The sequence below is a fragment of the Pinus tabuliformis genome, chromosome 4_2, assembly GCF_031772625.1.
Source record: "Pinus tabuliformis cultivar Carrire ecotype Pingquan chromosome 4_2, CPIR1, whole genome shotgun sequence".
In the NCBI taxonomy this organism is placed as follows: domain Eukaryota; kingdom Viridiplantae; phylum Streptophyta; class Pinopsida; order Pinales; family Pinaceae; genus Pinus; species Pinus tabuliformis.
Window position 1 is genome coordinate 1109637189 of NC_142304.1, and position 72089 is coordinate 1109709277.

The following is a 72089-nucleotide window of genomic DNA, read 5'->3' on the forward strand; positions in this document are numbered from 1 at the left end:
AAACCTAAAGAGCTTCCACCCTCTAGAGGGGAAGATGATCATAGCATTACTTTGGTCCCAGGGACCCAACCGCTGAATGTGTGCCCATATCGATATCCTTTCACCCAAAAGAATGAAATTGAAAAAATCATCAAGGAAATCCTTGAAGTAGGTGTTACTCGTCCTAGCATCAACCCTTATTCATCACCAATGGTAATGGTGCTAAAGAAATACAGGGAATGACGCATATGCCCAAACTTTCGGGCCCTCAGCAAGCTCATTGTCAAAGACAAATTTCCTATTCCGATTGTTGATGATCTACTTGATCAATTACATGGTGCTCAATTCTTTACCAAGTTAGATATTCATTATGGCTATCATCAAATACGCATGAAAGAAGTAGAAATTCCCAAGACTGCTTTCCGAACTCATGAAGGCCATTATGAATTCTTGGTCATGCCATTTGGTCTCTGTAATGCTCCATTTACATTCCAAAGCTTCATGAATCACCTGCTGAAACCATATTTCCAAAAATTTATCCTCGTTTTCTTTGATGACATTCTCATCTACAACCTCACCTGGGAAAAACATCTTCGTCATGTATACCCGATCTTGCAACTGCTCTGGAATCACAAATTATTTGTCAAATTGTCTAAGTGCTCTTTTGGTGTGGAAGAAGTCGAGTATTTGGGGCATATTTCAGGTCGTGAAGGTGTCAGGGTTGAGCCCAAAAAGATACAAGCAATGTAATATTGGCCCCAACTAAAAACCTTGAAGAATTTGAGGGGATTCTTGGGTCTCACTGGCTACTATCGCAAATTTGTCTGCAATTATGGTCACATTGCTAGACCCCTCACTAACCTTCTCAAGAAAAATTCATTCCTCTAGACTAATGTAGCACAACAGGCATTTGTGGCTCTCAAACAGGCCATGTGTTCCACTCCAATATTGGCACTACTCGACTTCACCAAATATTTTGTTATTGAATGTGATGCTTTAGGTATTGGTATTGGTGCTATCTTAATGTAGGAAGGTCGACCCTTAGCTTTCACCAGCCAACAAGTGAGTGGGAAACATCTGGGACAATCTACCTATGAGAAAGAGATGATAGTCCTATTACATGTAGTAGATACCTGGCGACCATACTTATTGGGGCGACGTTTCCAAATCTGCACAAACCATCAAAGCCATAAATAGTTTTTGGAGCAATGTCTATCCTCGCCACAACAAAATAAATGGCTGGAAAAAATGTTGGGATATGATTATGAGATAATTTACAAGAAAGGGCGTGACAATGTAGTAGCAGATGCTTTATCGTGCCAATTTGAGGATGAAATCACCCTGCTATCAATCTCTCTTCACATACTGGATTGGATTGAAGAAGCCCGCAAGGAATGGTTTTCACACCCCTCTCTCTCCCAACTCATTAATAACTTGAGAGCAGATCCTAATTCCTCAGTTGGCTACTCTTTGAAGGATGATATGCTTCGCTACAAGGATCGAGTAGTTATATCGCCGACATCCTCCCTCAAAACTCACATTTTGGCATAGTTGCACTCATCTCCCACTACAGGGCATGCAGGCTTTCAAAAGACTTATGTTCACATTCGTTGTTCTTTCTTTTGGACAGGCATGAAAACTGACATTCTTAATTTTATATCTAAATGTGATGTGTGTCAACGCCACAAAGGAGAAAAAGGCAAGTTACCAGGAACCTTACAACCATTTCCAATCCCTGCCTCCATTTAGACATATTTTATATGGATTTCATTATTGGTCTCCCGAAGTCGGGAAATAAATCCGTCATCATGGTGGTTGTGGATAGACTTTCTAAATATGCTCATTTTTGCGCTCTACCCCACCCATTTACCCCCACTTTGGTGGCTCAATCTTTCATGGGCCAGATCTTCAAACTACATGGCATGCCAACTTCCATTGTGTCTGATCATGACCCGACTTTCACGAGCAACTTTTGGCAAGAATTTTTCAAGCTACAAAGCACCCAACTCCAACTAAGTACTGCCTATCACCCCCAAACTAATGGTCAAACTGAAGCATTCAACAAATGTTTAGAGACATACCTACCATGCTTCAATTCAGAAAAGCAGCATCAATGGGTACAGTGGCTACCTTTAGCTGAATGGTGGTATAATACTAACTATCATGAAGCCACCAAGATGACTCCATATGAAGCAGTGTATGGACAACTCCCACCATCACCTATTACTTATATCCCTGATGCTCTAAGGTGCAAGCTGTTAATCAACTCCTACATAACCGTGCCACCATGATAGCTCGTCTCAAAGATAATCTCCATCAAGCTCATAATTGAATGAAGCAATAGGCATACCAACATCGTTCAGAGTGCACCTTTCAAGAAGGGGATCAAGTATTCCTGTGGCTGCAACCATATAAGCAATCATTGCTCAAAGAAAAGGGATGCCAAAAATTAGCTCTAAAATTCTATGGACCTTATCAAATACTTCAGCGCATTGGAGCAGTAGCCTACAAGCTAGCCTTGCCACCAACTTAAAAAATCCATCCAGTCTTCCATGTATCATGCCTCAAGAAAGTGGTGGGGAACAATTGCAGAATTCAACCAATCTACCTGAATTGGATGAAAAAGGTTCACTCTGGCTCCAACTTGAACAGGTACTCAATACTCGTGAAATGAATTTGCATGGCCGCACAATCAAGGAAGTCCTTGTCAAGTGGAAAGACACCTCTCTAGTTGGGAACCAACCACTATTCTTCAGCAAATTCCACAGCTTCATCCTTAAGGACAAGGCTACTTTTGATGGGGGAGGGCATGTTAGGGTCCAACCCTAACCCCTTTATTTATGTAATAAACCCAATAGGGTCGAGTCATAGTCATAGTTAGTTAAAGAGTCAATAAAGGTTGTATTAATAATTGTAAGTGGTTGACCCGCATTTAAGAAAGGGACCACAATTAGTTGCAAACGGGCCATAATTAATAAATAAAGTGGTTAACCCATGTTATGCAAAGGACCACTATTCGTTAGGTTGTTGAAGGTCATTTAACTATAAATAGTCATAGTTAGAAGGGAAATATCATCGAGTCTTATTTTGTAATCGAGCTCTGCTCTGTTGGAGGTTGCCCCCTAGAAGAGGAAAGTGAACATTGATTTTATCTCTGAATAATAAAATACTTGTTACTTTTCTCATTTTATTCTGTGTTCTGGGTTGTATTTCTTCGCTTATTTGGTATTCTGGAATTTCTTGCATGTCAAGAGCATAACACATCACCCAATTTAAAGTGCAATGGAAGCACTTTGTCCTGGAAGAGGCCAGCTGGGAAGGAGGAATTTATGAGGAAAGCTTATTCGACACTATTTTCATAAATCAAAAAGAACACCAGGGACAATATTCCTCACACAGCGGGGAAGATGTAACAACCCACATTGCATGAACATTTACTTTGGTTACCATGTTTTACTTATTACTTTAGCTTTTTACTTTGTTTGACATGGAATATTAAAGAAATACGGTTGGGAGGCCATAACATATTTTACTATTTGATTAATGAATAATTAAGAGTTAAAGTATTTTGACAAGAACTGAAAGAAACAATTGTTAACCTCCTGAGACAGTTAAAAGTAGTTACTCATCTATTTCCTCAAAAGAGGAATGGAAGGAAGGCCTAGGGGGCTGGGAAAAAAAAGAAAAGATCAAATGGGTGAAGGGAGCAAGAAAATGCTACCCATAATTCCTTGTGTGGGTGGAATAAACCAATGGGAAAACATTGAGTACAATTTGAGAGGTATGTGACTTGAGGCTGCACTTTGAGTCCTGATACCAAAGATACCTGACAGACTCATTTTACTACTAGGAGAAGGAAGAGCTCAGGCGAGAGTCACTCATTTTACTGCTAGGAGAAGGAAGAGCTCAGGCGAGAGTCTAGACGTAATTTCCAGACTCGTGGTTGGGTGGTGAGACCTTCCTGAAAAGGGAAAGAACTTACATATCTATAAGATAGTGAACAAATAAGTAAACAAACTCTTTATCTAGTAATCATTAAAGAAAAGGATTCCATAGTGATTGATGGATAAAACTAGGGGTGTGCTCTGCTTGTTAATCGAAAACTGTTTGTTTTATATACTTTAAGCTAATATGAGTAGTTAGATATCTAACCAAATATTTATCGTTGGTCTGAATGTAGAATAAATTTATGTATGTAAATAAAGAATTAAGCTCTATCAAATTAGGAAAATATTTCTACTACACAAAGAAATAGAAGGCAATTTCAAATAAATATTTAAACCGAGAATTGTTAACGATATGTTTAAAATGTTCAGTATGTTGAACTAGGAATAGCTTAAGTGAACTAGGAATAGCTTAAGTGCTGAGGCAGAGAAAAACGATTATTATACACATACACGAATCTATTGTATAATTGAAATTATAATTTTATTTAATTATATAATTTTTTCTTTCAAGATTTTTTTATTTTTTTAAGGTAATGTGCATTCTAAGATGTCTAGCACATTTAAGATATGGCTTGAATAGTGGGGATCTAGAAACATCTATGCTTTGGCCACGTTAATTGTTAGGATGGTTGGATTTTTGCTCACCAGATGTCTAAGCCATGAGATTGTTTTTTTGCTATGAAAGTTATGGAAATTCCGGTCATATTTGAATTATTTTTGTAAATCCAAGTTTAAACTGTCAAACCTCAAGATTTTAGGTGCCCCAAAGTTTTTGATGGTGTTGAATCCATTTCCACCATCAAAAATATGATCTAAACACTGCCTCTACAAGATTCCACCATCAAAAACATGATTTAAACACTGCCCCTACAAGATTCCACCATCAAAAACATGATTTAAACACTAAGGCTACAAGATTTTTTGAATTTTTTTGCCCGGAAAGTAGTCATCTCCCTACAACTGGGATTTCTAAGTGGTAACTTTTTCACTAAAAAATACCTTAATGATGATGATGGTGGTGATTAACGTCCACTAAAACCAATGTGATCTAGCAGACCTCAAGAAAGGAGAGTTTAATTACCATTCTTCTTAATCTTGTTTCTATGATCAAAGAGTAGAGAAACAAACGTTCAAAATAATTACCTTGACTTAATAAGTCAAATAAACCATCTATTTTAGTGCTCAATACCTTTTAATATTATTATATATAAATTTTTAAATTAATTATAATTATAAATTTTTGTTAGTAGATTAAAATTTAAATGGGTTTTAATAATCGAAGCGAAAAGGATATTCATTAATTTTGATCTCTTGATTATAAATAGAGTATCCGTTGTATCCGCTTAAACGATGAGACATTTTTAAATACAACATTTATATCCGCAAAGTTTAACGCAACCTTTGAAGATATTAAAACTATAATGAAGTATATTAAAATTTCTCATTATTAAAGAGAAATAAATATTATTATTATTAAAATTGATAAATACAATATTAAATAATAAAATATATAGAAATTGAATTTTTTTTATATTTATAAATATTTTAATTATTATTAATTTTAAATTTATCTATAAATTTTAATTAATTAATCTATAATTTTTAAATTATTATAATAAAATCTCAAATCCCGATTGTTGGCGGAGGAAGAGAAGGTGACTCGAACTGTTAACCTGCTGCTTCATGGCCCCCATGGCGTCGATGCCCTCTGTGTTGCATGTGAGTCGCAGGAACCCCAAAGCTTTTGTGACGGCCTCGACCTTGGCCCCCTCCATTTCCTTTACCGCAGAGGAAGAAAATGAAATCCCCAAATCCAAACCAGTTGCTCAATATTCCCAGCGGAACTAGAAAGAAATGAGGGCAGAGAAACTGGGAAAGCGCGATTTCCAGGCAGAGCTCTGCACCAACTTCTGTCTTTTGGTGGATCCCCAGCTGGGTTTGATAACGCTGGAGAGCCTGAAGAGAAATTCAGGTCCGTTAGGGTTGGATTCCCTAAAGGATTCAGAGAAAAGGGCGATGATGAGCAAAGGGGATTTAGACAGTGACGGGGCTCTGAATGAACAAAAATTCTGCGTTCTAATGATCAGACTCAGCCCTTCTTTCATGGATGAAGCAAAGAAATGGCTTTACAATGCTGTGTGTCGGCACGAAGCGGATCTGCTCCCTCCCGCTGTGAATAGATATAAACAGCCCAGATCTGGGCTGGATCTACCCGATCCGGACAACAACCAAAGCAAACACCAAGATCCAAGAGCTCCGGAACTCTGCTCTGCGAAAGGTCAGCGGGACAGAGACGCGCCAAACTTCAGCCACCCGATCCACTGCGCTTTCAAGATGCATTGTTCGGTAGTGGTGATGGGTCTTGCACAGGCACTCTTCACCAATCTAACTCCCCAGATCTTAGAAGGGGCTATATGGCACAAGGATAGCCTGAATACAAAATAGTGGAGAACAGATCCCACAGTCTCTGTGGCAGCAATTTCACCAGATCCACACTTCCAAATCATTATAAAGCCCCCTGTGGGAAATCAGCCCTAATTTGGGTTCAAGCTTCAGACAGTGTCTCAAATCTGAAGAAAAACATTGCCAATCACATTGGCCTCCCGGAAGGATATCAACATCTGCTCTCTGAGGGAAGATCGTTACAAGATCACAGAGCAATTGACGACTACAACATCAAGCCAGGATCTAATATTATTCTCAACATGAGGCTACGTGGAGGTGCAGCAGCCAGTGGCCCACGAAAACAAACAGAAGGGGGCAGTGGATCTAAAGCAAAACACAGCCCAGAACCACACCAGCAGCACAGAAGCGAAGGAACATCTTACAAGAATATTCTACAAGGGGGAAAATCTTCTTCTGCAGCTCCACAGCAGGCCGGAACAGAACCCAGCCCATATATCGTGGAGCAACTGAACTATACACCTGAACTAACATTAGATACAGCAGAAGTAGAGGAGGTACGTAACATTTACGAAAAACAAGCCCTCATCTGTCGCTTCAATGGTTTCTGGCCAAAACCCATGGACCTTTTTCACTGGATTTTCACAAAATGGTCTCTTAATTGTGATGTCATGCTCTGTTCCAAAGGCTTTTTTATAGTCAAACTTCCTTCAGAAGAGGTCAGGGCCCTAGTAATTCAGGAGGGACCATGGTTTTGGGGATCTTCAGGACTCTTCATTACACCCTGGACCCCAGAGTTTGATGCAAACTCCTTCATCGTTACCAGGATGCCAGTATGGGTACGACTACATAACCTCCCTGCACATTTTTGGGACCAAAAGACACTCGCATGCATCGGAAACTCCTTTGGCAGATATATTAAAATGGATACTCAACGAGTGGAAGATGGAATCTACACTTTCACACGTATCTGTGTGGAAGTTGATCTCAGCAAAAGATTACCGGACCGCATAATCCTGAAGCATAAAGATTGTAGCTGGATGCAAACAATAGATTATGAAAATACAGCATTCAGATGCAGAATATGTCAGCACACTGGGCACCTACAAAATGCCTGCCCAGATTTCAAAAAAGACAGCCAAAGAAAGACGAAATCCGGAAAAAAAGGGTGGACATTCCCCCCACCAGACCCTGAGGAAGAGGAAGAAGAAGAACAACCAAGCAGAACCGCAGGAACAATCTCCACAAGTGCCCATGGGATCGCAACCGGAAAAGGCTTTCGACACAATGGAAGTCAGTGGAACCAAAAGGCAGCATAAATCGAACACCTCGGACTATGACGAGGAAAACCCTCGACCTAGTGAGGAAAACCCACTTCAACTCGTTCCCATGCATCCAACCCATGGAGAGTGGTGCAAGGTAGAGAAGAAAAAAGGGAGGAAAACTTGATCTCCCCCCTATCTTGCAACCATTTTTTGTCAAGCTTCATAGCCTTGTCTTTGCAATGTTTTGGCATCTACAAATGTAATTTTCAAAATCAATGGGAATTACGACTTTTTCGAAGGGAAAAAAATAAATAAATAAAATCTCAAATCCCTAAAAAAATTGACTATTTTACTATATATAAATAAATGTTATAAATAATGAAAAAGAATTTATCATTAATAAATTTATTAGAATTGGAATAATGAAATAATCCCAAATACTTTAAAATATGATTAAAAAAATTACTTAATAAAAAATTAATTTTTTAAATTTATAAAAAATCAATACCATCAATAATAAAAAATTTAAATTAATAATACTAAATGTTTTTATAACTTACAAATATAAATATTAAATTAAAAATAAAAAATTTAAATTAATAATACTAAATGTTTTTATAACTTACAAATATAAATATTAAACTAAAAATAACCTTGGTTAAAATATTAACATTTATAATTCCAATATTTTTCCATTTATAATTCCAAGATTTTTTCTCTTCGAATTTGGAACAAAGTAGGTTAAAAATCAGAATATTTAGAACATGGCTGGGTTGTTACTAAAAATAACCATGGTAAAAAAATTAACATTTATAATTCCAAGATTTTTCCTCTTCGAATTTGAAACAAAGTATGTTAAAAATCAGAATATTTAGAACATGGCTGGGTTGTTATTTTCACTTGTGGAATATAATTGAAACTGGTGGTTCGACTGTAAAAGTGATTTTATTTAAGCGTCTTTAACGGAATTGATGGTCATCCGTCGATACCAAGAAATGGCACAAAGTGTGTATATATCTATATATATATATATTGTATATATACACTTCTCATTTCAAACTATTACAGAAATCGGATGATAAGTTATAATATTCCTATGGCGAAGCTACCAATTCTTCTGGTTATCTCATTGCTTCAGCTTTCTACCCTTTTTCTGTAAGTCTGGTTTCTGAGTTGCTCAACTAGTTTCATGTTGCACTTCTACTGTGAGTCCAGGCTTTGTTCTTTCCTTGAATTTATGTAGGAACTGTAAGAAATATTGGATCTGTTGTCTGCAGGTCAGTGGAGAAAGTTGCAGCTGCTGATGTTCAGGCAAATATTCCACCAAGGGGATGGAATTCATATGACTCCTATTCATGGATTATCTCCGAAGAACAGTTTTTACAGAATGCTCGGGTTGCTGCCGGCACGCTGCTACAACATGGATATGAGGTAAGTATTTTTATTTTCAGGTTGTTTTGCTGTTTGTTATAATGTGGTTGATATAAATTATTAAGTTTGAAGCCTGTTTAATTCTGGATCTGTATAAAAGTGGATAAATTCATTCTTGAATGTGTTTTTTAATTTTGGATTTATCAAGTATTATAACAAGGTTATATAGTAGTTATTGCTGATTGTTTAGTTTAATTAATTAATAGTTAATTAAGGCCATCTATGTGATTGGGGTGAAGGTATAAGTTAAATCAGATCATCATGATAAACTTTGAAAATTAATGATGGAGTAGGTAAAAACCAATCAATTAGATGGATATGGCATGTTGTTTTTTTCAAAGTGGCAACTATTTTCTTTTTTTGAAAATACTTAGTTGTTTATGGATATTAAATTCAATGAACTTTTGGGCGATATTTATTCGAGAAACGGAGTGAGATATAAAAATGTATTTATTATTATTATTACACTAATATCAAATTTATGATTTACCATAATACGAAGTGATTTTTTATTTTTACTGATCCTAGTTGTCAGAGAATGTGGGTGTACTTGCATATATTTATTTATTAGGGTTTGCCAAAACAATGGAGAGAAGGGAGATGGACTGAAAGTATTTGCTATTAATACTCTGCAAGGCAATGCAATCACCAATAACATGAATGATAGAACTACACGTCAAATCATGTGGTACATGCATTATTGAAAAATTACCAATTTATTGCATCATTAAAAATCATATCACCAATTACAAGGCATGACCCAATAGCATGTTCAATTCTAAAGCAAATAGTATTAGAGATAAATACTAACAATTCTTTTTACAAAAAATACAAAATTAATTTGTATAGTTCCACTTTGTAGAATTGTAAATTATTTCACTGTTTGACCAAATTATGAGGTGGTCAGCCTTGAAATCCAATGCATGCATAATAAGCAGCAGGCATAATAAATGTTTTGATATGAATTAATAGTAACATATACTTAAAAATACATTAATAATAAGAAAATAGTTTTAATTTGGATGTACATGTAAAATATTTTAATGTCAATTATGTATATATTATATATTATGTTAAAAAAATTATGTATATATTATGAAAAAATTAAGTTTTTATGGTTAAAATTTTTATTTGGTCCTATATATATTTTATTTAACATTTAAAAATACAATTTAAATAATGAAAAATAACATTATATTTTGCACTCTAAAGAAGTTTGCACATGAAGAAATTTGATTGCTCTTGAGTCATATTAGATCCATACTTAACATAAATCTATGCTGGTTCTAATTTTGACAGTCGTACATCACCTTTTGATTATGTACCTTATCCTCTTTGACAATCCAATTGTACATTGTTATTTTATTTTCTTAATTTAATAACTTGATCGTGGCTCGTTGTTGAGTAAAGACACCTCTCCCTTTCAAATTTAATAATTTTGATTGAAACCTGTAATGTTTAGGTGAATTTCCAGTACTCTTACCTCACATATTTTAAAATCGAACCAACCTTCTTTGTGATGTACTCATTTCAAGATGGGTAAATATGATAGTTAACCATGTGATTTTGTGAACTGGTCAGATTTACAATTATGAATATGTACACATTCAAAAGTGGAAGTTGAAGTCACAGACATCGCTTGAATGACGTATGTTGAGATGAACTTGGGAAATCACTTGAATGATGTGTGACAGAACTACACATCCTGATATTTATTCCCCTCACAAAATCTCATATTTTATATTCTTCGTTACTTATGATATTATCCACTCATATATTTTGTGATGATTCAGGTTATCTCAATGGTGACATAAATGAATATGTAACATATCTTATAAGACAACACTGGCAATGGCTTATTACTGACTAAATTTCTACCTAATATTATACAACACAAAAACTTGATCAACAGTAAAGTGCCCATCTGTTCTATTGGTCGTACATGTGAAAAGGATCCTTATCTTGAAGTGACCTGCTACAGATCGCACAAATCCTTAGCACGATTGTCAACAAAGATCATGTCTTCGGATTGTTGTCGTAAAAAGTGTCTAGGCAGCGTGACAACGCTCAGAGTAAGGGTTGTCACTCTAATCCTTACTCGCTCAGTTTAGACTCTCCTTGATCTAGATTTAAACAGGAACACAACAAATTACAGAGATAACCATATACACAAAGATGCAGCAGAAATAATACTTCATTTCATTAATGGAAAATACTGAAATATGCTTACAACCAGAAATGGAAATAAACCAGCTAGGGCGATGGTAGCTTATCTCTGAGAAGAGATGTGATGGCTACATGCCTCTGAACTGTGTTACAATGAGGCTCGAAGGCCTATTTATTGTTGAGAAACAATGGAAAACCCTTAAAATTCCAAAACCTAACCCTAGGAGATGAAACGCCAAACTGCGGGCCCCGTTTGGGTAAATTGGTACATCAACTTCCTGGGGTCGTAACTTTGGCATATGATCTCCGTTTGACGCATACAATAGCTCGTTAGAAAGATCTATCCAAGCACTACCATTGTTGGAACGGGCAACATCGGTCCATTCCATGGACCCATGTTGCCCATGGATTCCCCAAAAAAACGTTGTTTAGGGCCTCAAAATGGCTCCGGAAGTTCAAGACCTGAAAAACTGCTAAAAATAGTAAGTTGTGCTACAATTAAGGAAACTGAAAATGCTGAGAAAAACAATGGTGGGGGTCCAGGTGGACTTGGCAGGTGGCCACCAATATCCACCTGGATCACTCCTAGACACTTTGTGCAACAACACAGATAACATGTCCTCTAAATAATCCCAACTGAGCGCGACCTCCGGTAATAATAAATATACCCCATCCCTATCATTATCATTTCCATGTGTTACAAGCATTATTTAAAAACTATGAATTTATTGCAACATTAAAAATTATATCAGTAATTACAAGGCATGGTCCAATAACATGTTCAATTCTAAGGCCAATAATATTAGAGATAAATATTAATATAAAAAATTACAAAAAATACAAAATTAATTTGTATAGTTTCACTTTATAGAATTGTAAATTATTTAAGTATTTGACCAAATTATTGGGTGGTCAACCTTGAAACCCAATGCATAATACCTGCTGGCAGCAAGCACAATAAAATGACATTAGAACATAAAAAACTACAAATAATACATATTCAAGAAACGACTTGGAAATTAAAATGACAGACTCAAAAACATTAGAACATAGAAAGCTATAGATACTACATATTCAAGAAATGACTTGGAGATTAAAGAGAAGATCACTATGGTTATGTGAAGGTGAGAGAAACACCAAATATATTCACAAATATGCAAATCTTAGAAGAAATGGAAACACTATCTCGCAAATTCAGAGTAGAAATGGGGATATGGTTTACTTCACGAAGGATATTCAGAGGGAGGTTGTACACTATTCAAAGTCCTTCTTTCAAGGACGACCTAATGTCAACGTAGAAGATTGGATATGGGGAACATCGAACTATCCACTCATGTTCAATGAGGAGCTGAATGAGAACATTTTCAGGCTGGTTACCACTGAGGAAATCCACCAGGTGTTAAATTCATTTGCTAAGGATAAAATTTTGGGCCTAGATGGTTGGATGGTGGAATTTTTTTCTCATTTCTTCAATCTGGTGGGAGCAAACCTTTTAAACTTGGTGAAGGAATCACGGTCTTTGGGACATGTTTCAGGCTCTATCAATACAACTTTTATCGCTATGATTCCAAAAGCATAAGTCACTTCCACCTTTCTAGATTTCTGGCCCATTTCACTCTGCAATATCACATATAAACTTATTTCTAAAATTATAGTAGAGCGATTGAAAGGCACACTCTCACTCCACATTTCTCGAGAACAATCAGGCTTCCTTCACAATACGCCGATTCATGATGTTGTGGTTTCCGCTCAAAAGATCATTCATACTATCCATACCAAGAAAATTAAGGCATTAGTAATGAAGGTGAACCTTTGGAAGGCTTATGAATAGGTCGAATGGACTTTCCTGAGACTCATCCTAATGAAAATCGGCCTCTCTATTCAAATTATTGAGTGGATTATGGCTTGTGTTACTAATGTGCATTTTTCTATACTGATCAATGGTTACCCATCAAACTTTTTTAGAGTCGGTTAGGGTTTGAGGCAGGGATGTTCACTTTCTCCCTTGTTATTTATATTGGTAATGGATTGCCTTAGTCACAAGATCAAATCGACATGTACAGGGGGTCACTTCAACGGCTTAAGACTGAGCACAGGTATTGTGATCTCGCATAAATTTTTTGTGGATGATATACTAGCTTTTGGTATGGTGTCTAGGGCATAATGGATGGTTTTCTATGAAATATTGCATTAATTTAGAGCGGCCTCGGGTATATGAAGGAAAATCATACATTCCGCACTCAGGGTGATCCTAGGGAGATCAATGACATTGTCCATTTGTTAACTTTCCAATCCAGACCTTTAAGTGACAACCCCACTTAGCTCAGCTTTGGACTTAAGCCAAATAACTACAAGTGTGTAGATTGGATATGGCTAATTGATAAATACAGACACAAACTTAATGGATGGGCACATTGATGGCTGACCCTTGGTGGCAGATATATCTTGGCACAAGTTGTTCTACAATAGTTTGCCATGTATTGGGTGCATCTATACATCCTCCCCTCAACCATTATAAATAAAATCAAAAGCATCATGGCACATTTTATCTGGGTGAGTTGGGAAGCAATACAAAATTTCATCTCACAAAATGGGAAAATATCACTATTCCTAAGGAACAAGGAGGATGGGGAATTTTAGATATTAAAATCTTTGGCTGGGCCTTCATTATGAGGACTTTTTAAGGAAGGAATTTGGAGGGACATCATCTCCTCAAAATACTTGCGCAAAAAAAGCATTGAGGATTGGACTAGGTGAGGACATCTTGGCATATAATCTGGGTCATACATTTGGAGATGCTTTCAAAAAGTTAAGGATATATTTATGCAGAGAATTTGCTGGTCTTTTGGTAGGGGGAATCATATCATCATAGGTATGGATAACATTCAGGGTGTGGGTGCAACACATACATTAAATGGTGGCCTTTTACAATATCTTCACTCTCGTGGTTTTTTCCTATTAGAACAAGACATTTCTAATTGGTATGGGAGATTTCCAGTTTGGAAACATATAGGGGAGATGGGTATGGAAGGTACAAATGTTGTGGAATGGGAGGCCTACATACAATCTCTTAGAAACGCGAGACTATGCAAAACTGAGGATGGGGACCGTATTACCTGGGTTGGAAAGATGCAGTCTAACATGGTGGAGGTGGTTGACACTTACATGTATCTAATTCACTCTTTAAGAGCACTTAACCATCTTTTTTGGTTCTTCAATGTCTGGAAACTTGATGTCCCTATAAAAAATTCTTTTTGTTTGGTTGGTTTGGAGGAACAAAACCCTTACCTGGGAGAATCTATTTAAGAGGTGTTTTAATGGGCCAGGGAGATGCCCATATGCAGGGTCTACAGTGAAGCTAATGTCCATCTATTTCTGGAATGTCCTATTGCTATCATGGTCTAGGATGGTATTTTTTCTTCGTTGAATTTATCTTGCAGGCAATTTGGACACATTGAAGAATGTATCCAATGGTGGTTGGAGTGTGGTGGTAAATATATGGTTATTCCACTTTTTGTATTTTGGGAAATTTGGTGTGCCAAGAATGGACACATTTTTGAGGGACTTCAGATTTCAACTCACCGAATCATATATAAAATTTTGTCATGGCTGGAAAATATCAAGACTCCCTCTCGGCTTATTCAAGATCATTTGCATAGGTTTCGTCCTCACCCCTTTCTCTACCTAGCTAGGTATTTCGATGGTGTTGCACAAAGGAACCATTGTGGTTGTGGAGTTTGGCTTCGTGTGGACCCGATCTGTCACTATAAGATACATTGGAATGGTGGCCCAGGCACAAACACGAGGGTAGAAGTCCTGGCACTCTGGGGACTTCTTTGGTTCTCCAGATGACTGTCCATCGACTCCTTAAATGTATATGGGGACTCACAGGTGCTAATTGAGGGGATGTTGACTAATTCTGATTTCTCTCCTCCCCATCTCTCTGCATGGATGTCACAGATAAAACTCCTCAGGAGGTCATTTACTTCAATCACCTTCCAACATATTTTCCAGGAGACAAATGGGACAGTAGACTCTTTGTCAAAGAAAGGGCTCACAACAAACATAGGATACATGCATTATACACATACGGAATCTGATAACATTAGAGTGGAGGGATCTATTCCCTTCCTTAGTCTTTTTTATTATTATCTTCCTCATTATATGTTGAGTTGTGGTCATATATGCTGATCTTTGCACTGTATTTTTTGCTTTATGTGATTATGGGGTCTTACTAAAAGCATAATTTTGTGAAATTGTACTGGAGCATTGGATGGGCTAAACATTTTGTACAAGGTACTATTTTGGATAATATGCACGGATACATATTATAAACCAACATTTTTTTCATTTGAAAAAAATTAAAATGAGGACAAATTTTGGAATAAGCAATTATTTTTAGACATGCATAAATTTGTGGAAAGGTTTTTAAATAAAAAACATATCTTTTTTCAGTGTTTAGTTTTTAAACGATAGAGATAATTTAAAAGGAGTTGGGTTTACTTAATTTATTAGGGAGAGATTAGTTGGTTTATGTGGGATTTAATCTCCATCAAATTGTTGATTCAAATTTTACCAGAAAGGGTTGAGAGGAGACACGGCATATGAGAATAAAAATACTTTAAAAAAAAAAGAAAAAAGTAATTTACTAATGAGTTAAGATTTATATAAAAAATTTCAAGATCTATCCCTTTGAGATGTATATAAACGATTTCTAAGATCTATAGTTGAATGGGTTGCTTTTTTGTGGATTTTAAGAGTGAAAATTTGTGTTAAAGTTTAAAAACTTCAGCGAATTTTGTAAAATATTTAACAATGCTTTTGTAATAATCTTGAAATTTTTAATAATTTTACATAATATAATATTAAAAAAAAAAATTACTCATCTCTATTTTCAAAAAAAACATGGAAAAATAACCGGTAAGTAAATATTAACTCCTAAAAAAATTATTCAGCTTATATAATCTAATAATTTTTAGGAAAAATAAGAATCAATAATTTTTTTTAAAATATAGAAAATCAACCTTTAATATGATCATGGGAGTTTCCGACCTGGGGAACAACTATATATCATCTCGTCACAATCAAAACAAGGAAATAGGCAGCCTGAACGTTTAACAGTAGCCAACCTGTGTGGAGAGTAAACAACGGGAAATGACGACGGGGACAGTAATTAACGGGAAATTAGGGGTAAAGGGATGGACATCTCTCGCTCCAACAGATACAAATATTTATGAAGTTGAATAACTTTTGAATTTAATTTGATAGTCGACTTTCAGAATATTTTGGAGTCAGAGTAATCTAAGGGCCTTCAGGCGGTTCTTCTAGGTTTATGGTATTTGCAAGTTGTTTATGAAGGGAAAATCTTCTCCATTCAGGATTCTTTTCCTCCTAATTTTTAACAGTTTTTGCAGCTACTCTGGTTTCCTGATTTCCATTTTGGTCATATTTTCCTATCAGTTTGCTGTGATTTTCATATGACGCTGGTCTTCGGTTCCTATATGATGTTGTTCTTCTTTTCCTATATGATGCTGTTCTTTGTTTCCGTGGCCGCAGGTTTCTCCAGCTATGCCTATCCTATATCTTTTGAAGATTTTGATGATGTTTGACAGTATGGCTTTTTTGTGATGGTTTCTCGGCAATATCTCTCTTTTTTTGGGTTTTTCCTCCTTGATTTTGCTTCGCCAGATCTATATGAGACATATATTATCTCATGTGAATGTATATATATTCTTTGTTTATATTTCTTATATAAATACAATCCTGCTTTTCGTCCTGAAAAGTAATGTCTTAAAATTGACTTCATTTTTATGGATCTAATTCTAGAATATTATTGAAACTTATAATCAAAATTTGTGGATTTCTAGAATATTTTGGAGTCAAAGTATTAGAAGTATTAAAATTAACTTCATTTCTATTGATCTAATTCTAGAATATTCTTGGAATTGGCAATCAAAATTTGTCAATTTCCAGAATTTTTTGGAGTCGGAGTAATAGAAGTAATTTTTTAAAATTGGCTTCATTTATATTGATCTGATTTCAAAATATTCTTGGAATTGACAATCAAAATAAGGATTGTTGTTTTTTTTACAAGTTTAGCAACCATGAGGCCACAACATGGTTATGTTCAAGAATAACACCAATTGAACTAATAACTTAACATCTAAAAAGTGTCTTAAACCACCTACTCCAAAACCTCATGGGAAAAATAAGCATAGGCATTAAAGTGTTAAACTACTTTTGAATAATAACATATATTCAAAATTCCATAATTACTTATATTTTGAAATTTCAATACAAAACAGTCCATTAAATTCAAACGTTTTAACAACTTTGTTTTTAGTTTTTCATCATTTCAATAAAAAAACATTTAATAGTATTTGAGACCTTTTAATTCTATTTTAATTCCCAATCATGTAAAACAAATTGCCCATCACATTTCAATCTTGATTACTTATTATCTTATCATTACATTCAAACATTTTATATTTAAACTTTCCAGCCTTTTTGAAAAAGTCATTACCATACCTAGATCTATAGGACTAAGGCAACTAAAGCATTAATATTAAGATATAATTTTTTTAAACAAATATGAGTAGGCTTTTTATAAAATATATGCCTTAGAACACAACTAAAACCTTTAGAGAAGTTTACATGGAGTACAAAGGTGTTATCTATTATGAGTACATCTTTGATGGTGATTCAATTTTTTTTTTTCTACATGCCTAGTGTGATCATACATGAAACAAAAGTTGTTGCAACTATAATTTTTGCAAATTTTACCACCAACTAGAATACATTTGTATGGCATTGTCAAGGATTAACTTGACGGATTGATGGACATCTTGTCAGAAGATCTCTCTGGCACACTGCTATTTATGTTGCAATCCTCGTCTATATTCCTCTATGCCAAAAAATTCATATAGTGTCGACGAAACCAGTCCAATTTGTCTACTAGCTGAGCTACCGAGATATAATTTTTAAGTATAATTAATTATAGTAATTATACATAGATCTAAGTCAACTATTTAAAGTTTCAAGCCTCCTTGAAGAAGTCATTACCATAACTATCTATAGGGGCTAAGTTGTTAATTTTAGATAACAATGTTATGTTCTATGCTTAGCACAATTACTTCAATGTTCCTTTTGGCAACCCAGTGACAATTTCCAACTTAGATTTCAAATAGCAATCACATTAACCATTAAACACATTGACAATAAAAGTAGATAGAACATGAAACAAAAATTTGGAACACAAGCCAAGACAAGAAGACATGAGAGGGAAAAACCCCAATGTGGGGAAAACCCCTTGATCCATTCTTATTATTATATCAAAATGTTCAGCAGAGAGAGAGAGAGAGAGTACAAAAGTCAAATTGACTTGCCAAATTGGAAGTCAAAACAACCTTGTCAATTTCTGCAGTCAACTGCAATCAAACTTCAACCCTAACTAGAATGACAAAGATGGTCAATGCAGTAGAAAACTTCTCCTCTGAAGCTCGGTCAAAGGCAGTCAAACTTGGCCTCTAGCAGTGGTCAAATTTAGCCCAAAACAGTCACAAAATTTGTGGTCAAACTTGGTCAACCTATGGTCATGTAGGTCAAAGTCCTCCTTTTGCCTCGGTTCTTGTGCCTAGAAATGCAGCTTGCTGAGATAGAAATACACCCATAAATCGAAGTCAATTGAAGCCCGAAAGTCAAAGTCAACGCTGGTCAAATTGCAGAAATTTTTGAGATTTTTGGCCCTGCAATTTCGTCCTATAATTTCATCCTCCTTGTGCCACACGAGGGAGAGAGAGAATGCCCAATGTTGTACGAACCAATGAGAGAAGGAGAGAGAATGTGTGAGTGATGATGATGCCAAATGAGGTGAGAGATCACTTGTATTTATACAATTCATTGTGGGTGAAGAGTCACACCCACTGGGCTTCATGAGCCTACATGATGATGTGGCTTAACTGGAAAATTTGCACATGTGTGGGCATAAATTCAAAAACACACTTCCGCTTGTCCAAATTGGATGATCTTTATATCAATTTTAGTCCTCTTGAAAAAAGAGGAATTTAATGAGATCGTCATCTCCATCAAATGAGTTGTCTTAAGGTGGGATTTGGCCCTAGTTGCCAATTTTAACATAAGCGAACCACAACATTAATACTGAGATGTGATTTTTAAGTATAATTAATTAACATAATATGCATACATCTAAGTGAACTACAACATTAATAAAGATATGATTAGTAAGTGTAATGGACTTTTTCATAAATCTATCATGATATGTTTCCACATTACATGTCCCTTGTAGGTGCTCCCTTCCAATCATGTACATCATGTCATTTTGTTATTTGATTACATTCTTATTTTTTCATTTTATCTTTAATTTCTCTTATTTTAATTTCATGTTATATTCTTTCTTGTCCTTTTAACATTTTAATGTTTTTACTATTTCTTTATCTCTCTTGTCTATAGGAAAGATTTTTATTTGATACAAACAAATTTATGGATTTCTGAATCGAAACTAGATAAAATAACTTGCTCTATTTTCTAACTCCTTATCTTGCTTTCGTCTTCATCCCAATCATTCAATATGGCTCTCCAACATTATTTTGAAACCAACTCATGTTTGATCAAATAAAGCTTCCTACAAATGCCTTTGCTTGTCTATAAAATCTTCTTTTACCACATATACCCACTCATGTTTGATCAAATAAAGCTTCCTACAGAGGCCCTTGCTGGTCTATAAAATATTATTTTACCACATATACCCATGGATGTTAGAGGACACCACTTCAAGTATCATGTATGTTTGGGTGCCTATTTTTAAATCCCAACATTCTTTTGAAGCCAACTCACACTTGATCAAAGAAAGCTTCCTACAAAGCCCCTTGCTTGTCTCTAAAATCTTCATTTACCACATATACCCATGGAAGTTAGAGGACGTTACTTCAAAATCTCAAGTATGTTTGGGTGCCTATTTTTAAAGCCATCGTTGTTTATATGGGAGATTCAAGGGATTAAATAGATTGTTGATAACACAAGTGATCAATGAATGTGTGGTTCCAATCTTTCAATCTCCAAGACAACACAATCACACAACATTGATAGTATGCTTTACTTTAGTGAAGGGAATTCACTCCACATGAGGTATTTTTAAGAATTCGAATAACAACACCACAACTTGTAACCATCTTGGTGCACAATGGAAATGAAAAAAATTGTTATTAATATCGAACGTTGAATTCCTATCTCTAGGTTCTTTTTCAATTGCATGGAATTGATAAAGGGCAAACACATTACAACTGTCTTCCTTTATCATCAACAAACTCAACAGGAGTGAACATCACATACCTTCTTGCAAATAATAAATCCCATGAGGAAGGTTTACTAATAAACATTCATAATGCACCCCCGGATGTGGGTGATCTGTAATGCACTAACTGTGATGGGACGAAGGAGGGCGCAGCATGGAAGGCACCTGTCCAGCATGCTCGCTGGACAGAATACCATGTGGGAGGTTATGAACCCGCAGGTGGTTAACATTATGGTAGCTATTTTGTTTGGTCTCGGCATTAAATCGCTGTCCAGTTTCGCCTGCACTGGAGGATCTCTGCCTGCAACGATCTTGATTGCCATAGTAATGGCGGGTGAGGACCGAGGGGGTGGCACTCGTTTATTTAACAGCTTCAGCTTCAGCAACATGCTACTGTGTTTCATTCTGCTTGGGATGGTTCAGGGTTCTGATACAGATTGGGTTTGGGGGGGGGTCATGCTCCGGTTGCTGTCTTCAGATTGTGCCTGAGGTGGTGGAAGCATAGCCACTTTCCATAGGGCGCACGGTGCGTAATTTACCCTCAGTTGTTGGCGGCAACCCCTATGGTGTTCGCAGAATTCTCATTGCTGGTCGTGGAATATCCACTGGTATTCCGGAAATTCACACGGCTATTAGTGGAAGTCTCGCTGGTGTTTGTGATATCCATAATGTAGATTGTGTTAATGTTTCTCCCTCTGCTGATTATACCCATAGAAATCCCTCTGTTGTGTAGAACTCTCCCTCGGCTGCTGGTAGTGCTCTCGCTGCTGTTCGTGGCTTTCTTCTTGCAGAAGGAGATTTCAACTTTGTTGTTCAAGATTTTCTGTCCACTATGTCGAGACCCCGCCAGTGCATGCTCAACCACAGAGGCTCCGGCCCGGGCAATCCTTCTCGCCCTTCTGCTGGGTCTGGCTCCTTGGGGCAGGCTCCTCCTCCTCTGGGAACAGAGAGCATTCTGAGACCAAGTCAATACCTGGACCCAAGCTCTCCAGACTCCTCCAATTCGTCGTCCTTTGGCTCTGCTATATTCACGTTCAATTGTTCTCTCAATCGCCCTCGGATTACGACTCATGTCTCTGTTATCTTCTTAGAAGAAGCCCAAGAAGAGGGCGAGCCCACTGCCCCTTTGCCTCACACTGAGGATGATCAAAATCCCAACTCTCCGAGGCCTTCTACTGATATGCAACACGGGACATCTCAACCAGCCAGCACTGTCAATATAGTTCCAGTTGCTCATGCTTAGCCGGACAGGCAGGAACATGAAGAGGGATGGTGCAGGATTGTGGAGGAGCCACCCGACGAGTAAACTTGTGTTTTAGCTGTCCATCAGTTTTTGCGGCCCTGTGGAAAAGGAGGAAAAGGTTCTTTTTGGCTCTGTTTGTCAAATTCTATCTATGTTCTTGTGTTGGGTCTATTGTCTAGTTTCTGTTGTGTTCACTAGTTGTTTGTATCTCTCTGATTCCCCTGCACGGGATATCTCTCTGATTCCCCTGCGCGGGATAGCTCAAACAGCCTATCTCTCAGGCATGATGGCTTTCTTTGCTCAAACGATGTAACAGTACTCTTTTTTGTAAATAATAGATTAATCATACTTAGCAAAAAAAAAATAAACATTCATAATGTGTCCCTTAAAAGTATAACATGATATACATTCTTCCTCATTCAATTCTTTACTAGTGTAAGGGTGATAGCACATATAGGAACATATATATTAACTATGGATTTGGCAGATCCCCTCCATTCACCAGCCAAGTCCTTGTGGCCATCCATGCAATTCTAAGTAGCAATCTAAAAATACATGTAATTAAGGATTTGTTGTGACATTGGAAATGCATTGACAAACTATTGAACATGACATGCATAGAACCTCTTGCCTCATGGAAAGCATGCATTTCGTCTGTAATTCCATCGACTATGGATTATGAGTAATAAAACTTCTAGTTGAGATTGATTACCTCTGTACTTTAGAAATCACTAGTGCATGAGGAAATCCATCACAAGTATTTAATAAGGCCATAGAGGGGAATCAAACCCTTATTTTGATCCGGATTTAAACAGGAACGCAACAAATTACAGATATAACCATAAATATGAAGATGCAGTAGAAATAACACTTCATTTCATTAATATCAAACACTGAAATATGCTTACAAATAGAATGGAAACAAGACTAGCTCGAGCGATGGTAGCTTATCTCTGAGAAGAGATGTGTGGGCTACATGCCTCCGAACTGTGTTACAATGAGGCTCAAAAGTCTATTTATTATTGATAAACAATGCAAAACCCTAAACATCCAAAAACCTAACCCTAGGAGATGAAGCGCCAAAAACTGTGGGCCCCATTTGGGTAAATTGGTACATCAAATTCCTGGGGTCGTAACTTTGGCATACGATCTCCGTTTGGCTATCATAATACCTCATTTCGAAGATAAGGAAGAGAAGGTCAAAAACAAATTAACAAGCTATTTTGGGACATTTCCGGTCTCCCCGTTTTCCCTAAAAATGTTGTTTAGGGCCTTAAAATGGCTTTGGAAGTTCAGGACCCGAAAAACTGCCAAAAATAGTAAATTATGCAACAATTAAGGAAACCAAAAAACTGAAAGAGATAGTGTTGGGTGTCCAAGTGGAATAGGCAGGTGGCCACCAATATCCACCTGGATCATTCCTCCCCCCTTAGGAAGCAATGGTCCCCATTACATTGAGTTCCTCCATGAGATGAGGAAACTTCTGCCGAACTTGGTCCCTCGTGAGCCACTTGCCCTGGTGAAGGAGTTGGCTTGCTTTGACAACTCGATATAGTTGGATCCTTTGTTGTTGGATGTTCTTGATCTGCGTGTCCATGATCTAATTAGTTGTGGCTTGTTCCATGCAATCTGTATTTAACTCTATAGGTGTGAGTTGTTCTGCAATGTCTGATGTGTCTAGCGATGGTGGGAGTTATGGTAGAAGGTGGTCCACATTAAACACTAGGTGCAGAACAAGGAATGGGGGAATGTTGAGCGCAAATTCATTGTCTCCCACCGCCTTGGTGATGGTGTAAGGAGCATATCGAAGTGGTCTAAGTTTCCGATAGGCTCCGATAAGGCATTCCTTTTGCAAATGCAACCAGGCTTTGTTGCCCACTTGAAACTTGTGTGGCACCCGATGTTGATCATATCGTTGCTTGTACTTTGCATTTGATTTCTCTAGAATGTCGTGGAACTACTGTGGGATATGTTGGATGTGCTCAATGAAGTTGTTTGCCTTATCGGTTTCGAAGTGGACATGAGATGAATCCGCATGAGTAGTTGTAAATGTCATGGCCACATCAATGGGACATAGTGGTTGGAATCCCAAGCCCACCTGAAAAGGGTTGTGGCCAGTCGAGCTGTGGAGAACCCGGTTATAACTATGCTGGACATAGGGGAGGCTCTCATCCCATGTGAATGGATGTTTTGAGTTGTACATGCGCAGAATGTGTACGATCATCATGTTGACAACCTTTGTTTGGCCATTAGTTTGAGGATGGAAAGCGATGGACTTAGTGAGCTTGGTGTCCAGCATCGACCAGAGACTGGACCAAAATCTATTGAGGAACCTGCTATCTCAATCTGAGATGATAGACTGTGGGATCCCAAAGTGTACCCACACTCATTCAAAGAAGAGTTTAGTAGTGGCTTTCGTTGTGATATTCTTCTTGCAGGCCACCATAATGGTCATCTTCGAGAATCTATCAACGATTACAAAAACACAACAATTTCCATGCTTAGTAGAAGGAAGACCTGACATGCAATCCATGGAGATGGATTCCCAAGGTTGACTAGGGGTAGGCAACAGAGTATAGAGGCCTTGCTTCTTGATGGTCGGTTTGGAAATGGCGTAGGTAGTGCAGGATCTGATGTACTTCCCAACATCTTATCGAAGATTCAACCAATATAAATACTTTTGTAGTACTGCCACCATTTTCTCGAACCCGAAATGCCCAGCGGCCTGACTGTAGTGTGGTTCCCAAATCATCTTGGCACACTCTCTTGAAGGAACACAAAGGTGTCCCAAGTGGCATAATAGGGCATCCTGGAGGTGAAAATCTGGAACTTGTTGACCCTCCAAGAGCGTCTAGTATGTGTGGCTGAATTCTGGGTCATTTTTGTAGAGAAGTGGCCAATCAGAAGTCTTGTGCCCACAAGAGTTGAGCACGGTGGTTAACACCATGATCAGTGGTTGGCTGAGGCAATCTACAAAATTATTGGTGTTGCCCTTCTTATACTTGATATTCAAATGGAACTATTGCAGGTATGTGGACCATTTTTGATGGTGATCAATTTGCAACTTCCCTTGCGTCTGTATGAACTGCAGGGGCCGGTGGTCTGTGTGGATGACCATTTACTTCCCCAAGATGTAATGCTTCCATTGTTGGCAGGCCTACACAATGGAATACATCTCTTTTTCATAAGTGGGATACTTTTGGACTGTGTCTGAAAGTGTCTCATTGTGATATGCCACTGGATGCCCCTGTTGAGTAAGTACTGCCCCAATAGCATAGTTAAAGGCATCTGTCTCGATCTCAAATGGTTGTTGAAAGTTTCATAAAGTGAGCATTGGTGTCGAGCAGAGGCGATGTTTCAACTCTATGAATGCCTTCTGTTGATATTCAGACCAAAATAATTTTGCTTTCGCTCCTCCCTTGGCGACTTGACTTAAGGGCCAAGTGATATGAGAGAATCCCAACACAAACCTGCGGTAGAAATTGGCAAGACCCAAAAAGCTGTGGAACTCTATCAAAGTGGTTGGAGTGGCCAATCCTGGATTACTTGGATCTTTGCTAGATCCACATGCACCTGCCATTCATCAATAATGTATCCCAAATACTGAACCTGGGTCATGCCAAAAGTGCATTTCTCCCAATTGGCACATAGCTTGTGTTGCCGCAGTGTTTGGAGAACCTGTCGGATGTGGTGGAGGTGTTGTTCCCAATTCTGGCTGAAGATCAGGATGTCATCCAAGTATACCACTACAAATGAGTTGGTGAATGGCCGCAAGATGTCATCCATCAGCCTCATGAAGGTTGCAGGAGCATTCGTCAACCCGAAAGGCATAACCAACCATTCAAAATGGCCCTCCCTAGCTTTTCAAAGGCAGTCTTCCACACGTCGGAGGGTTTGAGTGGTACTTGGTGATATCCTAACTTCATGTCGATCTTGCTGAAATAGTTTCCCCCCTTCAGTTGGTCCAGAAGGTCGTCAATCCATGGGATCAGTTACCTATTCTAGACAGTGTTCTTGTTTAGTGCCCATTAGTCAATACAGAGTCTCCAAGTCCCATCCTTCTTCTGTACCAACACGATCGAGCTCACACAGGGAAATGAACTCAGACGTATGTGACCTTTCTGCAACAGCTCACGGATCCGCCTCTTGATTTTGTCGTTCTCTAGAAAGGAGCGCCGATAGGTTGGTCCATTGGGTAGCGACGCACCTGGGGTCAGATCGATGGAGTGCTTGACCTAACAGTGCAGAGGCACCCTTGCGGGGGAGGTGAAGATGTCCTCGTACTCCTCCACGACCTTGTCCATCTGTTGTTGTCGTGCGGAGGGCCCTGTATGGAGGTCTTGGCCACCGTCTTCTTCTTTCCCTAAGGTAGTATCATCAAGAAAACAAATTTCCTGGTTTTGAAAATGAGCTTACTGCATTGTTTTGCAGTAACTAAAGAGATGGTGGTAGGCGGTGCTACCTCCAGTGTCCTGTACAACTTATTTACCAAAGTAACAATAACAGCACGAGGCCTTAACTCATACACATAATGTCACTTCCATAAGTATGGTTGGCCTAATAATACATCACAAAAATCAAGGGGAGCAACGTCACATAATACCTTATTCGTGAAGGGCTTGATGTTGTATGGAAGGTGACACTGCTGACTCACGCGAAGATCTCATTGTTGGTGAAGCCACCCAATGGTGTACAGTTGTGGATGTGCTTTGGTCGGTAAGCCCAGCCACTTCACGACCTCTGCCGAAATGAGGTTCTTTTGGCTCCCGCTGTCGACAATGAACTGTAGCAAGGAACCCTTTACCCACATCTTGGAGTGGAAGAGGTGCTCCTTCTCCTCTAGATCTTCTGGTTCCTCCTTCTGGCTCTTCATGGTGGCAATGGTGGCATTGGGATCTGCATCGATAATCTTCTTCCCTTTGTCATTCCCCTTATCAGGTTCTAACTCAGAGTCGGAACATGCATCTGATTATGAAGCCTTTAGCTCGACCACCAGTGACTGCTTGGCCCGACACTCACTTGTGTTGTGAATGGAGCTCTTATGGAACTCACACCACTTTCCCGTGTCCTTCTTCGGCTTCGCGGTGTTGTTCTTTGCTTGCGTCTTTGGCGGGTTGTCCTTGGCTGCCCCGCCTTGGCTTTGTCCTTTGTTTTTTGGTTTGGGGGTACCTTTCCCTTGCTTCGGATTCGCAGATCCAAAGTCTCGATTATTCTGTTTAAACTTTTGCTCGATTTTGACGACATATCGGTATGCCTTGCTGAGCGAAGAGATGTTCAGGGACTCCATCTCGTCCTAGATGTACTTGTGTAGACAACCACGATACTTGAGAACCAAATGGTTCTTAGAATCCTTGATACCCAACTCCATGCGAAGGGTATGAAAAACATTAGTAAACTCTGGTACATCTTGGTCCCTTCCCTGGCGCAGCGTTGTCCACTTTATGTATTTATCCTCATAGCTCCCAACAGGGTAGTACTGCTCTGTGATGGCATCCCACAACGAGTTCCAAGGGGGTGTGACTGAAAACAGTGAGTTCATACTTTCATCCTTCTGCTCACAGTAGGTTCCCCACTAATATTTGACGTGGTGGGGCTGCTTTGAGAGGTGAAAAAGTGATCTTTTCCTCGTTGGAAAAATCATGAACGGAAAAATATCCTTTTAGCAAATTTAACCATTTGTCTATAATGTCTGCATCTATCTGACCCTCAGATATGGGAATGTCAAAGTTAACTTGTACCTTAAAGGGTGTCATGCTTCTAGACTAGCTGCAGGAAGTAGATGTGTCACCCTTGGGTAGCCGCTGAAGGATCTGGACAAAATTGTCCATCATCGTGTTCCTTTGTTGCTCGCGGGCTTCTTCGAGCAAGATTTTGATAGGATCTCCTGCCCCCTCGTCTTTATTTTCATCCGCCGTGGGAGGCCGTCAAGATTTATGAGGCTGGTCTTGCAAAGGTTCCACCAGTTCAAGCCCTAACTCCTTAGATCCCGACCTCGTTGGGGACATGCAAAGAAAAATAGATAAAGAGAAAACTGCTCTGATACCATTGATCCGGATTTAAAAAAGAACGCAACAAATTATAGATATAACCATTAATACGACGATGCAGTAGAAATAACACTTCATTTCATTCAAATATTGAAATATGCTTACAAACATAATGGAAATAAGACTAGCTCGGGCGATGGTAGCTTATCTTTGAGAAGATATGTGGTGGCTACATGCCTCCGAACTATGTTACAATGAGGCTTAAAGGCCTATTTATTATTAAGAAACAATGGAAAACCCTGAACATCCAAAAACCTAACCCTAGGAGATGAATCGCCAAAAATGTGGGCCCCGTTTGGGTAAATTGGTACATCAACTTCTCGAGGTTGTAACTTTGGCATACGATCTCCGTTTGGCTATCATAATACCTTGTTTCGAAGATAACGAAGAGAAGGCCACAAATAAATAAGTAGGCCAATTTGAGACATTTCTGATCTCTTTGTTTTCCCTAAAAATGTCATTTAGGGCCTCAAAACGGCTCCGGAAGTTCAAGACCCGAAAAACTGCCAAAAAGAGTAAACTGTGCTACAATTAAGGAAACTGAAAAACTGAAAGAGACAATGTTGGGGCAAGTGGCCACCAATATCCACCTGGATCATATTTTCAATTGAAAACACTTCTTTGAAGTCATGGTGGACAAGGAAGGTGCCTTTGGTAGAATTTTGAGGCTCTAAGTTAGCAATGCATTCTATTAAACTTATTTTAGGTAGACAAAGCATTGCCATGTTATGGACGTGGAATAAATCATAAATTAGTTGGAAAATTAAGATAACCAAGGAATTAAGTGTTGATTGATATTAAAAGAGTAACTATGGTGAAATTAGCCTCATGCTTTCAAGAGAAAAAAAATCATGACGTCACTTTTATTTGTTAAAATATGTAGAGCATAATGCATAGGACAAAAAGGTTGATTGATTTTACTCTAGTGCGTATAAACATATTGTTTTATTATTTTCATACCAATTAAAGTAAAACTACATTTTGAAAACATTCATAAATTTGAGAAGTTTCATTCCACTTCAAACTATTTGAAGCAACAAAACTGTAGCTTGTTCACTTTGGATGTAAAATACACAAATGTATTTGTAAGTAATATTTTTATTAATATGATAAAATGTACAAGTGATATTGAATGTTACAATAAGGCCCTGCTTATACACCTAAGCAAGTGTCCTTTCATGATTGGGCATGTCTTTTAGACATGCTTTTTCACTTAACTAATGACTATTTAAGATAATCATTATTTTGATTATTTATTATTTACATTTATTTACATTTATTTTATTTTATATAATTTATATTCGTAACATTGTCCCTTCCTTCAAAAGCTTTGTCCTTAAAGCTTTAATGCTGACAACTTTCTTCACTTTATGTTTGTCATCTCGATATATATGATTCGTCAATCGTCTCAACATGTAGCTTGTCAGTAATATTCCCTTAGATTCTCTTTTTATTAATTTTTAATTAAATAATAATAATAATAATTTATTTATTTAAATAATATATATATATATATTAAATTAATTAATTAAATTGTAACTTTGTAATATATTGACTTTATAATTAAATCGTGCCTCAGGTTACTCAACCGATGCACCTTACAATTTAACAATGTATCGTTGCCTAACGTGATTGGTGTTCACGGTGTTTGACCGATTCGATGATTAAGCATAGAGGGTGGCCCAACGAACCTGAGCAGTGGCAGATATAAGTCACAATGCAAGGTCCACCGTTTTGACACAGAGTTGCATGTTAACAGTGTCACACAAAACCGTTGGCTAGGGTTCGATGACAGACGTGTCAGGGCGGGATATGCATCGGAAGGGTGAGCGTGTGATGGATTCGCAACAAGGGTTTTCATGGGGTGCAGAGCGGACAAACGCAACGGTTGAGTGATGACACAACGTGGGATGGAATATGGAACGGTGGTAGTGAAGAGGGGACGACAGTGGTTGGGGTATGAAAATAGTAAGAAGCAGACAGGGGGAAGCGATGGTCCAGCGGATGGTGGAAGGAACGACGACATTCGTGAGAGTATAATAAAAACAATGTTGAGAATTACGCGTGCACCATATTTCTCACACATAACAAGAATGGAGCATATTTCTTCATTAGTGTAAATCAAACCTGTTGGATTGATCGTAGGACCAGAAATATAAAGCCATGGTCTTTTTACAGATCTGTAGTGTTGTTCAACTATCTTATCAGTTAGTATGAATTTAGTGTTAATACTTTTCAGAATACTAACAATATTTGCTTCTAGGAATTCAACCGCATTAACAATATAATTTCCATTGCAACCAGTAGGAAAGCATAATGTTTCACAAACTAGTACTAACTTGGTGAACAAAGCCAGGGGGCTATCACCAAGGAAAATTTCCTTACATTGCTCTGGTGGAAATCCATATTTGGTTTTAACTAAATCCTTAATACCTAGTCCAAGATCAGTCTCAACATCTGTAATATTCTGTCTTGAAAAACTTTCAAATACTACTTCTTTCACAGAAGAGGGAATTGTAAGAGCACTTTGATCTAGGTCCATATGAATTACATCCACGTCCTTCAAGTCAAGGTTTGAAATTTCTTCTTTATTGAGAACCCTAATAGCAGAATCTGCTACCCCAATCATGTTAGCTAACTTTTCCTCTGTACATAACCTCTTTGCAGTTTGATGGCGGTTTGGAAGCTGAAAAGTTAGAAGCTCATGGAAAAGACAACCATAATAATACTGGCTAAATAGAGCAGTTCGACTCTGTAACAACTCCATAGTCTTTGCTAAGGCAGTAAGGACCTCTTCACTTTCAAAGATTATGAAGGCAACCTCTAGGTCTGAGTAGACTTGATTCTTGACGAGCCCACAAAAAATTGTTGCATGTGAGGGTAGTCTATTTGTTGCCAGATATTTCAGTATCCCATTTTTACCAGGTAAACTAGACAATTCAAGATGATTGGACATATCAAGGAAAAGGCGACAACCGATTTTTTGGGTTTCATCAAGAATTTGTTCAAAAGATGTGGAAGTTTTTGCCTCAAAATCTACTATACCTGTTACTACAATCTGTGGCTTCAACTTCCTTATCAATTCAATCATCATATCAGATCGATGCAGTGCTTCTATTACAATCACCACTTCAGAAGAACACTCTACATTTACTTGTTTCTCAATTGCCAAAGAAGTAAGCCACCTCTTGGGCAAGTTTCTTGTAAGATTTTCATCGACCAATGCAAGTTTTGGTGAAAACAATCGCAAAGCATTTTCAATTTCCACAGACCTTGATGGAAATATGACGATGTTCTTCCTCAGCTGCATAACAATGTTGATGAGGTTACAAACATTGTTCTTGCTAGGATGACCTTGGATGCTATCAAATATTTCAGCCACGAGAATCTTATTTTTTATGGCCTGATAAAATTCTTGTTGACGAAAAGTTAAAGTCCAGCTCATAATTACTTCCTTTTTATTATGATATTGTTCATCTTCTTGTTTCTCAAGGTAGTCCTCATCTACATCATATTCATTTGGATCATTATCTTGATATATATCATTCTCATCCACATCAAGACCAACTTCATCTGCATCCTAATCTTGATCTATATCAGCTTCATCATAATCATCATCTTGATCTAGATCATCCTCATCCACATCAAGATCAACTTGATCTGGATCATCATCTTGATCATTTTCTACAACATCTCCATCTTCAACATTATAATCATCTATTGCTTCATCTTCTTCACCATCTTGATTGATATCATTTTCATATTCATCATTATCTATTACATCTTCATTTTCATTATCATCATTTTGATCAAAATCTTCTTCTCCTACTTCACCTTGTTTCGTTTCTTCACCATCGCTATCATCTTCCTTATTATGGATTTCTGCATAACTTTTCTTTAGACATGTTGTAACTTCTGCACATGATTTTTCTAATCGTTGAAATGCTTCTTGAATTTTACTAAACTGCTCAATGAATTCAAGGTGAAAACTTAACGACATATTGTGTGGTGGATAACATTCAAATACTTGCATGGATCTGAGACCACTGAAGCAACATCACTGTAGCTTGTTGATTTAAATGTAAAATACACAAATGTATTTGTAAGTAATATTTTTATTAATATGATAAAATGTACAAATGATATTGAATATTACAATGAGGCCCTGCTTATATACCTTGGCAGATGTCCTTTCATGATTGAGCATGTCTTTTAGACATGCTTTTTCACTTAACTAATGACTATTTAAGATAATCATTATTTTGATTATTTATTATTTACATTTATTTTATTTTATATAATTTATATTCGTAACAGTATTCAACTTATGCATTTAGATATAGTCTTTATTGATGTTAAAATACTAAAAATGTTGCTCCAAAATGATCTTTGATCTATATATTGGTACTAATAAATAACCAAAGGATTATTTTTCCCTCTCCTAAATTTTTTTGTCTTTTTTTTTAAATTAAAATATTGAAATTGGTCATACAGTGATATGTGGTTTAACGGTAAGTTTTGTTGTAACATAAAACCAACAAAACCACAATTCAAACCCCATTGAATATATGGTTTGCTATGATCTCAGCTCAAGGAGTAGATTCTTCTTATATGCGAGCCTCAACTCTTACTAAATTATAAGATCAAGTATATCTGACTGGCAGATTATATATATATATATATAATTCATCCATATATTTGAAGTATTAGCCAATTTTTTTTTATTAATCTAAATCATAAATCTTTTATTTTCCTTAAATAAAATATTAGATAAAATATTTTGACTAATGAAACATCCCCACTTTATACCTATCTTAATATACTTATTATTAAAGCATCCCCACTTTATTCATATTTTAATATACCTATTAAAAAGAAACCGCAAGGACATACCCAACGCTCAAAGAAAGCATCTCAAAAAAGGAATAACTAGATAATAGCAAATCTTGTACATTTTACATAAGTGGGATTTTACATTGATAATAGTCTAGAAAATAGGGCTTCAAGCAGAAAAAAAGTAATAGTTTAATTCTTTTTCAAAATAATAACGAAAATACAAATATATACCATCAATGAATTTAGCATCGGAATATTTAAATCTCATTGTTTAATAGTGTGAGGGGTATTGATACTTCGAGGTCTATGAGCAATTTTTTCTCCTATTTTTATGTTAAATAAATTTGAAGCAAATAAAATTGGAGGTTTAAAAAGAAATAATGATAGTTTTTTGTTTTTTAATATTATAATGATAATTTTTTTTCATAAAAAATGTTAGGTTTTTTTTAAAGTTATTTGTTTGAGTTGAATGAAAAGGTTATTTAAATTTGAAATGTTATTTAAATTTGAAGTATTTTTTTAATAATAAAAAATGTAATTTTAAAAGTTGATATAATGTTATTTTTTAAAGTTAAATTTTAATTTTTATAATCATGTTGTTATTCCATTTATATATTATGGATGCATTATTTTGTGTTTTATAATATTAAAATATTTTGAATGCATTATTTTGTGTTTTATAATATTAAAATATTTTGAATGAATGAGATAGAAATTAACAAATACTATTGCAGTATGTTGTGGTTGATTATTTGTGGTATAGGAAACTAGAAGATGGGTCATCTCAAAGTTCGCCAGGATTTGATAACATAGATGAATGGGGAAGACTCATCCCAGATCCTAACAGATGGCCGTCTTCACAAGGAGGCAAAGGATTTAAGGAGGTTGCAGATATTGTGCATAATATTAGTCTCAAGTTTGGCATTCATGTCATGGCCGGTATTAGTACTCAAGCAGTTAATGCTAATACTCCAATCATGGGATCCAATGTATGATATATATATTTTTTTCTATTATTTCTCATTATGGGAAAGACTTTCAATGTCTCTTGTTATCTTTTTTAGGCAAGGATAGTTTGTCATGTATTACACATTGAAATCAATTATATATCCAATTGCAAATTTGGAAGTTAGCTTTGAAGTGCAAATTTATATGTTTATGTAATATCATCCTCCTCCTTTTTAATATTAACATTGTTTAGAAATGAATGCATTCTCTATGTGCCTTTTAGAGATGCACCCTATGTAATTTGTGAGCTTTCTTAGTAAAAGATAACACATACAATATCCTTTAAAATAACACATATAATATCCATTAATGACACTTTCATTCTAGGCAAATATGGCTCCTTTCGTTTTGTTTTGTTTTTTCCACTACTTATTACATTATGTGATTGTGACTTCACCTTAATAATATAGTAACAATGAATTTCTTTTCATTTTGTAGGGTGCCCCTTATGAAGAAAATGGGAAGACTTGGTATGCTAAAGACATTGGTCTAACTAGTCAAACTTGCTCTTGGATGCCTGCATGTTTCATGAGTGTTCAAACTAACCTAGGAGCCGGGAGGGCTTTTCTCAAATCATTATATACACAATATGCTGAATGGGGAGTTGATTTTGGTATGTGGTCTTATTTCTTGCTCTCACTTAATTAGCATTCACATACATGAAAGCTATAAAGGTCCTTAACCACAAGACTAAATCAAGGTCTAAAAATAAATGGATTTTTATTTTGGAATACCCATGAATCTCCATCCTTGCAAGTTATGTTTGGATTAGTTTGGCAAATTTTTAAAATAACCTTTTTTGGTTATTATGGTTTGGTGCAGTGAAGCATGATTGCGTCTTTGGGGCCGATTTGAACGTAGAAGAGATCAAAACAGTATCCCAGGTATTATGCAAAATTTATTCAAAAATACTTTAATATTTTTTTTTAAGACTAAAAATAAATTTAAATATTGGATAAAGGACAAAGTTCACAATTAATTGATCCATGTTAAACTCATATAAAACATGTTTAAGCAATAATGTCATATTATCATGTACAAAATAACATCTATATTTATAATGGTAACATTAACTCATCTTATATTTTAGATAATCTTTAAGATGCATTATTATTCAATTTCTTTTTCCATTTTTCATCTTAAAATAGATAATGATTTAGCATGCCATTTTCTTTATTGTATATATGATGAAATAAAAACAAGATATTGTTGGCTTACAGATCTTACAAGAGCTTGATCATCCTATTGTTTACTCTCTCTCGCCCGGAAAGGATGCGACACCACAAATGGCCAGGCAAATAAATTCTTTTGTGAATATGTATCGAATAACAAATGATGATTGGGATAATTGGGGCGATGTCGAGTTCCACTTCAATGTGTCAAGGTGAAGGCACACTACAATTTTGTGATTATTTATTCATATTATCTAATCCTAGATAAGTTAAGAAATAAATTAATGTGTTAATTTATTATTTCTTAAGAAAAAATTAAGATGGACAATGCTAATTTATTTTTCCTTTTAGGTTATTTTTTAATTTACTATATCATATATCATATGTTAGAGGTCATCTTTTCCCATCTTTTATTCATTAGTATCAACCACCGAGGATCACATGCGCCATATCTCCTCCAAATAAGGATATAGAGTGCACATCACTTTTCTTTGAATAATAAAGTGTCTAATATTGTAATTGAAATGTTGATATCTCCTCCAAATAAGGATATAGAGTGCACATCACTTCTCTTTGGATTATAAAGTGTCTAATATTGTAATTGAAATGTTGATATGTAGAGACTTTGCCAAATCTAATTTGATAGGAACAGATGGTTTAAGAGGGAAGTCTTGGCCAGATTCAGACATGCTTCCAATTGGATATTTAACTGATCCTGGTAACTATTTTGTCACTTTAAAAGATCATTATATAAGATCATTAAAATCTATCTAGTGTAACATAGTTGTTTTTATTAATTAAAGTTAAATTAGTCACATTTAAAATTAGCGTCATATTTTACTAGGTGTAAAGGAAGGTCCACATCGTTTCAGCAATCTTTCTTTGGATGAACAAAAAACCCAGGTTAGTATTATTTTGGAAAATTAAAGTATATTTTGTTAAAAGTTATTATACTTAATTCTAAAAAAGATTATTTTTTTCATAAATACAAGTCCATATATTCCACAAAAAAAATATACATATTCTATCGATCATATCAAAGTTCATCATGTTAGATATTGAATTTAAATGAAGAAGATCACAATCTTTCCTCTCAACCTTCCCTAATAACCCCAATTAACATCATTCTTTTTATTTTTATTTTTAAATATTTCTAGTATATACCTTTTTATCTTTATATTTATCTCTTTTTGTTATTCGATATTTTTTATTTTTATTATTTTTTTTTAAATAATTTTAAATAACTCATTATTTTTATAAACCTTCTTTCTTATATAGATCTATTCTAACCATTCATCACTATGTTTTTCAGTTAACTTTATGGGGGATTACAAAGTCCCCGTTAATGTTTGGAGGAGACTTAATAACACTGCGAGATGACATCGTGGCTCTCATCACAAATCCCACATTACTAAATATGAATATTAATAGTAATAATAACCAAGAGGTAGATTTGAAGATTTTATTATTGGTTATAATATTTCATTACTAAATATGAATATTAATAGTAATAATAACCAAGAGGTAGATTTGAAGATTTTATTATTGGTTATAATATTTTTTTTGTAGGGCATGCAAAAGAATTGGGGTATTTTTAATGTTTTGCTTTTTATTATAAGTTTTTAATTTCCACATTATTAAATATTAATATTAATACTACTATTAACCCAGAGGGATATTTGAAGATTTTACTATGGGTTAGAGGTATATTTGAAGATTTTATTATTGGTTATATTTTTTTTTGTAGGGCATGGAAAAGAATTGGGGTATTTTTAATGCTTTGCATTGTTATTCTAATTTTTGAATTTCATTTCTCAGGTGCTTGTTATCAATACCGATGAACAACAAGCTTATCCTGGCTCAAATTCAATTAAGAGTTTTAAAAATGAGACAAAAATGGATTCCAAGCTTATTTTAAGAGTATCTAGTTGTAAGGAAAATACAAAGAATTGGAGATTTGATTTTAATAAAGAAAAATGGAATCAATTATGTTGGAAAGGACAATTTGGCAGAGACAATGATGCATCCCATGCATGTTTTTATCATGTTTCAACAATGTAAGTATTTTTTATTTATTTTTAATAATGTAAGCATTTTTTTTAAATATATATCAAAAACAAAAAGAATATAGGAGAAAAAGGAAGAATGTTTTAAGAACATGAGAATTTTGTGATATGTTATTTTGGAGTTTTATTTCAAATTTTAAATGTTGGTTTGAAAAATTGACCAAAATTCAATAATGTGATTAATTTTAATGAGAATTTTTTTATTAATTTTAATTTATAATTGGTTTAAATAATTTTTTTTATTGAATAATGCAGTGATCAAAATAATATCAAAATGAAATATCAAGAAGAATATCAAATTTTAGCATCTTCAACGAAAAAATTGTGCCTAGATTCTTCAGCCAACCAATTATTTTCTTCAGAAAAGGTCCAAAGCCATTACTTTTCTCCTTGTAGGGAACATGCAAGTCAGGTAATAATTTTCTCTAGTAATTGGGAAATTTTGCAATTTGTGATAGATTTTATTGGGAATTTTGTGATTTGTGATAGAATTTTTGGGAATTTTGTAATTTGTGATAGATTTTTTAAGGAGTTAATATAAATAGTAAATATTATTGTTCAAAAATAAGAGTTTTTCACTCTTAAAATAAATTGCGAATTACTAATTTATTTAATATTTTTTTCCCTCATCATAATTTACCTCATTTAACATTTTGATTTTATTTAAAGTTTGAAATTTTGTTTTGTTGAATTGAATTTCTGGTACAGAAATGGAGATTGAGAACAGATGGTTCACTCTATAATGATTATACCCACCTCTGTGCACGTTTGGCACAAGTCAAAGGTAGATTCTCTAGGGCACAGAACCAATTTTTTAATCATAAAATTAAAGATATATATTTTATATTAAAAATATTATTTTGTATTAGTTTACAAAATAAATTTTTAAGTTATGCTTTTCTAAATATATGCAGATACAGCTGGAGCTAATGAGGTGCGTGTGTGGGGAGCGAATGGACCAGAAGGTATGTAATATTTATGAAAATAAACAAGTGCATGTTTTTTTTATATATATATTTTGTGTTTATGTGAATATTTATATTTTTTTCGTATTTATATAAGTGTAATTTATTTGATAGATATTTTTTGAAATATTTTTATATTTATTTTTAAATATAATTTAATTGAAATTTAATAGATATTTATTGGAATTACAAATTTGAATTGTGAATTTTTCTTCATAAATTTTTATAATGCTAAATATTTATATATAAACTTAGTTTTAAAACCACACAAATAAAAATTTAATTAAAAACTCCCCTATAATAATATATAATAATTGAAATATAATAATTTAACTATACAATTTAATATATACCATATAGAGTAATGTGACATATGTAAATGTGCAGGTGAAAATTACTTTGGACTTTTCAACTTGACACCTCACTCAACAACGGTATCGATTAAATTGAAGGAATTGATGAATACGACAACTGGATCAAATTGCACGTTAACTGAAATTTGGAGTGGTGATAGCCTAGAAGAGCACCAAGGGGTAACAACCCTAACAATACAGAGTCATGGTGTTGCTTTCATTTCACAGAAATGTCACTAAATCAATAATTTCTTATCCTAGGTCAATGAATTTTCATCCTTTTGTAGCTTTGATTTTGTATGGACACAACACAATTATAATAATTTTTTTTTCAAGATTTCATAAGATTTTATATATAGAATTTCTGTTGATCTTAATAATTTATTATCTTTATTATTATTTATGTCCTTCTAAGCGGCTCTTTTTTTATCATCATTCATAAATTTTGATGATGGATCCCAGTTGGGATTTGAAACGTTTGGCATAAAAATGTTCATACTATGGATTCTCCCCTAACTGATTCAAAAAAAAATTGTTATATAATTTTTGATTTTTAAGAAAGCTATTAATATAATAATTTATAAATGATATATTATTTATTTAATTTTTGATAAAAAATAATTATATTATTATATATTATTTTGGGTTAAAAGTGTTTTAATATAATATGGTACAAATGTTGTAATGTAATGTAATGTCATGTTTAATAAATATTTTAATTTGGTCAAAATAAAATAAAAATATTATTTATTTATTTATTAATTTTTATAAATTATTATTGGTTATTTTTGAGCTCTAAGTTTATAAAAACACATGGTATTTATGTGGAATATAACCTATTTAAAAAGGGATATTATACTAACCTAGTTCCATCTTAACTATAGATCTACTAAGTGCGTAAAGAGATTAAATCTCTTGAGATACAAACTTTATAATTAATTCGAAATTAAAATAAATCTAAACTAATTTAGTAAATTTATAAAAAAAAATAACTATATTATATATTATAAAATATAATTTAATTAATGTATATAAAATAATAAATATATTGTATAATTTTAAAATAATAAAAGATGATATATTTTATTATGATTTATAAAGAAATGTGAGATTATTTTCTATACAATTTTTATCAATCTATTTATTAAATTTTAATTTTATTTTTTCTTACACTACTATACCAAAATTTGTCTTACTTTCCAATGCACTAAAATTTGATTAATTTGATGTATTTTAAGTTGTCTTACTTTTCACTATACCAAAATTTGATATATTTTAGGTTTTCTTATTTTTCATTGTAACAAAATTTAATAAATTAAAATTAAAAATCTTATTAAAAGAATTGCAAATGTAAAATTCTACATTAAAAAAATAATAAATAATTTTGAGTTTTTTAATTAAAAATTAAATACAACAATGAATCTCTTTAAAAAAAAATATTGATGACTTCTTGCTTTACAACTCCAAGGAAAGAACATCGTCACATTATATCAATTCCTCTAACTTTCCATCGTCATAATATCTCAAGTTCAGTTACTGTACTGAAATTTTAATATCATAGTAAGAAAATAAAAATGAGGTGAAATCCTCACATTAAAAAAAGGATTATTTTTGTAAACTAATAAATTTAGATTACATTGAAAAATATATAGAATCCACGGTACAGAGAGTCATACTAACAGACTCTACATTGCCCAAATGTGAATCAAATTGAGGAAACTAGTGAAGGTTTATACTTCATTGTTATCATAATTACAAAATGTCGCTGTGGAAGCCATGAAAATAGAAAAGCCATCAAAACATAGAACTAGAAAACTGAAAGTTATAGAAACAACTGAGCTTAGTATTAGGGGCCTTTCACCACATGGATTCCATGCCATTAACTAGCTATAGTAGGATGTGCAAGGTTTCCAAGGGATGGTTATGCTCAATCAGGAAGTAATGCCGCCTCCATTTGTTGTATCCTCTCGTCCATGATCTGATACATTAGATGAAGCTCCTCCATCTAAAGGATGAGCTCGTCTATGCTCTCTTTATGATTAAACAAGGCTTTTCCCAACAAATTCCTAATGTGCTAATACAGATCAACCATATGCAAAGATTGATTTTGACAAGCCCTTGGGGTGCCCAAATCTGGGACCTAATTCTCAATTTCTACCAAGATCTCAGAATTTGACATTTCATTCCTCTCGTTGACTAACTCTTGCTCAATGTCACATATATCCCAATGTCCCACAAAAGGGATGTGTACCCTGTATAGGGGTATCGACGCTCAAACTTGGGCCCAAGCTTGAGAATTTCTTGTTGGGCCATGACCCCCATCACTCCTTGAGTGTGCCCTCTCTCTGGGAATTTCCAATGATTATTGAGAGAAACTGATGGATCTAGACAAGCAATTGGGTGGAATTTGAGAGGTGAGAGATGTGAGGGATTGAGAGCAAGGGAAGGCAAGCTATCAAAAGAGTCGTGGGTAGGAGAGAAACAAATAGAGAGAAAATTAATTGAACACGAGAGGCTAGAAAATCAACCAACATAAGATCCCAAGTGTGAGAGTCCAAAACAAAAACTGAAAGACGAGATGAAAAACTAGCAAAAGCAATATACCTAAGTGAAGACAAGTGGAGAGAATGAGGAGGGCTTACGACCCGAAAAGTGCACTCCACTGAGATGCCAAATGATAGAAAGGAGTGTAAGAGAACAACTAGAAATTGATATCCAAAACCTTAAAAGATAAAGGGACCGGGCTAGGATGGCCTCTTCTTTATTATTGTTTGGAAATTGAATTGCCACCTACAAGGATTTTTCCTTTAACGCCCTGAAAATGTTAGACTGAATAATATATTCATTGCCTACAAAAGGAAAAATTCCTAAATAAACTATGAACATTTTCTATGACAAGTCGGTTGGAAACTTCACCGAATTGAGTGGCAACCTCCATTCTCGTTTCCACATAGTGAATGCTCTAGATTGATTGATGGCTCATGTGATGGGAGATTGAATGTGGCACCAATGCATAAGACATGCATATTGTTATCCCTCTCAGAAGAAGCCGTTAAATCAAATATTATTTCCAGTTGTCCCTTGGTCAGATGAGCCTTCCTAGATTACTTTATGATTGCTTTGGAGACTAACAAAATGTCGTTGTGAAAGCCATGAAAATAAAAAAGCCATGAAAACATAGAACCAAAAAACTGAAAGTTATAGAAACAACTGAGCTTAACACTAGGGGTCTTTCACCATGTGGATCCCATGCCATTAACTAGCTATAGTAGAATGTGCAAGGTTTCCAAGAGATGGCTATGCTCTTTCAGGAAGTTAATGCCACCTCCATTTGTTGTATCCTCTCATCCATGATCTTGTTGAAATATGGAAACAAGAATATTCCAATTTAATTTGTCATTGAATTAAATTGTGAATTAAAATCGGCTTTAGTCTTAACAACTACTTGGAAATAACTAATTAATTTGTTTCAAATTAATTAGTTGGAGAAATTCAAGTTAGAAGTCTTTCTGAAGTCATGGAAGAGTTATCCCTTAAATTAAGGATATAAGATTAATTTATATTTGAGTTGTAATTAGTTAACCCAATTTACTGAGTTAAATCCAGTTAAACTAGTTCCAAACTGTTTGAGGAACTAAAGATGAGTTAACAGTCAGTTGATGCATGCATGCACTCAACTAGTGCTACTCTAGTTAACTGAAGATTCCCTCATCAGAAACTCATGCATGTCTATTATGAGAAAGACCCAGTTGAGATTAAATTCAAGGACAATGTACTATCAGTTTCATGTGTTTTCTTATAAAGAAAACTCATGCATGCAGTCAAGGAATCATCCTCGAAGATTGCGTAATTTTGGAGGTTGATCATCCACTTAGTAGATTGATCATCCACTTGGTAACAGGAAATCATCCACAAGGAACAGCGCAAGGAAATAGGAGCTTGGAGGGCAGAGAGGAAGGTTGGAGAGAAGCCAATATTGTTTGTGAGCATCTGTGAAGATTGTACTGAGAGCTAAGGCTTTGTATAATTCCTAAGTATTTCCACCTGTATGATAATACGATAGTGTGGGGTTTTTAGCTGAGGCTTTCCCAAAAGGATTTTCATGTGTATTGTGCGATTGATTCTTCTTATTCTGGTTATATTGTTCAGCTCGATCTTTAAGCTTTCGCAAATTGATAGTAGAAGTAGGTTATAGTATTCTGCTTTGATTTATATTGCATTATCGGGTTAACCTACATCATATTTCTACATGGTATTAGAGCTGGATTTGTAGAGAATTTCTACATGGTATCGGAGCTGTGAACAATATATTGAGAAGAGAATTCGAAGTTTGAAGTTCGGGGTTGTAGGTGCAAATCGAATTTATATCATACTTCAAAGTTGGCCAATGGTGTTTTATGGCTTGAGACTCGAGTATGCCTTGGAAGGTAGCTCAAATTACATAGCATGGAAAGATAGAATGGAGGTTGTATTAGAAGACAATGGCTTGAAGGAATTCATTGATCAAGAAATCCCAAAGCCAACTTCAACTAATGCACAAGAGTTGGCTCAGTGGAAGAAGTGTGTGGCGAAGGCGAGACAAATCATCCTTGAGGGAGCTCGAGACCACATTGTCTCGAGTTTCCATGGGAAGGATACTTCATTTTCAATGTGGAAGACATTGAAGGACCTCTACTAGAACAGTAGCGACCAGAGGAAATTGGTGCTCAAGGATAAGATTCGAAGAATCAAGATGGAGAAGGGCGATACTATTTCCACATATCTAAACAAGCTCACCACTTGCAGAGATGAGCTTGGCAGTGTGGGAATAACTATTGTCGATGATGATATGGTGAGCCTCGCTCTCCTTGGCTTTCCAAAGAGTTGGAATATCTACCAAGACTCTGTGAATGGAAGGGAGAAACTACCGGATTGGGAATGACTGTGGTCGGATCTTATACAGGAGGAGATTAGGAGGAGCACATGAGATGGTTCTTCATCTAAGGATGATGATGAAGAAAATCAAGCTTCAGCAAGTAAGGCAAGGAAAAGGAAGGGGAAGGCTTCCTATTCCAAATCGAATTCTTCTCATGGAGGGAAGAAGGGTGACATGTCTAAGATGCTTTAATAGTTACAAGATGGGACATTATGCGACTAATTTCCCATCGAAGAAGTCCAAGAAGGGATCCTCGGAAAGATTGGAAGGTGAGGCATTAACCTCTCAGTTTGAAATGGACTTTACCCTCATCGCATGCATGGTGTCATCGATGATGCGTTGTGTTTGGTATGTTGACAGCGGAGCCTCATTCCACATGACCGGTGATAAAAATTTATTCAGTGCCTTGGAGGAGAAAGACCTCAAGATGCACATAGAGATGGGTGACGACGAAAGGTACAGTGTTTCAAGAGTGGGCACGGTTGCTTTTGAGAGGGAGCATGGAGCTCCTATCACCTTGACAGATGTGATGTATGTGCCTAGACTGAAGAAGAACTTGGTATCGGTCACGATGTTGGAGGACAAAGGCTACGATGTTGTCTTTAGTAAAGCAAAGGCGTTCCTAAGACACATAACCACGGGTCAGACCAAGAGGATAGGGATTCGGGTGAAGAATCTCTATAAACTAGAGGTAGATGATTGTGTAGCATTGAGTACGAAAGCAGAATTGGTGCAAAGCCAAGACATTAGCGAGTTGTGGCGCAGGCGGTTGGGCCATTTGCATCATGGGGCTTTGAAGATAATGCATCAGATATCTACAGGACTTCCCAAAGGTAAACTTGAGCAAGTTGACACATGCAAAGGTTGTACCTTAGGAAAGTACACCAAGTCTTCCTTTCATGATCGAAACAGTCGAGCAGAGGCTATCTTAGAGCGAGTTCATACTGATGTGTGTGGACCATTCTTGATGGCATCCACAGTGAGGCAAAGGTATTATTTGATTTTCATTAATGACTATTCTCGTAAATATTGGATTTATTTCATGCAGAAGAAGGATCATACCTTCACAAAGTTTTGTGAGTTCAAAGCTTTGGTCGAGAAAGAGTCAGGGAAGAAGATCAAGGCCTTGAAAAGTGACAATGGTGGAGAATATATCTCTCAATATTTTAAGGACTTCTGTGCAACGGAAGGAATTAAACGAGAGTTGATGGCACCTCATAACCCATAGCAGAATGGGGTGGCCAAGAGGAAGAACAGAGCTATTGTAGGGGAAGCATGGGCAATGCTGCATGACCAAGGCCTACCACTTCACTTGTGGGCTGAGGCATGAAACCGGTCTATTTTCATAACAGAAGCCTGCATCACATACTTGGGATGAATACACCAGAGGAATCTTTCTCTGGTAAGAGACCAAATGTGGGTCACTTCAGGATCTTTGGCTCATCGGTATATTGCCATGAGACAAAGGATGCACGAAAGAAGATTGAGCCGACATCAGATTTGGGGATATTTTTGGGTTACACTGATATACCTCACAACTATTGGGTGTACTTGCCTACCATTCGGAGGACATTGGTTTGCAGAGATCTCAATTTTGATGAGCAGAAGGCCATGCGAGATTCCCTTGAGAGGGAGCTCCAACTATAGGCCATGGAGGAACTGTTGGTTCCTAAGGAGGAGGAGCCTTAGACTAATGCGGAGCAGCCGCATGCAAAGGTTCCAGGAGTGGAGACATCCACTCAAGCAGAGTCTTCCAGAGATGGATGGAAGCGCACAAAAGAAGCTGACAGATTGTTGGAGGATGCGAGAGAGAATGTGGGAGCACCATCTTCTCAGCGCAGACTGAGGAGGTCACCTGAGAGGTACATTGGATACATGGCCCTTGCTGGGGAATGTGTTGAGACGGAGCCATCTTCCTTTGAGGAAGCAGTGTAGCAGCCGATTTGGGTTGATGCTATGGTGGAGTATGACTCCATAGTTCGTAACAGTGTTTGGGATGTGGTTCCAAGACTGTAGAAGAAGTCAGTCGTGAGTTCTCGTTGGCTTTACAAGGTAAAGCAAGCTGTTAATGGTAGTGTGGAGAAGCATAAGGCAATATTTGTTGCCTGTGGCTTTTCACACGTCGAGAGGATCATGTTGCTGTAGTATATTTCGACAGAGGAGCAAGATGTTGACATTTTCACAAAGACATTGTCAAAGTGTAAATTTGAGTTCCATAGAGACATGATCGGGGTGGCAGATAATCCCTTTCTTGAGAGATTCTTTGGCGTAAAGCACATGAAATTTCATTTGTCGATGCGTTTCGAACCAACCAGTGTGGTTCATCATCATGACAAGTTGAAGAATCAGATCTAGCTTTGCATATTAAATAGTCAGAGCCGGACATCCAATGACTATATTTCTTGACCAAGCAACGGCTAAATTTGACCAGGAGACGGTTAGTTGGACCGGATTAAGGGCATGACCTATATTTTTATAATTAAGTTAATTCAAATAAATATCAAATTGTTAGTTAGTTATATTCTTATTAAGAACGAGGTTCGAGGGACTATAAACGAATATATCTAAAATAAATAAATTAATTTAAATTAATAGTTAGTTAAAAAGTTATTAAATATACATAGTTAGTTATATATATTAAAGATAAAGGGACTTATTTTATAAATCAATTATAAAATAAAATATCATAAACTGAATTTAAATAGATAGTTAGTTAAAAAGATACAAAGTTATATATCTATATCTATATCTATATATATATATATATATATATATATATATATATATGGACTTATTTTATATATTAAAATAAATAAATTATAAAATAAAATCATTTTTAAATTAGTCGTTATTGAAAGATATTATAGAAATTTTTTATGGGTTATCTAAAGAATATTAAAATTTATTTATTTATTTTACTTTATTATAATATATATCTATATATATATATATATATATATATATATTATTTATTTATTTATTTTTAATTAAAAGATTAATTAAAGGTTAAACTATCATATTATCCTAGATCGATTTTAAGGTATAGAATTATTGTTAGAGTTATGAAAGGATTAATATAATAGTGTTATCATAATAACATTCCATAAATTTATTAATAAAGATGTATACTTATAACCTAAATTTCCTATATAAATATCTTATAATAAATAAGATATAACTAACTAACAATTTGATATTTATTTGAATTAACTTAATTATTAAAATATAGGTCATGCCCTTAATCCGGTCCAACTAACCGTCTCCTGGTCAAATTTAGTTGTTGCTTGGTCAAGAAATATAGTTGTTGGATGTCTGGCTCTAACTATTTAATATGCAAAGCTAGATCTGATTCTTCAACTTGTCCAGACGATGAACCACACTGGTTGGTTCGAAACGCGTCGACAAATGAAATTTTATGTGATTTACGCCGAAGAATCTCTCATAAATTTGATATGGATCACAGAAGCCTCAATTCAACAATCCCTTTCTTGTTGAGAGGGAGTGTTGAAATATGGCAACAAGAATATTCCAATTTAATTTGTCCTCGAATTAAATTGTGAATTAAAATCGAATTTAGTCTTAACAGCTACTTGGAAATAATCAATTAATTTGTTTCAAATTAATTAGTTGGAGAAATTCAAGTTAGAAGTCTTTCTGAAGTCATGCAAGAGTTATCTTTTAAATTAAAGAGATAAGATTGAGTTATATTTGAGTTGTAATTAATTAACTCAGTTTATTGAGTTAAGTCCAGTTAAATTAGTTCCAAACTGTTTGAGGAACTAAAGGTGAGTTAACAGTCAGTTGATACATGCATGCACTCAACTAGTGCTACTCCAGTTAACTGAAGATTCTCTCATCAGAAACTCATGCATGTTTATTATGAGAAAGACCCGGTTGAGATTAAAGTCAAGGACAATGTACTATCAGTTGAATGTGTTTTCTTATAAATAAAACTCATGCACGCAGTCAAGGAATCATCCTTGAAGATTGCGCCGTTTTGGAGGTTGATCATCTAATTGGTAGATTGATCATCCACTTGGTAGATTGATCATCCACTTGGTAACAGGAAATCATCCACAAGGAACAACGCAAGAAAATAGGAGCTTGGAGGGCAGAGAGGAAGGTTGGAGAGAAGCCAAGATTGCTTGTGAGCATCTGTGAGGATTGTACTAAGATTTGGCTAGCTGTGAGAGCTAAGGCTTTGTATAATTCCTATGTATTTCCACATGTATGATAATACAATAGTGTGGGGTTTTTGGCTGAGGATTTCCCCAAAGTATTTTCATGTGTATTGTGCGATTGATTCTTCTTCTTCTGGTTATATTGTTCAGCTCGATCTTTAAGCTTCCACATATTGATAGTAGAAGTAGGTTATAGTATTATGTTTTGATTTATATTGCATTATCGGATTAACTTACATCAGAGTTTCTACATGGTATCAGAGCTAGATTTGTAGAGAATTTCTAGAACTCTGATATATTAGATGGAGATCCTCCATCTAAAGGACGCACTCGTATATGGTCTCCTTATGATTAAACAAAACTTTTCCAAACAAATTATTAATGTGTTAATATAGATCAACCATGTGCAACTACTAATTTTGATGATCCCTTGGGGTGCCCAAATCTGGGACCTAATTCTCAATTCTTACCAATATCTTAGAATTTGACATTTCATTCCTCTCGTTGAGCAACTCTTGCTCAATGTCACATATATCTTGATGTTCCACAAAAGGGGTGCGTACCTTGTACGAGGGTGTCGAGGCTCAAACTTGGGCCCTAGCTCAAGAATTTCTTGTTGGGCCATGACCCCATCACTCCTTGAGTGTGCCCTCTCTCTGGGCATTTCCAATGATTAGTGAGAGAAACTGATGAATCTAGACAAGCAATTGGGTTGAATTTGAGAGGTGAGAGATGTGAGGGATTGAGAGCGAGGGAAGACAAGCTATCAAAAGAGTTGTGGGTAGGAGAGAAACAAATAGAGAGATAGCTAATTGAAGAAGAGAGGCTAGAAAATCAACCAACATAAAATCCTAAGTGTGAGAAGGCAAAGCAGAAACTGAAAAACAATTCGAAAAACCAGCGAAAGCAATATACCTAAGTGAAGACAAGTTGAGAGAGTGAAGAGAGCTGACGACCCAAAAAGTCCACTCTATTGAGATGCCAAATAATAGAAAGGAGTGAAAGAAAACAACTAGAAATTGAGATGCAAAACCTTCAAAGATAAAGGGATAATGCTAAGAGGGCCTCGTCTTTCTAATTGCTTAGAAACTGAACTGCCACCTACAAAGATTTTTCCTCTTAACGCCCTGAAAATGCGAGACTGAAAATTATATTCATTGCCTACGAGACGAAAAATTCCTAAATAACTTATGAACATTTTCAAATATGTTCATGTGCATGTGCATGGCCAATTATCCCTTGATCAGACGGGCCTTCCTTGATTACTCGATAATTGCTTTCGAGACTAATATTAGTGCTTTACATAACAATGTAAGTCACCTCCCATCAAGGGTATAAAAATAATGATAAATAACATCTAAACATTTTATTAAAAATTAAATACAAATTTAAATCCCCATATAAAAGCTCAAAGGGAATTGATAGTTTCCTGCGTTACAACTCGAAGGAAATCATGAAAGTTAATTTATCACATGCACTAAGGCCTTAACATTGGAAAGATAAGGGATCAACCAATATGTCTACTAATAATATAACAATAATTAGTGATCATGGTGAATGTATAATTAATATTGTTAAATATACTTAATTATGCTGATAATGTAAATCACATATATGTATTAGAATAAAATAATAATATAAATAATTCAATGGTAACGATGTTAACTTATTATAAAAAATAAGATGAGCATACAAGATAAGGCATAATCATTGATACATAATATATTGATTATCTTAAATAACTAATAAATATTTATTTATTGGGATAAATAGAAATGGATATAATGGTTTCACCCTATATATATATATGGTTTTGTTTTGTTTTTATTAGGTTTTTTTAAGATAGTGTATTGTTTTAAAGTTATATTATTTTATATTATCTGTGAATGCCGGTAAGTGTAGTGTAATAAAGTCAAATATATGTAAATTAAGTTTAATTTAGGTGATTATGAGGAGAGTTATTCTCTTTGTCCATTTTTTATTCTTGCAAGTAATATGTTGAGTTCTTAATGAGTATAATGAACGTAGTTTGAGTTGGTCGAATGGTTGCGAACATGTGTTTCCTCCTAAGAGGATCCAAGTTCAAATCTAGAGGGATGTAGAGTATGTACGCCTCCATAGATTTTAGCTATTAAATTGCTATGTGGAGCTAGGTCCCTTGTCCCACAAATGAGGGTGTCCCACATACTAATTTGGTGTATGACTTGGTCGTGACATTAAAATTAGATTATTATTATTGTTGCTATTAACAAACTTGAGAAATATGTTGACAAAGCCTTGAGCTTCTATAAAATCTAGTTTAGTTTCGGTGTCATCCTTGGAATGAAGAGAAGTGCTTGTATGGTCTCCCTAGGATGTGTATTTCATGAGAAAAATAAAAAAGAATAAAAAAATATAAAGTCAAATACATACATAAAATGTGAGAGCAGGGGGATTGGACTTCATGAAAAATAATAATAATACAAGGTCAAATACATACATAAAATAGGAGAGTAAGGGGATTCCTACCTAAGCATTATACTAAAGATCAACATTATTTAACACTAAATATTTACTTCATCCTAAGGCATAATGGACTCAACACTATCTTTTTGTGATGCATGGAAGTGTTAAATTTACTTAAGGCACTATGATGAATTGTTGAATAATAATGAGTGGAGCTTGACATATGATACTACAAGAATCTATTTCTCAAGCTATTTTTTCATTAGTTCATCTCTTAACTTAGTTAAATGTTAAATCTTGTATGGAGGGAGTGGGAGATGTGGTGCGAGGTAATTGCATATTATTGAGAATCAAGGGATTTGGTGAGTTAGGGAGCTAGTGTTCAAAGAGAATAGTGGTGTTTAAAGAAACCATTGCTACACTTAAGCACACCTAAGCATAGTTCAACATACATTGAAATGTAGGAAACCAAAAAAAATTCATGCACAATACATATCACACATGACATTCATATTTGAGACTTAGACTGACCCATAAGACTAAATTATATAGCACTAATATGTAACTAAATCCCTTGAAATGGGGAATATGAGGTCCACCTAAACTAGTGAGGGTGCATGGAAAACTCCTTCAATTTTTCCTTGTTTTATGCAACAATTGACTAGTTTAGTATAACTACTTGACTAGTTGAATGCATGATTGGTGACTTATTTGATTATCAACTAACTAGTTGAATGCATGATTGGTGACTTATTTGATTATCAACTAATTGTCTCTGCAATATCTAGTTGTGTGATTGATTAGCTTGAATTTCTTCTATGAGGCGTTGAATCCAGGCCACCTTTGTTGCATCATGATTTATGCAATACTATTATGCTTATGTATTCAAAAGAGAGACCACCTTTTTCTTTTTACAAAACTAGACTATGGATCCAAAACCAAGACAAATCATATAGCTAGAGGTATTTTTATTATTTCCATCTCCAACTTAATATGAGTCAGTGTAACCAACAAATTGGGAATTTCCTTTGATATAATGAACAATTGTCTTTATGCTCTTAATGTGACTTTCTGGTGGATTTTGCATGAAGCGAGAAACCACACTATCAACAAATGAAATATTAGGTCAATTGCAATTTAAATAGATAAGGCTACAAACAAGTTCTTAATAAAGTGTATAATTGAATTTTAGAGAATTACATTCCTTGGTTGGATTCAATATCTATTGATAAGGTGTAGCACATGGTTTATATTATTCCATATAAACTTTTGCCAAAGGTCAACACATATTTAGATTCATAAATATAGATACATCATCCCTTTGTAAGAGTTGTATGCTTGAAAATAAATGCAACAAACCAAATTCAATTATCTCAAATGTATTTGCTAATTGTTTCTTCATGCTCAAAATCAAATCAACTTTGCTTTTAGTAATGACCAAGTCATCCACATACAGTGCAACAATTAATATCTCTTCATTTTCATGCAATACATAAATAATGTGACTTGATTCCTAATGTTTGAAGCTAAGATTAAGGAAAAAGTAATCAATCTTCTCATACCATGCCTTGGGGGCTTGTTTGAAATCATACATGAGTTCCTTCTATAACAAACCTAGCCGCAATAAGCTCTTGACAAATGGGGTTTTGAAAAATTCCCAAAAGCTTTTGAACTTAGGCCAAGTTCCCTCCATGGTTTTGTTTTTGGACACTCATCCTTACGATAATGGATCCATACATCAGGCAAGGAGTGCCTTTCCTTGTGATAATGGCAGTCATGTACCACATGAAAAGTGTCCTTTCGAGTGATATAGTAGAGGTGTTGCACACGAGTCAACTACTCTAGTGCTATAAAGGATTTGAACTCCCTCCTATCCCTTCATTGCTGATAAAGGATGTCCATGACACATTGTTGTTGGAAGCAACAAAGTTACCGATCAAACGAGAACTATTACCTCAAAATGAGAACTCTAACAAAAAAAACCCCAAAAAAACATGAAAAAATAGCTTGAAAACGAAAAGTGTTGGTGCTGAAATAAACTCTTTCTTTCTTTCGGGGTAAATTTTCAACATTTTTTAAAAATGACAGTAAAAGCCAATTTTTTTTTTGTGCAAAAAATACCCTGAAAACGAAAAGTGTTGATGCTGAAATAACATTGTTTTTTTTAGGGTAAATTGTCAACACCTTTTAATAATGACGTTAAAGATTCTAACGATAGACCTGACATTAAAAATAAAATATCCAAAGTCTTAAAGTTCTAACGATTTTTAGGCATGGTATTAAAGATAAAATGTCACGTCTCTGAAAACCTTGAAAATTCCAAGGATGCCATTAAAGATAAAATATCACCTCTATGAAAATCCTTAAAATTCCAACATTTTTCAGCCATGGTGTTAATATTATTTTTAAAAAAATATTACCGTTTAATTTATATTAGTTTATTTTTATTTTAAGTTTATCATATTAATAACAATTTATTAAATACAATGTTTTTTTATATAATGTATCGAAGTCACTGGATAGGAAACACTTCAGTTATGATAAATTAATAACTTCACAAAGCAAATGATTTTATATGTGATTTTGGAGTTTTTGACATTCTGCATTGAAACATTTGGTTTTTTGGAAATTTATGATAATATTTTATTTTTAAATAATTTTACGATTTTGAATTTGCAAATTGTTTTTAAAAAACTATATTTCATTATTGAGAAATATATATATTTTAATTTTATTTTCATAATAATAATAATAATAATAATAATTTAATATTAAAATTATATTTCTTTTGAATTTGATAAAGCGGAACTAATAAACATATTGAAGATTATACAAAAAAAACTTGTCGTTTCCAGAATCCTATCGACTGCTAAGGAAGTACACTATCAACAAAAAATTGTTCTCCTAGACTTATTACTTCTACATATTTTTTATTTTGACATATATATCCAATCAAATATATTGAGAATATGAAAACATTGAAAAAATAAAAACTAAACAAACAAAAAACACAAAAAAATTATAAAAATAATAACAAGTAAATAAAAATATATATTTTAACATAAAAAAATTAAAAAACATGACCCAAAAAAATACAATATAAAAAATATATAAAAGGACAAAAAATTAAAAAACATTTCAAAAAAAAAATTTAAGAAAAGAATTTAAAAAATGACAAATAAATAAATAGAAATATAAAAACAAACAAAAACATTAAAATAATAAAAAAACCACCAAAAAAAACTTTAGAAAAAAAAAATGGAAAAAATAAGATAAAATAAAAATAAAGAAATAAAAAAACAAATTAAAAAATATATTAAAAAAACATTAAAAAAATAAAAAATGTTGAAAATAAATAATAGAAAACATTGAACATTAAAAAAAAAACACTAAAAGGAATTTTTTTAAATAACAGAAAAAACATTAAAAAAAACAAAAAATATATTAAAAATAAATTAAAATCTATTAAAAATAATAATAATAATAAAATAATTAAAAACAAATTCATTAAAAAAAATTCCAAAATTATTAAAATACTAATAATAATAATAATTAAAAAAGAAAATTAAGTTAAAAAGAAAAATGAAATTGGGCCAACCCTGTGGCCACCTAAGCATGGAGGTCAATTCCAGGAATTGACCTCCCACCTAAGTGGCCTAAGTGGCCGCGGGGCCTTACCCATGGATAGGCGGGTGCTGCGCGTGGGCCCAATTTATTTATTTTTTAATTTATCTTATTTAATTTTTTTTAAAATACACCTAACAAGTAAAAGCTATGTGTGGAACCAGAAAATCGATTATGAAAGTATCCTCTTCAGATGTTGATTCTGCTTTGAGATAGGGCACCTAGCCAAAAATTGCACAAAAGCCTCTCAGAAAAATTATGCTAGAAAAAATCACCACAGATCTACATGGTGGGAAGGAGCACAAAAAGAACACTACACTGTCATCAAAGAAGAATACTCTCGAGAAATCTCTTAATCACAAGAAATCGGGCAAGAATGAAAAACTCTCAAGACAAGTAGGGGGAAAGCCCCACCCAACAACAAAAGAGTGAACTCGACAACCCCTCAAGCATCAATAGTTATGAGGATTCGAATACCGCACAAAAGAAATCTTCATTTAACAGCAAAGCATATCTCCTAGACCAAACTTCTTCTCCGACTATCTTCAAAAGGATGAACACAATAATCGCGAAGCTAAGACACCAATGCCCTAAGAACCAGAAGAGATGAAGGAGATGCAAGATAAAGCAAGTTGGAAGACCGTAGAGAAAAAAAAGAAAGCTACAGCACCAATTTCACCAAGAAAGACGAGGAGCCAGACAATTAGAAACTAAGAAAATTATAGATCCGATAAACCAATTTTGTCTCAGTGGATGTTAACCACCACCACCATCATCATCATCATATATACATATATATATAATTTTAATTATTTTTATTTTTTGTATTATTATTATTATTATTTTTAAACATATATATATATATATATATATATATATATATATATATATATATATATATATATATATTATGTTTTTATTTTTTTGGTTAATTTTTATTTTTACAAGTTATTTTATTTATTTATTTATTTTTTTCACTAACATGAAAATCACCAACATTTAAAAAAAATTATCCACACTTAATAAATTAGAAAATTTAAAATGTAAAAATTAAGCTCTTTAAACAAAAAGGGTTGATGTTGCATCAACACTTTTTAAAATTAACATTTTAAAGCAAATGTTCATAGTTGATAAACACAAAAATTTAAAGTGTTAGACATAAGCCTTCTAAAAAAATGGGTTGATGTTGCATCAACACTTGTCAAAATCAACATGAAAATCAGTAACATAAAAAAAAAAAATGTTACATAAGAAAATTTAAAGTGCCAAAAATATACTCCAAAAAAAAGGCTATTCTCAATAACCACTTTTCAAAATTGGGTGCTTTTTTTGCTACCTAAAAAAAACGGGCAATCGGTAATTTTCTCATTTGATCGGTAACTATGTTAAGTGGGTTTGTTGGTGATATATCGATGTTAAGAAAAATTTATATGTGAGAAGGTACTACTAAGAATTCAACTACTCCACACAGAGTTTAAGTGTTGAGAGTTGGATAATCCTTGGACTAATATCATAGGGCAAGGGAACTTTGGACCAATTTGTTGACTATGATATGTTCCACGTGAATTTTTTGATTGAGTTTGCAACCCTCATTGACGTGTAATGACTTAGCCATCTCCAAATTTGAATTGATTTGTTGCATCTAAACCTGGGACTAGGCTAGGGTTTATAATGTAATCCAATTTCTATCGAGGTACATAATGAGCTACCCAATACTTTACCAGATCTCAATCTAAATTAATTGATGATGGGGCTCTTCTAAACTCATTCCAATTGAGATATGATAACAATTTATAGAGGGTGTTAGTGTAAAGTTTTTGGAGAAGTGTACCAAAATGCTTTACTTAATTTATAGGTGACTTATAACCTTAACAACAAAATATAGTTGCTTGTATGTTTAAGATATGCAACAAAATAGATATTGCAAATAGAAACATATAACAACATAAAATCAAAGTGTTATAACCTAATGAAGGACTTGAACAAATGATAATTTTATTAATGAATACACCAGGTGAGGAGAAATTATAGAATGGGTTTGCAGTTCCCCTTCCATGGGATGGGTCCTTTCTTGTCTTTATGCTTCAGCAACGTGCTTTTCTCTCTCAATTTGCAGTGTGCAGAAAAACAAAAAGGTGCTTGAACTCAAGTGGGAGCTAAAATGCTACGAGGCAATAATGTTTACGATGAAAATGGCCATGGTGAAGAATGAATAGAAAACCCTCTACTTATAACAAAGTATTGAGCTAAATTAGGAATTAGAAAATAATAAAATATTATTGACTAAATAAAAATCTACCCGTTGTAAATAATTTATTATATTGTTTGAGAGGGAAAATATATTCGAAATGGTTAAATATATTTATTTAGAAAGTGGTTGAAGTAATTAAAAAATAAAATAATTTATTAATCACTTTGTGAGAATCAAGAAAGAAATAATTGTTAAATAGTGGTTAAATAATTATCTCATTATGAAAATAGGGGATAAATAAGGAATAATAAATAAATAATGATTTATTTAATTATTCTCATAGGATTTTTGAATTTTAATGAGAAATAATTTATAAAAATAGTTTACTAAATTATTTCCTATAGTGAAAGTGGGTTTACCATGGAAAAGTTAATCCTACATTGTGTATTTCAATTAACCAACTATTAAATGGCTAGGTGATCATTTTTGGGTGATAATAGATTGTCCCCCAGCATCAGGGTGCCAGGAGAAAATTGTATAACCAAAATACATTGAAGGTTTCACCTTCACGAGACACCGAAAATGAGAGAGAGAGAGAGCAAGGTAAGGAAGGATTGAGAATGGAGGGGAGAGACCTACCTGTCTGATAGAAGTATCCATTTATTGGTAAGTACATGATCTCAAATGAGGTGGGGGAGGCATACCCATGCCCGCCGAGATAACTGAGTACAAATAATGATGATGTGCCCAACAATGTGGGTCTGAGCAACAAAGTACATGACATGATGGCATCAATGGGACATAAAGTGATACAATGATACATTGAGTGCCATATACATAATGTTCCTAGAAATATAGAGGCCAAGACTAAATATAATAACATATGTTGATCTAAGTAGATGAGACATAATCCCCCCCAAACTGAAAGGAGGGGGAGAAATCACAACCAAAGAAGCCTTGCTAAACAAGAAAGGGATCTGAAGATATGAATGTACTATTTGAAGGAGACATGCATGTTGTCGGCACTGCAAGTGGTGGAAATTGAGCCAGTGAAATCTACGAAACCACATTAGAGTTTGGATCATACTTTGCTGTCATCTGGGCATGTGGGGGGTTACCTGAAGGCTCACCCCTTCATGAGGTCTTGAACATCTCATACATACCCGTGAAATGATGGTACAATCTTCTAGATCAATATACCATCAAGTGTACAATTCTCGATAATGCATTGGAGTCGAGCATGTGTGAAACTACCAAGTCAAAGGGAAATGATGATTCTTCTTTTAAGAATTGTGTCTTGCTACAATTCATCAAGGTATTCAGGAGAAAAATCCTTAATGGAAGGAATTTGCACATTTTCTCCTTGATCTTCAATCAAAGGAGGCTCATACAACCTTAAGTTTTCAACATTAAAAACAACATAAATTTGCATATATGAAGGCAAATCCAACCTAAAGGCATTGTTACCAATCTTTTCCAAAATTCTGAATGGACCATATCTAATTGGTTTCAGTGTTTTACCTTCTCCTTGGACCCTCTCTTTGCTAATGTGAAGCCAAACTTCATCACCGACTTGGAACTTGTGATCTACACGATGCTTGTCGTGCCTTGCTTTGTACTTGCCTTGGCTCTTTTCAAGTTGTTCTTGAAATATTTGGTGTACCAATTGAATTTTTTCAATGAACCTTCTTGCTTTGTCTATGTCACTATGACCATCGATAGAAACATATTTTCCAAAAATAAAATCCAAAGGAGACTTAGGCAAGTATCCAAAACATGCTTCAAATTTCGATGTTTGAGTTGAAGAGTGCTTGGCCCAGTTGTAAGCATGTTGAATATAGTGCAAATTTTCATCCCACAACTTAGGATGCTTGCTGCAATACCCATGAAGAAGATGTATCACTGTCTTGTTCACCACCTCCTTTTAACCATTTATTTGGGTTGAAATTTTTTACTCTTTTTCAATTTGGTGTCCATGAATCCCCACAAACTTGACCAAAAATTCCCAACAAAGCAAGAATCTCAATCACTAACAATGGATGTAGGAAATCAAAAATGCACCCATACGTTCTGAAAGAATAACTGCCTAGTTTGTTCAGCTGCAATTTTCTTTTTACATGGTGTCAAAATACACATTTTTCTGAATCTATCCACAACTACATACAAATAATCATGACCTTTTTTTGACAATGGAAGACCTCCTATAAAATTCATGGAAACACTCTCCCACGGTCGTGAAGGAATCGAAAGTGGTGTGTACAATCCTAACTTCCTATTTCTAGGTTTACTGATTGCACATAATGAACATCCTTTAATAAAATGTGACACACTTTCAAGCGTATGAGGCCAATAACAATACCTTTGTAGATGTGCCATCGTCTTACTTACACTGAAATGACCAACAACAAGAGAAGTATGTGCTTCTCTTATGATGTTGGCTCTTTCTCCCCGTGGAATCCAAATCTTGCTAAGATGGTACAATGAGTTATCATGCAAACGATAATCCAATTCCTCTACTTGGTTACCTTGAATCAAGCTTGCATAAACATCCTGAAAGTCATTGTCTAATGCATATTTCTCAATATAACTTTCATGCAAAACATAATTATGCTTTAGTAAAGTAGTTTCACTAATAATAGGCCTAGAAAGAATATCAACAAATTTATTGTAGATACCTTTCTTATACCTTATTACCAAGTGGAATTGTTGAAGAAAACCCATCCATTGAAAGTGACTTGATTGTTGCAACTTAGATTGAGATTGCAAGTATTGCAATAGCTAATGATTAATGTGAATGATTTTTTCCTTACCCATGAAGTAGTGTTTCCATTTTTTCGCACTTTGCACCAATGCATACAATTCCTTGTCATAAGTAGGATAATTAATCACTACACCATTGAAAGTTTCCAAATGAAAATAGATAGGCTTACCATGTTGCATGAGGACTACACCCATGTCATAGTCACTAGCATCAATCTGGATCTCAAATCACTGTCTCAAGTCTGGAAGTGCAAGTACTGGAGTTGAACTGATCTTTTCCTTCAATGCATCAAAGGCCTTCTACTGTTTGCCTCCCCACTAAAAAACCTTTTTCACACTTGTCAATGCCTTAAAAGGAGTTGTTATAGAAGAAAAGTTAGCAAAAAATTTCCTCCAATATTGGGCTGCTCCCAAAAAAATTCTTACCTCAGTAACTGTCTTGGGCCTTACCATATCCAAAATGACATCAACCTTGGAGAGATCTATTTTCAATTCAGCTCCTCCAAAAATATGACCCAATTAAACTAAAGAAGTTTTTCCAAGCTCACACTTTGACATGTTTAAATACAATTGTTCTTTCTTTAAGGCATCAAGTACATTTCTCACATGCATGACATGTTGATCACGATATTTACTGAAAATTAAGATGTCATCTAAGTAGACTATAACAAACTCATCAAGAAATGGCCTCAACACATCATTCATCACACGCATGAAGGTAGCAGGAGCATTACATAAACCAAAAGGCATAACTAGCCATTCAAACAAACCTTGTTTTGTTTTGAATGCTATCTTCCAAATGTCTCCTTCAACAATTCTAATTTGATGGTAACCACTCCTTAAGTCCAACTTAGTAAAATACTTTTCATCTTTCAATTGATCAACTAAATCATCTATTCTAGGCAGTGGGTAATGATTATTTACCGTAATATTGTTCAATGCACGGAATTCCACACGCATGCGCCATGTTTCATCCTTCTTTGGCACCAAAACAATAGGTGAAACACATGGCAAAGAAGATGGCCTAGTGATCCCTTTATCCAACAACTCTTGAATTTGCTTTTTAATTTCTGCACTTTCCATCATTAACATCCTATACATGCCAACGTTAGGAAGGGGACTATCTTGTTGCAACTGTATCTCATGTTAGATTCCTCTCTTGGGAGGCAATCCTTTTGGTTCCTGAAACATCTCATCATATTGGTTATCAACATCAACCAATTTTTATTTCAATCTTGAATCACAACCTTGAAAAGCTTCATTATCAACATCATTCTTGGGTTTGATCATTAGAAGCACACAATTCTTACTTGAATTCACTAGTCTTTTCATCTGCCCCACATTAACAAGTGAAAGATTTAGTTTCTTGCTATGAATTCTCACAATATATTCTATTCCATCGTTGAACAAATGGTATTTGTTTTCATGTCTATGGAAGATAGCTTTTTTTTCCTAGAGATACGAGCTACCCAAAACTATACCACATATGTCTAATGGCACAACATCAAGATCCACTTCATCTATGAAATTTGCAATAATGGTGAATTTTAGTTTACACTTCCTAGTTACCTTCAATTATGCATTGTCACACACCCATCCAAGTGGATGTGACTTATGATGTGGAATGGTTTCCAAGTTTAAACTTTTAACTATGTTTTCAGAGATAAGATTGGCTTGAGAGACACTGTCGAAAAAAGTATCAATTTTGCCATGCTTTGAGATTACCCTTATGTGAAAAAGTTATATCCTCTTCCTTTCATTTGGAGTTTCATTGTGTGAATTTGAAGTACTAGTGCTAGCAATGGATTCTTTTCCTTTCATAACCATGGCTATAATTTTAGTTTCATCACCTGAATCAGATCCCAAATCCTGTTGAGTGGTTGCAGTTGTCTTTTGTTTTGCCTTGTTGTTTAATTTCTTTGGTTTCATTTCGGGATGAAGCTTCCAACAATGAGCTTCATCGTGACCCTCTTTGGAACAATGCATGCATGTTAATTTCTCTCCTTCCTTTTTAATGGATGCATTTTTCTTTCCCTTCCCTTTGAAACCCTTTTGTTTTTCCTTTACCCTTAAATGAGTTTTTAAACCCTCTTCTGGAGTGTTTTTCCCTCTTGCCTCAAGATGATTGGCTTTCACACACACCTCATCTAGATTATTGACATTAAACATAAGGATAGTATGCCTAAGGTAATTGTGTAAACCCCCTATGTACTTCATCAATGTGTCTTGTGATTGCAAATATACACCTAACATTGGAGACCTTTTTCTGAATTCTTGGGTGTAATATTGCACATTTTGACCTTTAAGTTGTCTAAAGTTCTGCCAATTCAGGATGGCTTTCTGCATATAAGCTAGAGGGTAGAATTGTCTTTTAATTGCAACAATGAAATTGGGCCAAGAAATTGAGATCTTACCATGTTTTTTTATCTCTTCTTGTGTCTTTTATTCCCACCATACTAGTGTTGCATCCTCTATCTTCAAGGAAGCTAGTTGAATCTTTATGTCATCCTCTTGAAGGTTGTGAATTATGCAATAGACCTCCAACCGATGAAACCAATTGTCAAGCTTCTCTGCATTCACTTCACCATTATACATGGGCAGTTCAAATTTAACATCAAGTTTTAATAAGGGTGATTTACCAGTTCCTTTTGAGGTATGTTGATGAGTATGAGTAAGGGTTGTGTTAATGGAAGAGGGTGATGATGCATGTGAAGAAGAAGATGAAGAAGATAGTGGAGGTTTACCTCCATTTCCATTACCTCCTCCTCCTCAAGAACCTTCTCCTTTTGGAGGTTTGGAGCTTTCACCCTGCAGTCTGGTATTCCTCTCTTCATAGAGGACCTTCACCATCTCTATCATATCAAAGAAAGACTACCTAAAGACCTTCTCATCCTCTATCATGTTTGTAGGTTCTCCTTCATGAGACATGCTCACTAGAGTCTCAACTGCAACTTGAGGTGGTGGTGGATATTGTGGCAACCTTTCCCTCCTTCCCTTTGACCCAACTTCAAGGCTTTCAACCAGATTCCCTTCTCCTGTCTTGAGTTTTAACCTTGTAAGCATGACATTCACTTGCAAACAATTAAATCCTTATTGCACAAATAAAACCAAGAGCTCTGATACCAAACTTGATCTGATTGAGAAAATTAGTTTTGCTGTGCTAAAATTCCTTTTTAGAATATATTAAATATGCTTGAGTATTCATGAGATTGTTTGCAAGTTTAAAACATGAGTTTTGAGTGTTTTTATGTGAAAATTAACATAATCAAATGACTGAACAACAACATATAATAGACATAAACATCACCATAAACAATATCACAAAAGCACATGATGAAGGAGTTCACCCCTCCTGGGCTACGTCTCCTTGGTCCAACTTCCAATGACTTGTTCATCTCTATTATGCTAAAAAATGTGAATACATCAGTTTACAATGCTCATAAATCTCTAAAACCTATTCCAATGGCTCCATAATGCCCAAAAATGTCTGTGTGGCCTCTTTTTGCTCCTGATTTGGTAAAAAACTGAAGAATTTATGGCCTTTCCAAATATTCTGCTAATCGCAACACAAATTCCCTAAAATCCGGCACCATCCTACAAATTTTCCCCAAAACGCGTTAACAGAGCAACAATTTCGCCAAAAATTAGGCGAATTTGTGAGACGTGTTAAATGTCCTCTAACACCTTTTTTCCCGAAAAGTATGGGCACATGGGGGGCCATGTGCCCAGGGCTAAGGCCAATGGCCCGCCTCCGCCAGCTAGTCCCCCCTTCCCTCTTCATATGTGGTCATATGTGGTAGTGTAACCAAGGTCTGGCCCCCATGGGCTGGCCCAACCTCGAATCGGTGCACCATTGTAATTCAAATAAAACCCACAAACATTAAGATTAAGAAACAAATACGTTGTGTATTAGCGGAGGTGTTAGACTTGTGTTGGGAGGTCGTGAGTTTGACCCCTGCTGCCTCCACTTGGACTTGAACCATAATTTTGGTGGCCCCCGAGCTGCCACATGGTGGCCTTCGGCTGGGCCACATGTCAGCCCGTGGTTGGCCACCATTTCGACCAATCAAAAACACAGAGTTTCATCTAATAACAAAATGCCACTTGCCACAATACCATTCGTTGAAGGATCCATTGACCAAGTCAAATTTCCACATACAACTGCCCAGTCAGTGCCACGTCAACAGTACGGACTGCTGATTGGGTTGTCAATTTTTTTGAAAAATTCGCATGTTTGGGAAAGTGAACATAACTTGATTCTGGAAGCATACAGTGTCTGTTTTGCATGAAACGAGTTGCATAATGATATGAAAACTTTGAATTTTGAGCTATTTTTTGTGCACCTGATCAGTGGTAGATTGATGACTTTCCTTGTCAAATCATAATATGCATGGTTGACCTGGTAGCGACTAACTCAATTTTGGAGGGGATGGTCAATTACTCAAATGAAGGCTTTTCAAAGATAGGGAAGAATAACTAGAGGCCAAATGTGAGTGAAATGGGATGAATACGATGAAAATATGGATGATGTACTGCAACAGGACTCGATGGGACTCTGAATAGACTCCATGGATGCAAGAGTGAATCATCTCTGATGCTCTGAACAATGGTGACTTGATGATGCTGCCACATGGTGGAGGCTCGAAGGGGACCATAAAAACATGAGTGAATGATGGTTATTCATGACGAAACTCAACACATAAGTCAACAAGTACAAAGGAGACATGGCACCAGAGTACAAGCGACTCATATGAAGAGATTTAGTTTTGATAAATGACAAAGTGAGACCTCATGGAAAAAATGGCTTCCTGGTTGCTACACAAAAATATCGTCACCATGATTATTTGCAGTCAGTATGGGTCTATCATCACTTGCACTGTCCTCCTAAGCAAGTCTCGGACCCCAGCTCTTCAAATAAAGCTTTGGAAATGAGAGAAAGACATTAAAAATCAATGTAACTCTGGTTCCGCACTTTCTCTCATGGTCACCTGCGGTCCCGCACCTTCTGTGTACAAAAACTGCGGACCGGCCCACTCTGTCCCTAACGGTGTAGGTGCGGACCCCTGTGAAAGTCAAAAGGCACAAGTTTTATCTTAAAAAACTCACTTTGGGTTAATTCTAGAGGTTTCTAGAAGGAATTTTGACGTGGATTGTTCGCTATGAGGTGGTTCATGCATCCCAAAAGAGAAGGAGCTAATCCCTTGATGAGAGGAGCTATCCCTTTGAAGGAGGGCTTTATCCCTTTGAAGGAGGGCCTAGTAACCTCCCTCCATTGCACTATAAATACAGGCATTGGGCTGGTTGCTGGGGAGGTTAGAAGCTGAACATTTTTTAGGGTAAATGCTGGTGAAATCAAGACTTCCTAGTTAAGCTTAACAGGAGAGATCACATACCTTTTTGGTTTCATTGGGGAGTGAGTGAAACTTGTAAAAGTAGAGGAGACTTCTTGCTGGACCCTGGGAGGAGCTTGTACAGCGTCAAGGCAAAGGTTGTAAAGTTCTTCTTCTTTTGAATTAATACAATCAAACTCATTTTTCTCAACAAGTATCTCATGTTATTTGTTTCATGGACTCCTTGACTTTCATGTTAAATATGTTTTATGCAATTGGCTTTTCAGGTGCTATTTAATTTGTTTGCCTTGTTTGTGTTTGCAGATTTGCAAAAAGGAACTCATTTGGATCGAAGGAGCGAGGGCATTCACAAGCTTGCGTTGGACCTAAGGTAGGCCCTAAAAACACTTGTTTGCCATTGTTTATAAAAGCATATTTAGAGAAAGATAGTGTCTGGTTGGTTTGCTTGTCATTAGGTCTTCTTTAGATTCTAGGAAGGTCTATCTTGTCCGCAAGATCGACTTATTCCGTGTGACAAAATGGCGACTCCACTGGGGACTTGATTGTTTTCCTTGTTTATACTTTGACCTGAGAAACAATGTTTTTGTTTCTGTTTTTGGCTTGTTGTGTGTAAAATTGGGTAGAGTTTGTAGATCCAGGGTTATTTTTCGTTTTTCATAGCTTTGGGAGAGGACCACACCCTAGCCGTTTGACACAGTGCGTACTTACCCGCAGCTTGGCTTTTAGCACAGAGCGGGACCGCACCTGTGCCAACTGTGGGCCTGCGGACCCTGTCAAAATTTTGAAAAACCCTAAGATTTCCTCTGTTAGTCAGCTTAGTTTGTGTTTAGAAATTGTTATCCACTGCCCAGACCTGCATATAATTTGTCAGAAGCTTTCCTTGGATTGATTTCGTTAGTGTTAGGGTTTTAGGTGAAATACCTAGGAGTTTTGCTTGTTGGGTTTGTTTTTCATTGTGGTTGTGTAGTGGCTCTGAGCTTAGAAGCTGTAGGTACTTCAGATCACCTTAGTGTCTACCAGCCTTCTTATGAGTCTGACCATTTATGAAATCTCCCCTTGTTTGAGGAATCCGCTTTGAGTTTTCTCTTTACAAAACTTCTAAAAGCTTGTGTTTGAGAGTTTGGATTTTCATTTTCAAATAGAAAACAAAATTGGTTGTTCTTGATTTATTTGTGATTCTGCATAAATTGGTCCTTAGCTTACATCTAGCTAAGTAAAACATCCTTAAAAAAGGCTTTTAGTAGGCTTTGACTTCAAATAGGTTTTTATAATTTGTAGATCTCAAAGTTAGTCATTTTTATAGTTTTGAGTGTTTTATTAAAAAATACAAAAATCTCTTTTTGGAAAAAAGTTTGTTTTATAGTGTTTGAGTGCTTTGAACGAAAAGGGAATTTTTTGTGAAATAACTAGTTGTCTCGTTTTGAGTGCTTGGAAAGGAAAAAGCTCTTCTTTTAATTTGTTTGATTGAGAAAGATTTGTGTTTACAAAGTATTTTCATTCTCAAACTCTTTCTTAGTTTAGAAGTTCATCGAAGAGAAAAAGATTGTTTAGATCATCTTAGGTGCATTTTTAGTGATTTTGAGTCGAGTCTCACCATGAGTTTCATCTCTGCACCTTTGGACTTAAACAAAAACCACTAAAATTAACGCTTAAAGTAAAATTCACCTAGTAACATTTTTATTTCTAGGGCTCTGATACACCAACTTAGCTTAGGCTAGTGTCTTGGAGTAGGAGAGTAATTAACTCTCCAAGACAGTAAAAACAAACAAGTAGTTGTATCTTGTGGTAGGGAAGAAATCCAATTGTTGCATTTATGCTCTGGGAAAGCTCCTCTTAAAGGAGAAGCACGAGATCGTGTCCGAACCAGTGTGGGAATCAATCCTTCCTCATTAGGAATGACGCCAGATATTCACGTATTAAAAACGGTAAAACTCGGATTAACCATTGTCGAGGAGCCTGGGGTCACTTGTTGGTAAACCTTGGATTATGTCAAGGAGCCTTCAAGGGGATTGAGCTTGCTACTCTGCCCTTGCGTGCGTATCGGATCGTAGACTGTTCCCCCAGGTGTATTTGTCTCAGTTGGTAACCTTAGTGGCCATATTCTTTAGGACTCTTCCTGAGGTGACAGTGGTGGGAAGATCCCACTGTACCTGGAGTAGACGTCGGCTAGACTCACTTGGATTTTCTGGGGGGTTCACTTCACTCGAGACGGTTAAGTGGAGGAACTTGTGCCAGTCTATTCATTAAGCAGGTTGCCGGGGTAACTGTTCCAACCGCCATTTCTGTATTGAACTCTGCGACGTTGGATTTCATCACCAACTAGTGTTTTCAGTCCGGAAAGTTACTGTTTGTGTGTGTTTGATCTCCTAGATTCTTTAGGCGTGTGATTCAAATTTGTTTGGTTCTTTAGAGACTTTAGGTGCTTTTCATTGAGATTTTACTTTCTTTGCGTGTGAAGTAGTTAAAAGTTTTCAACTGTGGCTGAATTACCAAGACAGTCCCGTAGACTTCGAGGCCAGTCTCCTGAGTTTGTAAACGTGGCTGAGTTACTGAGGAAGTCCCGTAGAATTCGGGGCCAACCTCCTGAGGAAGTACCGAGCCAACTCGAAGGCTTGAAAGTCCTCGTAACTCCTAGAGACAGTAGAGTTGGGTCACCTGAGGAAGGAGAATCTTCTTTGATAGTACATCCTGATTTTCAACCGTTAGTAGCAGATTATAATCCACAGTCAGTGTCTGTTTCCGAAATTGCTGGTAGCTTTTCATCTACTAGTGATATAGGTGAAGAACTCGAAATATCCGAGCCTGAAAGTGAATTTGCTACTACTCCGACATCGGGGTTTGTTTCTCCAACTTCTAGTGGTCCTGGTTCACCTAGGGTAGAAAGAGTAATCACCCAAGATCTTCCTTCTGGACTTATTGCTATTGAAGAACTTTCTCCGGAAGAAGAAGTAGGCATCCCTATCCCTGAAAATCAACCTGTTATTGAACTAAGGGAGTGTGAATCAATTTTTTACAGTCCACCTAGGAGTAGTTCTTGGTATCTTTCTTTGACTAATTTTCTAGAAAACTCAGGGTTAAGTTTTTCACCACCTCGTGCTCCTTATCACCCAACACCTAGAGGTTTTTATACTCCCGTCAATATGGCAGGACAGTCATCCATGTTTACTCAATCGCCCGAATATTTTTTGTACGGCGGTCCTTCTGTTCCCTCCAGGTATCAGTCACTTTCTGGTACTTTTTCGGGAGCATCTCCTCAACCCATTGAGCAAGGGTTATTAACTGGAAACAATGGTACTAAGTCGTTGAGCGTAGAAGACATTCTTATGATGTCAGGTTCTATTCCCAATCCTCAACCTCAAGGTGGCCAGTTACTGCCTGGGGGGCAGCCTCAATTAATGCCTGGGGGGAAACCTCAAGGTACACAATTTGCATCTGGGGGGAAACCTCAAGGACAGTACATACCTATGGGACAGTACGTTCCTCAAGGTCAACCCCAGACTCAATATGTACCCCAAGGTCAACCCCAGTATCAATTTATACCTCAAGGTCAACCCCAGTATCAGTATGTGCCTCAAGGGTATCAACCCCAAGGTCAATACTCGAACCAAGGTTTCCAACCACCCCAAGGTCAAACGTATGTTCAAGGAACGGGAAATGTACCTTTCAATTATCAATCCTACCCTCAACCCGGTTATGGTCCTCAGTATTCTCAACCTGTTATGGGTCAGTACCCTGGAATGAATATAGTGTGGGATCCATCGCAAACCCAACAGGTGTTGCAGCCAAATGTACAGTTGTCATCTCAAACTGGACAACCCTTAGTTTCTGGTTCACCCCAGCAACCAGTCCAGTCTAACATTCAAACTTCTGTACCTTCGGTAGTTTCTCAGCCTGGGCCTAGTACACCTCGTACTCCGCCTCAAACGACTGCTACAACTGCCGCAACATCTGTTCAATCTATCCCACCTACTTCTGGAGTATCGACAGCTCCAGTTTCTACTGTTCCTGTATCTACTCCTCAGACATCTTTACCACCGTCTGGATCCACGATTCAAACTTCGGTTCAGATGCCTGTAGGACAACCTGGTTTAAGTACGGTTGTCACAAGTCAACCACAATTCACTTATCAACCGTACCAGGGACAGTACCAATTCGGTTCTGCTATGTAGCAGCCAGTCTATCAGTATCAACCGTATCCTGGGTACACTTATCAACAACCTCAACAACCCCAGTACGGTCCGGTTAATCCTGGTTTTTCTAGAGGATACAATATCCCGAACGCGATTCCTATTCCTAGTTATCCTGGATATCCTCCTCCTGGGGTTGGTCTCATGACCCAGAGTTTTAGGGATCCTAATCGGCAGTTACCGTTTATCGCAACTTTGGACTTGCCTGACTTGTCGCACCTAACGAACGATCCCATTAATTATCTTCCGTTTTGGCCGCCAATGTCGAATAAGTTGCCTAGTGACATTCCCAAGTTCGAAGGTAAATCAGGAGAGGACCCGTCGAACCATGTGATGACTTACCACCTCTGGTGTGCGTCTAACTCCATTACAGATGATTCGATCTGTCTTAGACTTTTCCAGCGCACTCTAATTGGTCTCGCGGCCAAGTGGTACATTGAGTTACCGCGAGGCACTTTTTATAATTTTAGTCAGTTAGCTACCTCGTTTTTAACTCATTTTCAGTTGCCAGTCCGATATGACAATGGCACGGAATTGTTAACTTCGCTAAAACAATCGACATCCACTTACATTTCAGATCATATTCATGAGTGGAGACGTCGACGACGTTTAGTGAAGGTATTTATTCCGGATCAGATCTTGGCTGAGTGGTTTGTAAAATCTTTGTTGCCAAAGATCACTGAAGATGTTGCTAAAGCCAGAGTTGTTACTGAGGAGCAAGTAATTGCTCAAGCACAGTACCTTGACTTGGTCTATACTCAGTCAGGTACGTTACACGAAAAAATCCCCGATCTTCCCAAGAAAAATCAAATCACTGCAGCTCCTTCGGGATCTCATGCCGCTGATGGTATGATTGGCACGGTTAACACTAAAAGTAAGAAGAAGTCTTCCAAGAATTCTTCCCCTATCATAACCTTGCCTGATTCCCCAACAGGAGATTCTTCTGCAGAGATTTCTGCCGATATTCACGTTGTAGAGTCATCTACAGCCAAATCAAAATCCGGTGGGAAGAAGAAAGGAAAGAAGAAGAATAAAATAGACAAAAGTTCAAAGGAGAAACCTGAAAAGGCGGAATCCAATGATGAAAAGCGCAAACCTCGTTATCCTTGTCTCATTTGTGACGATGAACATTTTACAAGAGACTGCCCTCATCGTGCAGAGGTTGCGAAGATTGTCAAGGGTTCCCAAACTCCTGCTGTTTTGAAGGATCCTTTTCCGGCTCAAGACAGTAAGATGATAGGTTCATCCTCGAATGCCAATGAAGAACCCATACTGATGATGTCCCATGTTAGGATTGCGACTCGATCGCAAGATTATGGTAGTAAAAGTCCTGTTGATGGTAAAGAAGCAGAATCTTCTCATTCTAATCCATCAACCTCAGCTCCCGGTTCCGATCCACTACAGATCGAGAAACCTAATCCAGACTTGGTAATCAAACCGCCCGCCAAGGGTATACTTCGAAAGTCAGCTTTCAATCCACATGCGAGAGCGGCTCAGAATTATAACATTGTTGAGGATTTAGTTGTTTCACCCTCAGCAATGTCGGCTTTGGAAGTGCTGCAATCATGTCCAGCACAACGTAAATTACTTTTGTCGGCTATAGGAGCTGTTGATGTTCAGGACCCGAACCTAATAATTTTCGATCTAGAAAATAGTACACCGCGTTTGCCTCATCAAATGGCTTTCCAGATTCCAGTGATAGTCAAAAACAGGCCTATTCATCGGACTGTAATTGATGAGGGAGCCTCAACGTGTATTATGTCGATACAGTGTTGGAGATCGCTTGGTTCTCCTTCGCTAAATCAATCCCCGACGATTCTAAAGGCCTTTGATGGCCGTGGGTTTCATCCTTTTGGCATTCTACAGGATTTGCCTATAGGGGTTGAAGGAAAAACCGTTAGTCTAGATGTGGAGGTGGTTGATGCCCCTCTAGATTACAACCTTCTCTTGGGTCGAAGTTGGTCTTACGCTATGACAGCGGTCGTTTCATCGGTCTTTCGAGTAATAAAGTTTCCACACAATGGAAAGATCGTAACAATAGACCAGCTGGCTTACTTTTCATCTGACCCAGCCTCTTCGGAGAGTATTCAGCATGTCGGTAAAACGACTATCCCATATAAGGATGTTGGAGTAGGATTAGTTAAAGATGCCGTTTACTGGGAACTTTTCCTTTTCCTCCGATCAACGCATTGTCTTCATTTGCAACCATTCATATGATTACATCAGACACCATTGTTTATGATGATCCTTGGATCATTCCTTCTGAATCTGAGATAGACTCATTTGGTAATTCCATGCCTTTGAGTCCATATGAAATTGCCTATGAAGCCGTGCAGTCTTTTGCCGACCCATTTTCAACCGAAAATGACTTAATGAATGTGGTCCGTGAGGAATCACTTTTCACATCAACCTCGGATTTAACTACGTTTTCTGAACTTGTTCACTCTGATGAGCAAATTCGTGAAATCCTATGTGTAGATGATTTACCATGGGAAGATCTCCATCACAGATCTTCGTTTTTACCTGAGGATGATCGTTTTGAAAATGATTTCTCATCAATTTTTACAACTGAATATGTCAAGGAACCTCAGAATCCAATGAAACATCCCGATTCAGAGTTAAATTTGGGAAACATCTCTCGAACTATTCCTATTGACATTTCGGTTAAGCCCGGAATTGTTGAGAACATTCATATAGGTGCCTCGTGTACAGATGACGAAATTCAATTATATAAGGCCCTATTTCAAGAATTCTGCGACGTGTTTGCCTGGTCCTATGAGGAAATGCCAGGAATTGATCCGCGATTGTTGTTCATGAGATCAAGACTTACCCGGACGCTAAACCCGTCCGGCAACGTTTGCGTCAGATTCACCCAAGAAAAGCTGCTGCAATTAAAGCAGAAGTTGAAAAATGATTGAAAGCAGGTTTCATTTATCCGATCCCGTTAACGGATTGGGTATCGAATATTGTTCTAGTTAACAAAAAGCAGGGAACAATAAGAATATGCATCGATTATAGGGACATTAATCGAGCCTGTCCAAAGGACAATTACCCAACTCCCTATATCGATCAAATCATTGATGATTGTGCCGGCAGCGAAATATTCTCCTTCATGGACGGTTTTTCCGGATACAATCAAATCAATATTCTACCTGCCGATCAACCAAAAACGGCTTTCATTTGTCCATGGGGGACATTTGCTTATTGCAAGTTACCTTTTGGGCTTAAGAATGCCGGAGCAACTTTTCAAAGGGCGATGTCTTATGCGTTTCATGACATCAAGCACATTGTGCAACCCTATCTCGATGACTTGCCTGCTCATTCATTACATCGAGCTGATCACCTCGTCCATTTACGAGCAATCTTTATGAGGTGTAGGCATTATCGTATTCGGTTGAACCCACACAAATGTGTCTTCTGTATAGAAACGGGTCGATTGCTGGGGTTTGTAGTTTCGAAAGCCAGCATTCGCGTTGATCCCTCGAAGGTCGAAGCTATCATCAAATTGCCTCCTCCTTCGAGTCTTCGCCAACTCCAAAGTTTGCAGGGGAAAGCAAACTTTTTACGACGATTCATTCCTAACTACGCCGAGGTTACAAAGGGTTTTACCCAGTTGTTGAAGCAGAATACTCCATTCTATTGGGATGAGATAGCTCAGAAATCTTTTGATGCACTCAAACACGCGTTGACCCATGCACCGTTGTTGCATCCTCCCAACTACAACCAGGATTACTTCTTGTATCTCGCCGCCTCTCATTCCACCATTGGAATGGTCTTAGTTCAGGAAGATGAATTCGGAACGGAACATGTGATATATTACCTTAGTCGAACGTTAAATCCAACTGAGCTAAAATACTCACATGTGGAGAAATTGGCATTGGCAGCCGTTCAAGCTGTCCAACGTTTTCGTCACTACATTTTACTACGTAAAACTACAGTAATTTCGGATTGCAACCCTATGATCTACATTTTGACCAAGCAATTGCTAGGGGGCAAGTACTCTAAATGGATCGTTATCCTGCAAGAGTTCGACTTGGAATTTGAGAAATCTAAGTCTAAGAAATCTTTAGTTTTTGCGGAGTTAATGTGTGACTTCCCGCGTGCTGACACGGAAACTGTGGCGGAGGAGCCCATTGCGGACGAATCCTTGTTTCTAATCAGCACTTTAGATCCATGGTATGGGGATATCATCGTTTATCTCCAGACCCAATCCTTTCGGCCAGAAATTTCAAGGTCAGAACGTC

The 72089-nt window shown here is 35.9% G+C and overlaps 1 protein-coding gene and 1 pseudogene across 1 annotated transcript; one reads left to right on the top strand and one right to left on the bottom strand.

Moving 5' to 3' along the window:
- Positions 1 to 8690: 8690 nt before the first annotated feature.
- On the top strand, positions 8691 to 38431 carry LOC149173553 (alpha-galactosidase mel1-like). The gene is made up of 13 exons (XM_089426733.1): positions 8691 to 8749; positions 8872 to 9025; positions 33362 to 33616; positions 34074 to 34248; positions 34458 to 34519; positions 34856 to 35019; positions 35428 to 35525; positions 35652 to 35710; positions 36120 to 36254; positions 36626 to 36727; positions 37582 to 37657; positions 37788 to 37838; positions 38226 to 38431. The coding sequence occupies exons 1-13, from the start codon at positions 8691 to 8693 to the stop codon at positions 38429 to 38431; spliced, it is 1596 nt and encodes a 531-aa protein (XP_089282859.1).
- LOC149173554 (methionine S-methyltransferase pseudogene) lies at positions 29431 to 31236 on the bottom strand (annotated as a pseudogene).
- Positions 38432 to 72089: the final 33658 nt, after the last annotated feature.

Excerpts from the sequence above, each read along its gene's own strand:
- LOC149173553 (XM_089426733.1), top strand. The coding sequence starts at position 8,691 with ATGGCGAAGCTACCAATTCTTCTGGTTATCTCATTGCTTCAGCTTTCT. Across the intron at positions 9,026-33,361 it reads TGCTACAACATGGATATGAG|TATGTTGTGGTTGATTATTT; the intron begins GTAAGTATTTTT and ends ATACTATTGCAG. Across the intron at positions 37,839-38,225 it reads GGGAGCGAATGGACCAGAAG|GTGAAAATTACTTTGGACTT; the intron begins GTATGTAATATT and ends GTAAATGTGCAG.